The 72,089-nt window shown below is 36.6% G+C and overlaps 3 protein-coding genes and 2 pseudogenes across 3 annotated transcripts; all 5 read right to left on the bottom strand.

Moving 5' to 3' along the window:
- Positions 1-11,361: 11,361 nt before the first annotated feature.
- On the bottom strand, positions 11,362-12,521 carry LOC132123372 (P2Y purinoceptor 14-like; annotated as a pseudogene).
- A 12,511-nt stretch (positions 12,522-25,032) lies between these two features.
- LOC132122999 (P2Y purinoceptor 14-like) lies at positions 25,033-39,988 on the bottom strand. The gene is made up of 2 exons (XM_059533534.1): positions 39,915-39,988; positions 25,033-25,835 (listed from the first exon to the last, which is right to left on the bottom strand). The coding sequence occupies exons 1-2, from the start codon at positions 39,986-39,988 to the stop codon at positions 25,244-25,246; spliced, it is 666 nt and encodes a 221-aa protein (XP_059389517.1). The 3' UTR covers positions 25,033-25,243.
- A 7,391-nt stretch (positions 39,989-47,379) lies between these two features.
- LOC132122998 (P2Y purinoceptor 13-like) lies at positions 47,380-62,310 on the bottom strand (annotated as a pseudogene).
- A 2,218-nt stretch (positions 62,311-64,528) lies between these two features.
- Positions 64,529-65,752, bottom strand: LOC132123370 (P2Y purinoceptor 14-like). Its single transcript, XM_059533947.1, has one exon. It carries the CDS (start codon positions 65,629-65,631, stop codon positions 64,630-64,632), a length of 1,002 nt encoding a protein of 333 aa, XP_059389930.1. The 5' UTR covers positions 65,632-65,752; the 3' UTR covers positions 64,529-64,629.
- Positions 65,753-69,511: 3,759 nt separating this feature from the next.
- LOC132123260 (P2Y purinoceptor 14-like) lies at positions 69,512-70,099 on the bottom strand. Its single transcript, XM_059533822.1, has one exon. The coding sequence runs from the start codon at positions 70,097-70,099 to the stop codon at positions 69,512-69,514; it is 588 nt and encodes a 195-aa protein (XP_059389805.1).
- Positions 70,100-72,089: the final 1,990 nt, after the last annotated feature.

Genomic DNA, 72,089 nt, shown 5'->3' with positions numbered 1-72,089 from the left:
TTGTGTCAAACGAAGCACTAAGATCCAATAAAACTAATAGAGAGATACACCCACGATCAGATGATAAGATCAGATCATTTGTAACTCTAAGAAGAGCAGTCTCAGTACTATGATACGGTCTAAATCCTGACTGGAAATCCTCACATATACCATTTTTCTCTAAGAAGGAATATAATTGTGTGGATACCACCTTTTCTAGTATCTTGGACAGAAAAGGGAGATTCGAGATTGGTCTATAATTAACTAGTTCTTTGGGGTCAAGTTGTGGTTTTTTGATGAGAGGCTTAATAACAGCCAGTTTGAAGGTTTTGGGGACATGTCCTAATGACAATGAGGAATTAATAATAGTCAGAAGAGGATCTATGACTTCTGGAAGTACCTCTTTCAGGAGCTTAGATGGTATAGGGTCTAACATACATGTTGTTGGTTTAGATGATTTAACAAGTTTATACAATTCTTCCTCTCCTATGGTAGAGAATGAGTGGAACTGTTCCTCAGGGGGTCTATAGTGCACTGTCTGATGTGATACTGTAGCTGACGGCTGAATGGTTGCAATTTTATCTCTAATAGTATCGATTTTAGAAGTAAAGTAGTTCATAAAGTCATTACTGCTGTGGTGTTGGGAAATGTCAACACTTGTTGAGGCTTTATTTTTCGTTAATTTAGCCACTGTATTGAATAAATACCTGGGGTTATGTTTGTTTTCTTCTAAAAGAGAAGAAAAGTAATCGGATCTAGCAGTTTTTAATGCTTTTCTGTAGGATATGTTACTTTCCCGCCAAGCAATACGAAATACCTCTAGTTTTGTTTTCCTCCAGCTGCGCTCCATTTTTCGGGCTGCTCTCTTTAGGGTGCGAGTATGCTCATTATACCATGGTGTCAAACTGTTTTCCTTAACCTTCCTTAAGCGTAAAGGAGCAACTTTATTTAAAGTGCTAGAAAAGAGAGAGTCCATAGTTTATGTTACATCATCAAGTTGTTCTGAGGTTTTGGATATGCTAAGGAATTTGGATACATCAGGAAGATAACTTAAAAAGCAGTCTTTTGTGTTAGAAGTGATGGTTCTTCCATACTTGTAACAAGAAGTAGAATTTACAATTTTAACTTTATCTGCAGCCAGAACTAACTCGGATGTAAAATCACCAAACTCTTTAATAAAGTCTGTATGGTGCCCTGGTGGCCTGTATACAGTAGCCAGTACAAACATAACAGGGGATTTATCATTAACATTTGTTTCTTTGGATAATGTTATATGAAGTACCATTACTTCAAACGAGTTATACTTGTAGCCTGCCCTCTGAGAAATCCTGAAAACGTTGTTATAAATTGAAGCAACACCTCCACCTTTGCCTTTTAGACGTGGCTCATGTTTATAACAGTAATCTTGGGGGGTGGACTCATTTAAAATAATGTAATCATCAGGTTTTAGCCAGGTTTCTGTCAAACAGAGTACATCTATATTATGATCAGTGATCATATTATTTACAAAAAGTGTTTTCGTAGAAAGGGATCTGATATTCAATAAGCCAAGCTTTATCATTTGTTTATCCATATTGCTTCTGTTTTTTATTTGTTGAACCTCAATTAAATTGTTAATCTTAACTTGGTTTGGACGTTTTTTGTATTTTCTAGTTCGGGGAACAGATACAGTCTCTATAGTGTGATATCTAGGTGAAAGAGTCTCTATGTGCTGAGAATTAACTGACCTCTGTGACGGGAGGCAGCTAGCAGACGGTCGGTTTAGCCAGTCTGTCTGCTTCCTGACCTGGGCCCCAGTTAGTCAAGTATAAACACTAAGACTATTTGCCATATTTCTAGAGAGAAGAGTGGCGCCACCCCAGGAGGGATGAAGACCATCTCTTTTAAACAGGTCAGGTCTGCCCCAAAAGCTCGTCCAATTGTCTATGAAACCTATGTTATTCTGTGGGCACCACTTAGACATCCAGCCATTGAGTGATGACAATCTGCTATGCATCTCATCACCACGGTAAGCAGGGAGGGGACCAGAGCATATTACAGTGTCTGACATCGTGCTTGCAAGTTCACACACCTCTTTAATGTTATTTTTAGTGATCTCCGACTGGCGAAGTGGAACATCATTAGCGCCGGCATGAATAACAATCTTACTTTATTTACGTTTAGCATTAGCCAGCACTTTTAAATTTGCCAAGATGTCAGGCGCTCTGGCTCCCGGTAAACATTTGACTATGGTGGCTGGTGTCTCTATATTCACGTTCCGTACAATAGAATCACCAATAACTAGAGCACTTTCATCAGGTTTCTCAGTGGGTGCATCACTGAGTGGGGAGAACCTGTTTAATGTTTTGATCGGAACAGAAGAGCGGTGTTTTGACCCACGACTACGCTGCCTCACCGTCACCCAGTTGCCCTGCTGCTGGGGCTCTGTTTCCGGAACCGAACAATGTACAGGAATCCCTGAGCTAGACGCATCCAAAGCCGTATCTAGAGCCCTAACATTTTTACTGTCCTCAGTTAAAGTTTGGATGCGTGTCTCTAATTCTGAAATCTTCTCTGTCAGCCTAACTATTTCCCTACATTTATCACATGTGAATCCCTCATCAGCGACAGAGATAGATAAACTGTACATGTGGCAAGAGGTGCAAGAAACAATGATAGGAGAAGCCATTACTCACCGTGCTTGATGAAAATTCTTACTGCGGTTGTTTGATGAACTTGTGAAAAACTGGAGCGAGGGAGAGGAGAAAAGAAAACAGCGATAGGTTCGAATGAAAACGCTAATGACAAGCTAACGAGTGCTAACGCTTTTGAGAACATCAACAAAGTTTCAATATAATGCAACAAAGCACAAGCTTCCACTTTTAAGAGGACGAGTGACAGACACAGGCTCAGTAACAGAAAGCACGGTTATTTTCAGCCGTGTAAAAGAAACAATAGGCTAGGCCTATTAAATGACCATGGAGCTAGCAGCAGCATCATCTCAACCCGCGGCCCGTCACCAATTCAAATGTGTCCCACCATGCTGAACACAATTAATTTTTTTTTCAGTTTTACAATTATTATTATTATTTACATTAATTTAAACATTAACTTAAAAAATATAAGCTATAGCCTAATGTTTTTTATGTTAAATTATTTTGTGTTTCATATATTATTTTCAGACATGAGCAGACCTACTCACATAACATTAGTACGCATTTAACGAACACATACAAGCGCCCACGTTGGCAGAATTCAATCAACAGCCATTAGTTCGGTAAAATTGAGCATCATAATGGACAAATTTGTTTTTAAGGGAGAAAAAAAAGAAATGTGAAAAAGGCCAGCGAATGAACACGTATAAAAAATAATAGTCGCAGTATCAGTAGTGAAGGAGAGTGCTGGATTTTCGGTTTGCCCCGCATTTTACTTGAAGAAGTTCAGGCAAATGGGAACACCATATATTACATAGCAATCATCCTTAATTGAAGAAATGTGGCAAAACATCTCTGGAGAGAACCTTATATTATTAAATTCGAATGTGCTTTCCATAATTGATCAACATAGGCTACATTTGTGAATGCACATTTTCTGCGATGTCGCGTCAAGTCATGCTCCCGTGCGCATCTTACAGACTGCATCTTAAGCCATATGTTAAACTTTCCGCGCCCGTGGGGAGACCGTTATGGATCGCTATGTAGGTGTGACGTAATCATCGTCATGGGAGAGTGTGTGAGAGGACGAATGCGTACCTCACTTTTTTTTATGACCGCGCGGACAGGTGCGCGTGGTCAGTAGGCTTCAGAAGCACAGTTGCACATGTGGACATGTGGAGGCAGTGTGAAGAAGCCCATTGCTACTCGAACCTGTGCAATCTGCTTGCACTTGGACTTGGACCATAGTGCGGCCCAGTGGAAAAAAAGGTTGAGAACGAGAATCACTATAACATATATAGTTACAAATTAAACAACGTTTCTAAATATTTGATGTTGTTTATTTTGATCGAAGTACATTGCTTCAACGTAGTGGTTAACAATGACTAGGCTACATGTTTTAAAATGTATTACTGTAAGAAAGTATACACTGACCTAACAGACATCAATTTATAAAACAAGATTATTTAGAATTATGATTTCACAACTCTCAAAATGTTACTTTTGTCTTTACAGGTCTTTCTTTTTACTATCCTGATTGCAGTTTAATTTATAATTACTGTAACTGTCCTGTTACAACTGTATTTTTTTCTAACTAGTTTTCTAACTAGAAAAACTGTCTTGATTGAATGTGTAAACGATAAAATGTGTAAACTCAGACTTTTATGAAATAAACTAAACTCTTACCCGTGCTTCCCGTTCAGTTTTCTAACTAGTTTTCTAGTTTTCTAGATTGAATGTGTAAAAGATAAAATGTGTAAACTAAACTCTTACCCGTGCTTCCCGTTCTTCATTCGCCATGCTGGATTACTGATGTAAAGGCTTAATTTCCGTTCCAATTAATCCATATTGCTCTAAAGGTGCGCAGAATCGTGCTCCTTGAATGCACTCAGTGGCTTATGATATGATTGGTTGAATGGTAAGCTCGCATCTGATTGGCTAAAGAGTACGACAGACCCACGTGGGAAGAGAGCTCTGCCAGGAAAGTCTCAAAAACACACACACACGATTTGTACATTTAGACACTCGTACATTTTAAATATTCAAAGGTTTTTGTGCACAATTGTATATCTACAAATTGTTTTTTGCATTTGTGAAACGTATTTTATAAATATAGAATTGTATTTTGCGCTTGTGAATTGCTTTTTGTGAATTTTTTTTTTTTTCACGCAGGTGAATTTTTTTTGTGTGTACGTGAATTAGGTTTCATGCATGTGAAATTGCCTACGCATGTGTGAATCGTGTTTTTTGCCTGAATTATATTTGAGACTAATCTGCTTCCATACATTTGGATGTTATATAACAGCCAACTCCAAAGGTCGACCTGACATTGTTGTTATTAGGTCTCTAGGAAAGGTGATGGAATGGTGGCATTTAGAATAAGACTGTGGTGATGGTCTGAGTGGTCAAAATAGATTTGTACCTTATATCGGTTTCATATGGATTACTTTGTCAGAGACTAAATGTTTTAGTTAAGACTTACTTCATTTAAGTAGACACTATGCTTTCTGTAGATATATCTCTCATGTCTGTGTGTGAAGTAATCACAGAGTTTTTTTATTTAATTTTTTGACACATTTCAGAAAGCAGAAAGTAGTTTGTAGAGACTGAGCTGGCAGAGTCTGCACCCTCTTTGTTTTCTTTATTTTTCAAAAGCACAACATTCTGTTGTTATTATGAGTGTTTACAAATAAAAGTACAATTAAAAGTAATGCAGTACATTGGGCAGGACATTCAAACATTCAACTATCATCCATTGACTTCAAATATGGCTTATCATCTGAAATATGTAAGTATTAGAAACGTAACATGGCTGCTTAATCAAATTTTAACCTAGAGAAATGTTCACTGTTTGAGTGTGTGTGCGGAAAAGTGGAAGCTGAACTGTAGCGCACTCACTGCAGGACAGATGGAGGCACAAGTGTGCTCACTTGCTCTTAATATAGGCTACTCCATCATTTCCGGTCATTCAGATAAGAGATAATACATCTTTTAAATCTATAAAGACTCAACGTTTATTTGTGTGTACTCACAATATTGCGCTTTTGTAAAATAATGAAATCAATCAGGATGGACTTTCTAACATTTCTGTTTCTAAATTCTGTGTATATCTTTGCCTTACAGACATTAAAAAGACATTTAGAGAGAGTGAAATGTCTACTTTCAAATGGACCAATTCAAATGGAAAACAAATATTCTCATATATGTAATATGAAACAAGTTGCATCATTACGGCAGAGATGAGGAGTAAGTGTCGCCAAGTTCATCTCTTAAACCGAGAACAAAGCAAGCACTAATTTATCAAATTGTTAAAATTCTAATGCAGTCTCTTTACAGTTATGTAACACATTCATAATCATTAGGTTACTTCTGCCAGTGTGCTGTGGCAAGCTTTATGTGTGTGCTTAAGCGCTTATGGCTATGTAGGCAATTAAATATTAATTATAATTATTTAAACAATTTATTAATTATTGTGCAATTAGTCGACTAATGCTTCAAATGAATGACTACTAGTCAAGCAGAAAAATCCTTAGTTGAGGGCAGCCCTATTCATTACGCTGTTACAAAGAAAAATTTCACAAAACATGCCTGCACGTTCGTCGACCCCAGAGAGTTAACTACAGATACAACAATCAGACGTGTCTCTGCCATCTATTGACACAGATCAGTAAAACAGTCTCTGAGTTTTATGTACATTACACTGACACTAGTAGTGAGTTTAAGAGAGCTGACTACACAATAACTCCCTTACACCTTACCAGTTCTAGGGACTCCAGATGAAAATTAGTCTGTACGGCCATATCTGGCTCATTTACATTTGGACATTGTCCTTATGTTCATTAATGTGCATTGTCCCTTTTTAATAAATAAACAAACAAACAAACAAATGCTAACTATCATACAGTATCTACACAGCAAAAAATCTGAGTGAGTGCAATTAACTCTGCTGGGAGTACATATGAGACCACACTCAAGAGTGTGAAAGTGTTAAAATAGGAGTGTTAAATTAACACTGAAGCAGAGTTAAAGTTAATGAGATAATTAAGTGATTAATTGAGTGATGATTGACCATTATTGACGAGACCTGATGTTAACATGCAGAATCAACAAATACGAAAATCACAATTTTAATGATGTCACCATTATAGTAGTCAGTGTTTGCTTTAGTTGGGCTCTTGACCCCTAAAAGGTTAAAGTCAGATTTTATTTGGCTGCTGATGGACAAGCAATGACTATTGTTACTCCTGAATTACTGAGTTAAAGTTACATTGTTGATTATTGCAGCCCTATGATTCTTCAACAAAGTATTTCCAGCATTTAAAAATACAATCTGAGGAATTTCTTAAAAGTTGTTTGTTCAAAAATCTTTCAGTTAGACATGCAAACATCAAGAATCAACCTGTCAATCTCAACAATGGTGAAAATCCAAAAAGCATGTTGCAGTGCATTCTGGGTGCCACCTATCAAAATTCATCCATGGCTCCCATGATGCATTGCGGCATGAATAAATTATTAGCTGAATTGTTTCAGTAATTTCCTTTATTCTTACTATTCTATTTTTGTTTTTTATGTTTCTTTTAGTAGTTTGTTTTCTAATGTTTAGAGTTGTTCTATTTTTCAGAATATGCTGTTTGTCACCGTTGTGGAGATTCCTACACTAATTTTTGATGTATGTGTGTGCCTAAAGCAAGCTTTTCTTATGATAAGAACAACTTTCAAGAAATCATTTTAATTAGTGGGTACTGTACAATCACAGGGTTGTTATAATCAATCAGGTCAATCAAATCTGTTTAGGCTTTAACTGAGTTTGGTGATTCAGGTCAAACGCCCATGTTTTGATTTTTTTTCTTGTCTGTTTGTTACAATTCAGTTGTAACGGCCAAATCTGACTTTAAAAATGTAAGGCTCAAGAGCCCAACTAAAGCAAACACTGACCACTATAATGGTGACAAAAAATAGTGATTTTCGTATTTCTTGATTCTGCATGTTAACATCAGGTCTCATCAATAATGGTCAATCATCCCTCAATTAATCACTTAATTATCTCATTAACTTTTACTCAGCTTCAGTGTTAATTTAACACTCCTATTTTAACACTTGCACACTCTTGAGTGTGGTCTCACATGTACTCCCAGCAGAGTTCATTTCACTCAGATTTTTTTGCTGTGTACACTGTAAAAAGTGTTTCTCTATATTTATTCAGTAAAATTGTGTCAAAAATTTACAAGCAATATTATTAATTAAATTTAACACATTTTAATTAAGTAGAAATAATCATTCAAAATGAGTAGAATAACATGAAAAAATGAAGTAAAATTTACATAAAAATATTGATTTCATTGGACAAAAACAAACAAACAAAAAAAACACTATGCTAAAGAATACTATGTTATGCATGCCAGGCCAGTAGTTGGCGATCATGAAACACCCTTCGAAAACATTATATACATCACATGACGTCAACCTTTTTACAAATTCACATTTTTTTGTTGCTAACATAGATATGATAAAGGAATCATGTTCAAAAGGTTGTAAGGCCCCCAAAACAGAGTTTTGAAATCAATATTTTTGAGTAAATTTTACTTAATTTTGTCATGTTATTCTACTCATTTTGAATGATTATTTCTACTTAATTAAAATTTGTTAAATTTAATTAATAATATTGCTTGTAAATCTTTGACACAATTTTATTGAATAAATATAAAGAATCACTTTTTACAGTGTATGAAAGGCCCTACAAGCCATAATTCATGATGAATTCATTAATTCAATAATGCCTTTCTGCCACAGCTGAAGAGGAGTTTGCCCTCTTTAGGTGAAAGACCATGCTTCTGAAATTCAGTGGCATTTCTTTGAATTCATGGCAAATAAATATAATGAAGACAAAATAAATGGAGCTCATTAAGTATATTTAACATATCCTCCATAAAGGTAAAAAGATTAACAAAATTAAATTGCACTATTCTATTTAGCTCTGCCCATAATCTGTCAATTCTTTGATTATGCACTGATCTTCCAGTTCAATCCTCTCCTGTGAAGCATAAAAAGGCAACACCAGTGGCTTGAGAGTGGCTTCCTAGTTAAAGAGGAAGTAATAGATCCCCCACCCCCCTTACATACCTACATATAAGTGAGAATGTACAGTAGGTTTGTAAGAGTGTGTGAAAGTGTAAATATGTGAGTGAAAGTTAGAATATATATATATGCTAAAAAGTAAAGCATGTGCTTAAATATATATGTGTGTGTGTGTGTGTGTGTGTGTGTGTGTGTGTGTGTGTGTGTGTGTGTGTGTGTGTGTGTGTGTGTGTGTATGAAAGGAAACTGTTTGTGAGAGAGGCTAAATATATATGTTAAAGGAGAACGAGAGTGTGTGAGAGTGCTAGAATGAATTGTGGCCTGTACAGCATCTCTCAGAGTAAAACCAACTGAAATGGTTTCAACAGAGAATTTTTAAAGATTTATTTTGGCAGCTCTTTCCCATATAATATAAGGTGTTATTCATCAAAATCTCCCCCTTGCCTCTGAAATAAACTACAAAATAATTGTATGGACAACCAACATCACTGATCTCATGACAAAATATAATCATGTCAAACCTCCAATAATTATGCCGTCATCCTGTAATGAGGCAAAATTTATATTTAGAACTGCATGCAGAAAGATTTTCTGTGAATTAAAAACTCATGTTTTGGACTGTTCCTCACAAAATACTACTGTGTGTCTTCTAGCGGTTGCACCAACTAATTGACTAGTCAACTTCAGTGCTCTGGCATGATGTCGACTAGTCTATGGTCCTATAGAGGGCGCAACAGGATAAGAAATCCTTGAAGGACTTCCATATTTACACTGCGTTTTCCGAACAGTTAAACTGGATGCTGGAAACTGAACAGTAGAATGTATGTTTTAAACCGCTTATTGCACACTAAATTATAGGGGTGCACCGAAATTTCGGCCGCCGAAAATTTTCGGCCGAAATGGCATTATCGGTTTCGGGCCGAAATAAAAAAAATAGCCGAAAACGTAAACCGAAAATGAATGTCACCCGCCCCTCCCATCCGTGCGCAAGCTAAGTTTCACTCACGGTCGAGCTGTTATCACGTGTCTGCCTATCAAAGATTAAGCATGTCAAAGGGCTGTCACAATCAAAAAAAGCTTGTCACAAAAGCTGCACAATCGATCGGACCAACCAACACAAGTTACGAAAACAGGGAATCGATTTTAACGGCCTTCTCTCGGAGCGCGTCCAGCTCGTCACTATACGCTCGCAGCGAACGCGCGTCACACAGCAACGGCAGGTTCTGACACACACACACACACACACACACACACACACACACAGAGCCTATTAGTGCATAATATCAATGTAGCCTTCAGTAATGTTTTTCATTGATGTTATGGCAGTCCACATTGCTCACTTGTGCGCGTCTCAAGCGCCTTCTTTACGTTCGGCAATTTACTAACGATTCAATGAACACTTTGCCTATGTCTCAAAAATCGAACAGGATTTTTTTTTTCACAAAAGTGACAGCCCTATACGAGAGGACACCAAAGTTGCAATATGTAACATTTGTTCTGCAAAAATCTCCAAAATTGTGGATTTTTTTGCACAATTTTTAAAAAACTATTTTATTTGATGGAACATAAAACTTGAAGAATAATTATTATTTATATTTATTGTAAAAAATATTTTATGTTTTGTTATGTAACTGTTAATAAAAGTTTGATTATTATATTGTGATTTTTCAATTCAGATCCATTAAATCCAAGCAATATATATATACGTTTTTAAAAGAAGCCATTTTCGGCTTCAGTTTCGGTTTTCGGCCAAGTGCATCCTAAATTTCCGGTTTCGGTTTCGGTGCAGAATTTTCATTTCGGTGCATCACTACTAAATTAATCGCTGTTCTAATCTAATGCACTGCTGCATTGTAACATACATTCATAGGCTACAGATAGTTGCCCGTACATCACGTGCTGATCTCGCACACCGAATCATTCAGTGAGGAAACGTATTTTCAACACTGTTCTGTGTTTCTCTGTAAATATTTTAGAAAAGTTCAAGCATATATTTCTTAATAACTAAATACTACAGATTCAATACTACTAGAGAGATGCTGCCAGGTAAAACTAATTCACACACGCAATCGCTCTCACTAATGCATTCATATAAATGTAATCTTTATTCTACTACTTTATCTATATCTGATTTAGAACGAGCAGAAATCTGTGAGAAATATAACAACCCAAATACAAAAGAACTGATAAAATTAGCTGATATATAAGCAATAACCACGTGGGCAGCGCTGTGTCATATACCATAACTGTGCACAAGATGTTTGAGTCTCAGCTCCAGAATGAAGCTCATTAATGACGTTATCATCGCCTAGTCAACTTAAACTTACTTTCATCACACAAAAGTCGATTTAAAAAAATCAGAAGTCTTTCAAACCTGAAAGGTTCATCAACAAGGAACCCAAAAATGGTTCTTGGAAATTGCAATGCTGCACAAAAAAGAAAAAAAAAACTTTTGCAACATTCTTTTTTGAGTGAAAGATTTATAATTAGATTAGGTTTAGAAAATGATGTCAGATTTTCTATTTATAAGTGAACTCTCCAGTTAAGGGTTGATTTTTTTTCAGTAAATTATGTTGGCAGCTGTGGTTGAGTTGTGGTGCTTTTTTTTTTTTTTTGGAAAACAATTAATTTTTTTTAAACAATTAATTAACTTTTGTTCTTCCATTAAATTTCTTCATTCTGCATTTTCACATGCAAGGAAACCACAGCTAGTGGTAGCATGTGGTTTTGAAATCAAAATATCTTTTCCATCTGACATATGGCCATTGCTCATTTCCTCTGTTGCTCTTGATTTTACAGAATGCTGATACTTAGCCCAATGCCTGTTGGAGGCCTCTTGTTTTCGCGGTTTACAGATGGCATCTTCTTCAAAAGCAACTCTCTGAATCTCCTGCACATGAAAAAGTAAATGACAGGATCCAGACACACATTGAGGGCTGTCAGGAAGAGCGTAGCTTCTTTCAACTGGAAGAGGATGAAACAGCTGTAGGAACTAAAATCAGCTTTGGGCATTTGGCTTAGTGTGTAGGGCACACGACAAACGTGGTAGGGAACAAAGCAGAAGATGAACACAGCCAACAAACTAAAGATGCTTCGATTTGACCGCCTTCCCGTCTGGCTGCTATCCTGTTGCACCCGTTTGTAAGAGCGGTACACGTGACAGGCGATGGAGGTGTAGCAAAACACCATTAGCAGGAAAGCCACCCAAAAGATTCCAACATTGAAGTGGACTGAAATTTTGTGCCAGCGCTGACCCAGGTCGCTCTTGACGGCCATGCAGGAGAAATCCTCAGGTATGGGCTGGTCAGATAAAATGGAGTTTGGCAGCATGAAGAACATCATGATGCCCCAAGTCAACAGTCCAAGAGCTGAAGGTTATTCCTGTGTACATGCTTAGGTAAAAAAAGCACAGCAGTGTAGCGGCAAACATTTAGCTTCAGCTGCAAGCCACCATACCCGAGGTCACCTACTACACGCCACGGGTAGGTAAACAGCATCAGAACATCTGCCACCAACATGTTTTTTAGGTAAACTACTAAGGATGAAGAGCTGGGAACCCTGCAGAAGATCCAAACGGCGAGTCCATTGAGAATAAAGGCACATGCGCAGATGATGGTGTAGAGTACAGGCAGAACCTGATGTGTGAACACACTGCTGACATTCGTACAGTTTTTTGATTCAGTCTGTGTAGTATTGATGTAGTCCATATCTAAAATGGGAAATAAAATAACTTCTTTAGCTCTGATGATATCAAGAAATATTGTGACACGATTCAATGTTTTAACTTCTGCTATGCGTTTGTGCTTATGTTCAGAAATTAAAAGTGCCATTTATGCCACTTTTATGAATAATCTTTGTAAAGTCCTTTTCCTTATATGCTTTTATTTCTACTTCAGATTCTCTCTGACAAACCACTGATTAAATTATTATTATTATTATTATTATTATTTAGTATTTTGTCTAATCCAGTACAAAACCAACCTTGTGAAAAAGTACACTTAAGCATTCTTTATATTTAAATAAACAGACATTTTGATTGGTAATGACAGTCATACTCATTTCATGACAACAGAAGCAAAACAACTCTATTTGTACGCTCTCTAGAGGGCACTAAACTTCAAAATATAAATAAAGGTCATAATAAGGTGCTTGCACATACGACCTATAGGGTTGTTTTTTGTTGGAGGACAGTCTGACATGAAAACATTATTGTTTAAATGTATATTCAATGCAATTAGCTGAACTTAAGAGTATTCTATTTTTTACCTACTTAAGCAGCACTTAAGTACAACTTTATATGTCATTTCATAATTACTTCTGTCGTCTCCAAACTAAAATACATTTCATAGAAATTAAACTATATGTCATATATTTAAATATATTTGAATTACAGCTTTGCAATGTTGAAGTTGCAACTAGTACATTTAAAATAAATGAAATATATAATAACACACAATTAAAATTATAATTAGTTTACATGTACTTTATTTATAACTTATTATTCTATAACATGACATAATAATCAAGAAATCAAAGTAAGTATTCTTCTTAAAAGCATGGCAAAAGATTTTTAGAAAAATAATTTAAAATGTACTTTAAAAGAAAACCTTTAATTTGGTATTCCAAAGTGCATTTTATTTTAGTAATATTATCCTAGTAGTGTATACTTTAAAATTTTAAGTACACTACAGGTGCACATTCTATACAATTCAATACAATAAAGTTTCTAACATTCTGTCTAATGTCTTTGTGTCATATTTTGTTTCATTTTTTTTCATGTAAACTACTGCATTTCTTTTTATATCTGCTGCCTGTATTGAATTTCTTTAGCCATATCATGGTGCTATTTGTACTCAATTTCAAAATGGTAAATCCCTCAAAGTAACTTTATCTCATATCCTGATATTAGATGGAAATAAATTATAATGCAATTAATTACAAAGTTTTCTCACGATGATAAGAAACTTACTTGAAGAGTTGAGTCACAACAGAGAATAAGAACAGCGTTGTGAACAGCCACAGACGATATTTTAAAGGAAAGGGGCGTTGAGTTTGAGACAGGAACTAAAACCCAACCTGAATGGCTGGGTTTGTCTTGTGGGTGACACTTGCTCAGAACTGCAGGAGTTTCCTAGCACTTATGTCTTTACACAAACAGCTTCATCCACCTTTTCTCCAACATAAACCCACAGGACAATGTGATAGCTCTTTCATTGCTCATTAGAGTCAATAGTCCCGGTTGTGTTTCAGTAAACCGTGTTGTCTCAGATGTTTCTAAATTCAAAAGAGCTTTATTGTCAGCACATTCGTACACAAGTATACAGAAGAATGAATGATGCTACAATGAATGGTGTGAGAGGTACAACAAATATGAGACAATAGGACAAATTTTTACCTGGTTCTCATAGCATAAATGTACCTGGGTGCACTTTTAGCGAGACGCGAAATACATACCAATAAGTACATATCACGGCAGTTTCTGTGATATGTACTTTCCATTAATAAAGCATAATTTTCACACAATTACTTGAAGAATATAATGTTATGACTTCAAAACAGTATTAATATGCTGGGAGAATTTAAAACAGATGCTTTTGAACGTTCACGTCACACATGTGTTTATATACCAGTTTTGCATTTGATAACATTATCGAGTAGGTTTAGGTTTGGGTTTGGTTTAGGGCAGGGGTTCTCAAAGTTTTGATAGGTGAGGGCCAATTTAGGAACCCAACATTGAACTGAGGGCCGCCAAAGGGGCGGGGGAGAAAAAGAAAAAAAAAACTGAAGAGAAAATCCCATTTGAAATAATTTTAATGACCAGGTTGCATCTCTACAGTTTAAATTTATTGCAATAAACACATTTTAATTTATAACTGAGGCTAAACCTGGCAAAACTTGTGAAAATCTTGAAAAATTGCAATTCAAACAAAATCCCTGGTGTTTTCTACCCTCAACAGACAAATTTGGGATATAACAGTCCTGTGTGCAGTCCATTTCAAGTACAAACTTATTTAGAACAAACAGTCTCAGTGTGCCTTGCTTCTTATCAGCATAGGCCTTATTCAGGGGCAGTTCCAGCTACCAAAGCACCACAGGAAAACCTGAGAGAGAGAGAGAGAGAGATTTAATTATTATTTAAGATTTAATAGATCATTTATTATTATCTATTTTAATCCGTAATTGAAAAACGAAAAATGAACGGTTGTTGTCTTTTTGAAACGAAACACTTCTCAAAACGTCTTTTTGAACACCAAAATTTGAAACACCAACTGCTGCGCAAAAAAAGTAAATATCGACGAATTTCAGATTTTTGTTTATGACTTTTTGCCACTTTTTTAAACATTGATTGTTTTATTTTATTTGACAAAAGCACAACGTTTTATTGTTATTATGAGTTCACATAAATAAAAGTAGTTGCGAATAATGTATTATTATTTTCTGTATGACCAGAAATTAGATAAAAATTTGAAGGTAATGGAAACGAGGCTATTAATAAGCTTGTCATTAAATCACACTGAATATTGATTACTTGGTCAACATACCCTTTTAAATTGCAATGGGATTTGTGGTGCTGTTTTCGGTTGGCCACGATTCCTCTGATGTCCGGCTCCATCTCCGTCGTTGTGATACGAAGGACAGCATGTAGATGGGCATCTGTCAGCCTGGATCTCAGCTTGGATTTGTTGATGGCCATGGTGGAGAAGGTCTTCTCACAGATGTATGTGCTTCCGAATAAAGATACCATTCTGACAGCATGCTGGCGAAGTGCAGGGTATGTGGATGGGGAAAGTCCTTTGTAGAACTCAATGACATTCTTGTCACGATATGCTGCTCTGGCCTCTGCGCTCTCCTGCAGGTCGATGAGCTCAAACTGCATTTCTGCTGGCTCTTCCTCAGGCACACATGAGAAAGGATTTTGGAAAATGTTGAATGCCTTCTCGTGGTCTCTGAAATCAGAGAAGCGGTGGTCGAATTCCTCTCGGAGTTTTTTTATGAGGTTATGGTTCTTTTCTGAACACAGCTGACGTGAAACTTGGCTCCCATCTGTGTCTGAGTCATCTACGAGTGACTTACAGGCAAGAAAATGAGTGAGATCTCCCTTTCGGAGCTGTCCCTGCAGCAGTTCAAGTTTTCGCTGGAAAGCTTTGACGTTGTCAAATAGTGTGGAAATGAGCTTCCCATGGCCTTGCAGCTTCAGATTAAGATCGCTGAGACAATTATTCATATCAGCAAGGAACGCTAGGTCACATAGCCATTTAGTGTCACTTAACTCTGTCACATATTGTCCTTTTGACTCCATGAACTCTTTTATTTCTTTCTGCTCAGCCACCTGACGGCAGTGAAGTATATGACGTCCCCAAAATCTGCCTCTGACTGCGCCAAAAAAGCCTTAAATTGGCGGTGATTCAGACCTCTGGACTTCAGGAAATTAACGGTCTTTACAACTATGTCCATGACATGTCTCATTTCAAGCGTCTGAGCAGCGAGGGCTTCTTGGTGTATTATACAGTGGTATCTGACTAGTTTCTCACCTCCGTACTTGACCACTTTCTCAGAGAGCAGCGACACGGCACCTGCTCTACTCCTGACTATTGCCGGTGCTCCATCTGTTGTCACACCGACCATAGATGCTAGGTTCACTTTGTATGCATCTTGACTGCGACACACAGCATCACAAATGTCGACTCCCTTTGTTGTGTCTTTCATACTCTCCACGCTTAGCAGCTCCTCGCCGATGTCAAAGTTCTCAGTGACTGTACGGATGAAAATCAGCAATTGCGCTATGTCGGAAATATCCGTGCTTTCATCCAGTGCAATGGAAAAAGCTCCCTTTCCTAGCCCCTCCACACGTTTTTCCAGTTGCTCTTTCAGATCACTGGCCAGATCTTCGATTCATCGTGTGACTGTGTCATTCGACAAACTAATGTCACGGAACTTTGTTTTTTGCTCTGGACATAAAATGTCGGCTACTTTCAACATGCAGTCTCGCACAAATTCTCTGTCACTAAACGGCTTGCTCCGTTTAGCTATTTCTTGAGCTAACACATAGCTAGCCTGTGTTACAGCTTCACCGGTTTTAGCCAAATTTGTGAAAACTGACTGCTGTGCAATGTAGCCTCTTTTAAGTTGTTCAAGCTTAGTGGTGCGCTCCTTGCCACTGAATTTATCGTAGGTTTTATGATTGGTATCATAATGGCGTTTTATATTGAAGTCCTTGCGCATTGCAATTACCTTCTTGCAGATCAGGCAAACGACTTTATCCGACCCGTGAGGTTCGACAAAGTAATCGTTTGTCCATTTATCTTGAAACTGCCTTTTCTCCTCGCTAACATGACATTTTTTTCTCGAAGGGCCTGGCTCTCGCTCCATCATCTCCATCTAACGTTACAGACAACCATTCCGTTGAGGCCTTCTGGGAGTGAGGTCAAGTGCGATCGGTCAGACCACACCTGTAATTACCGCTTATGCCTATAGATGCCGCTAAACACCACTAAACGGAGATTATTTTTTTCAAAGCAATGTACAGTTTTAACAGTTTTACAAATGTTATCAGATGTTATCGCGGGCCGCCAGAAATGTTTCAGCGGGCCGCCATTGGCCGGGCCGCACTTTGAGAACCAATGGTTTAGGGCATATTCCCAACACTGTAAATCATTTTAGCAACAGTCCACGGATATTTGAATTCTGATCCGCCGCAATATGTACCAGAAGCAGCATAATAAAAACACAGCAATACGTACCTATATCAACATAATAAAAACTTGCCAGGGTTCACTTATTGAACCTGTGTTTTTGCGCCACTCAGTAGACATTTATTTTTGACGTATTTTTATTAAACTAGGTTGACAAATCTATATTATATATGATATTAAGAATTAAACTTTATATAGTATGTTAATTTAATAATTAACACTTTTATTTTGCAAGAATGCTCGGAAGATGTACAAGAAAATAACTGATTTTAACTTTATGTGCCATACGCTATGTAAATTAGGACAAATTTTTACCTGGTTCTCATAGCATAAATGTACCTGGGTGCACTTTTAGCGAGACACAAAATACATACCAATAAGTACATACTTTCGATTAATAAAGCATAATTTTCACACAATTACTTGAAGAATATAATGTTATGACTTCAAAACAGTATTAATATGCTGGGAGAATTTAAAACAGATGCTTTTGAACGTTCACGTCACACATGTGTTTATATACCAGTTTTGCATTTGATAACATTATCGAGTAGGTTTAGGTTTGGGTTTGGTTTAGGGCAGGGGTTCTCAAAGTTTTGATAGGTGAGGGCCAATTTAGGAACCCAACATTGAACTGAGGGCTGCCAAAGGGGCGGGGGAGAAAAAGAAAAAAAAACTGAAGAGAAAATCCCATTTGAAATCATTTTAATGACCAGGTTGCATCTCTACAGTTTAAATTTATTGCAATAAACACATTTTAATTTATAACTGAGGCTAAACCTGGCAAAACTTGTGAAAATCTTGAAAAATTGCAATTCAAACAAAATCCCTGGTGTTTTCTACCCTCAACAGACAAATTTGGGATATAACAGTCCTGTGTGCAGTCCATTTCAAGTACAAACTTATTTAGAACAAACTGTCTCAGTGTGCCTTGCTTCTTATCAGCATAGGCCTTATTCAGGGGCAGTTCCAGCTACCAAAGCACCACAGGAAAACCTGAGAGAGAGAGAGAGAGAGAGAGATTTAATTATTATTTAAGATTTAATAGATCATTTATTATTATCTATTTGAATCCGTAATTGAAAAACGAAAAATGAACGGTTGTTGTCTTTTTGAAACGAAACACTTCTCAAAACGTCTTTTTGAACACCAAAATTTGAAACACCAACTGCTGCGCAAAAAAAGTAAATATCGACGAATTTTCAGATTTTTGTTCATGACTTTTTGCCACTTTTTTAAACATTGATTGTTTTATTTTATTTGACAAAAGCACAACGTTTTATTGTTATTATGAGTTCACATAAATAAAAGTAGTAGCGAATAATGTATTATTATTTTCTGTATGACCAGAAATTAGATAAAAATTTGAAGGTAATGGAAACGAGGCTATTAATAAGCTTGTCATTAAATCACACTGAATATTGATTACTTGGTCAACATACCCTTTTAAATTGCAATGGGATTTGTGGTGCTGTTTTCGGTTGGCCACGATTCCTCTGATGTCCGGCTCCATCTCCGTCGTTGTGATATGAAGGACAGCATGTAGATGGGCATCTGTCAGCCTGGATCTCAGCTTGGATTTGTTGATGGCCATGGTGGAGAAGGTCTTCTCACAGATGTATGTGCTTCCGAATAAAGATACCATTCTGACAGCATGCTGGCGAAGTGCAGGGTATGTGGATGGGGAAAGTCCTTTGTAGAACTCAATGACATTCTTGTCACGATATGCTGCTCTGGCCTCTGCGCTCTCCTGCAGGTCGATGAGCTCAAACTGCATTTCTGCTGGCTCTTCCTCAGGCACACATGAGAAAGGATTTTGGAAAATGTTGAATGCCTTCTCGTGGTCTCTGAAATCGGAGAAGCGGTGGTCGAATTCCTCTCGGAGTTTTTTTATGAGGTTATGGTTCTTTTCTGAACACAGCTGACGTGAAACTTGGCTCCCATCTGTGTCTGAGTCATCTACGAGTGACTTACAGGCAAGAAAATGAGTGAGATCTCCCTTTCGGAGCTGTCCCTGCAGCAGTTCAAGTTTTCGCTGGAAAGCTTTGACGTTGTCAAATAGTGTGGAAATGAGCTTCCCATGGCCTTGCAGCTTCAGATTAAGATCGCTGAGACAATTATTCATGTCAGCAAGGAACGCTAGGTCACATAGCCATTTAGTGTCACTTAACTCTGTCACATATTGTCCTTTTGACTCCATGAACTCTTTTATTTCTTTCTGCTCAGCCACCTGACGGCAGTGAAGTATATGACGTCCCCAAAATCTGCCTCTGACTGCGCCAAAAAAGCCTTAAATTGGCGGTGATTCAGACCTCTGGACTTCAGGAAATTAACGGTCTTTACAACTATGTCCATGACATGTTTCATTTCAAGCGTCTGAGCAGCGAGGGCTTCTTGGTGTATTATACAGTGGTATCTGACTAGTTTCTCACCTCCGTACTTGACCACTTTCTCAGAGAGCAGCGACACGGCACCTGCTCTACTCCTGACTATTGCCGGTGCTCCATCTGTTGTCACACCGACCATAGATGCTAGGTTCACTTTGTATGTATCGAGACTGCGACACACAGCATCACAAATGTCGACTCCCTTTGTTGTGTCTTTCATACTCTCCACGCTTAGCAGCTCCTCGCCGATGTCAAAGTTCTCAGTGACTGTACGGATGAAAATCAGCAATTGCGATATGTCGGAAATATCCGTGCTTTCATCCAGTGCAATGGAAAAAGCTCCCTTTCCTAGCCCCTCCACACGTTTTTCCAGTTGCTCTTTCAGATCACTGGCCAGATCTTCGATTCGTCGTGTGACTGTGTCATTCGACAAACTAATGTCACGGAACTTTGTTTTTTGCTTTTTTGCTCTGGACATAAAATGTCGGCTACTTTCAACATGCAGTCTCGCACAAATTCTCTGTCACTAAACGGCTTGCTCCGTTTAGCTATTTCTTGAGCTAACACATAGCTAGCCTGTGTTACAGCTTCACCGGTTTTAGCCAAATTTGTGAAAACTGACTGCTGTGCAATGTAGCCTCTTTTAAGTTGTTCAAGCTTAGTGGTGCGCTCCTTGCCACTGAACGTATCGTAGGTTTTATGATTGGTATCATAATGGCGTTTTATATTGAAGTCCTTGCGCATTGCAATTACCTTCTTGCAGATCAGGCAAACGACTTTATCCGACCCGTGAGGTTCGACAAAGTAATCGTTTGTCCATTTATCTTGAAACTGCCTTTTCTCCTCGCTAACATGACATTTTTTTCTCGAAGGGCCTGGCTCTCGCTCCATCATCTCCATCTAACGTTACAGACAACCATTCCGTTGAGGCCTTCTGGGAGTGAGGTCAAGTGCGATCGGTCAGACCACACCTGTAATTACCGCTTATGCCTATAGATGCCGCTAAACACCACTAAACGGAGATTATTTTTTTCAAAGCAATGTACAGTTTTAACAGTTTTACAAATGTTATCAGATGTTATCGCGGGCCGCCAGAAATGTTTCAGCGGGCCGCCATTGGCCCGCGGGCCGCACTTTGAGAACCAATGGTTTAGGGCATATTCCCAACACTGTAAATCATTCACTTTTAGCAACAGTCCACGGATATTTGAATTCTGATTCGCCGTAATAAGTACCAGAAGCAGCATAATAAAAACACAGCAATATGTACCTATATCAACATAATAAAAACTTGCCAGGGTTCACTTATTGAACCTGTGTTTTTGCGCCACTCAGTAGACATTTATTTTTGACGTATTTTTATTAAACTAGGTTGACAAATCTATATTATATATGATATTAAGAATTAAACTTTATATAGTATGTTAATTTAATAATTAACACTTTTATTTTGCAAGAATGCTCGGAAGATGTACAAGAAAATAACTGATTTTAACTTTATGTGCCATACGCTATGTAAATTAGCTACTGTGTAATGTAAACACTATAATTTAAAGTAACTTCAAATTTAAATACTTTGCCATTTTTACAAATACATTAAAATCCAGTAAAATAAATTACAGTATAAAAAGAATGTTTACAAAATAAACACTTGATAACATTTACCAACATTTAACAGTTGTCTGAAAGGTTTTCCTAATTTATTATTATAAACTGTCAAATAATCCCTGCAGTCGCCCAATTGAGGATTTAGTGGGGGTTCAAAGTGGATTTAAATATGGATGTTATGTTTGTCAAGTACAGTTTAAGCTGGTCTTCTCTCTCACCCCATGCTGAGTGTTGTGAAAAAATGAGACAGTAATAAAGCAGCATAATATATCCCCTTTAAAGAGAAAATTTAAAATTCTGACATTTAATCGCCCTCAAGTTGTTGCAAACCTGCACTGTAAAAAGTGTTTCTCTATATTTATTCAGTAAAATTGTGTCAAAAATTTACAAGCAATATTATCAATTAAATTTAACACATTTTAATTAAGTAGAAATAAGCATTCAAAATGAGTAGAATAACATGAAAAAATTAAGTAAAATTTACATAAAAATATTGATTTCATTAGACAAAAAACAAACAAAAAAACACTATGCTAAAGAATACTATGATATGCATGCCAGACCAGTAGTTGGCGATCATGAAACACCCTTCGAAAACATTATATACATCACATGACGTCAACCTTTTTACAAATTCACATGTTCAAAAGGTTGTAAGGCCCCCAAAACAGAGTTATTGAAGACACCTAAAGTTCACGAACAGAATCACTTAAGGAAAAAAATAAATAATTTGCTTACCATTGTAGTGGTCAGTGTTTTCTTTAGTTGGACTCTTGACCCTTAAAATTTTAAACAGATATTTTTTGGTTGCTAGTTGTGATGGAGCAGCTAGATAAGCCAAGAAGGAAATGCGACCAGATGGTGTTTGTTTTTACATCACCATTTGGTCTGAGTTGGGTGCGTCTTATCAATAACATGTGTCCTGTGGTTGAACAATATAAGCTTTGGTGTTCTCAGCATTATCAGAGAAATTCTTAGAAGCACCTTTGATCAAAATCTTGTTAAAAAAGAAAAGTGTTTTCATTTAGGCACACAGACATCAATAATCAGCCTGAGAACCTCAACTATGGTGACCATCAAAAAGCATGTTACACTTCATTCTGGGTGCCACCAATCAAAACTCATTTATGGCTCCCATCATGCTTTGCGGCATGAATAAATTATGAGCAACAATTCTATAGTAGCTTGTTTTGTGATTCTTACAGTTCATCTGTATATGCTGTTTGTCACCATTCTTGAGATTCATACGCTGGTTCTTGATGTCACTGTGTGTCAAGAAAGTTCCCCTCTCTCTGTTTTAAACAGAATTCTTAAACTCTGGATTACACTGAAAATTCCAGTTTTTTTTTTTGTTGAATCACAGGGCTGCTATAATGAATGTTATTTTGTCTCATCTGAATGAGTTCAGATATTCAGGTAGAACAAAGATTATGTAATAGCATAACCAACACTACCTGATCATCTTTATTCTTAGTTTGTCTAGCTGTTACAACTGAGTTACAACAGCAATACAAAATGTAATATTAAAACATCAAGGGTCAAGAGCACAACTAAAGCAAACACTGACCACTATAATGGTAACCAATAATTTACCCTTTGATTCTGTTTGTGAACTTTAGGTGTCTTCAATAACTCTGTTTTGGGGGCCTTAAGACACAGCCTTTTGAACATGATGCCTGTATCATATTTATGTAAGCAACAAGGGGTGTAACGATTCACTCGTTTTCTCGATGCATCGATTACAAACCCTGTCGATTCATATGCATCGATCTTGAAACATGATTTTTGAATCGTGAATCGCCAATCTTGGACAGTAATCGATTCAAAATGCTAAGAATCGAATGAATCGCGATTTCTATAGCGATTCAATGCTTTCAAAATGTATACACATTAAATTACTACACGCACGAATTAATGGAGACCTTGAAGAGTGTTCGTGAATCGTGCCTCTAATCTGTCCTTCACACGCTCCACTGTTTACCGCCTGAGACTGTGACAGGATTGTGCTCGCGCTCCGTTCGTCTCTGACACAGCTGATGTGTGATCTATAGGACTCGTGTCCAGTAATGCTAACGTGAAGTAGTTTTACTTTTCTGTAGTTTGTCAATGGCTCTCTGCATCTTACCGATGAGTTACCGGAGCCGTCGACAGCTGTATTTATTGCATGGACGGAGCAGAAATGTAAGTGTCTAAATCATACGCACAGATCCATTGAATGATAAATGTTTTTAAACAATGCGGATGAACCGAATATACGAAGGAAACTTTTAAAATTAACCACAGCATTAACAACGACCTTGAAATAAGAGCGCAAGATTTATCTGATAATCAGATGCATGAAAGTAGCGTTTGTTTCATTAGCAAACAGACATCTGGCGCGTTTTCTCTCAGAATCATTCGCTGATGGAGAGGAAAAGTTAAATAGAGATGAAGACGTTTTCACACTGAAAGAGAAGCGATCTCGCTCTCATAGATGTGCCAGGCTATATCTGCAGCTAAACTGAATAAAAGCAGAATGAACTGATGAAACCCACAAACAATTTATGAATGATGCAGTGCTAATTGACACTTATTACAGTACAGAAACTATAAAGTATATTTTCTACCTTATTCTGTGCAGAAAATTTAAATAATTGCTAATTATATGTAGCCTAGTATATAAAACAATCATAAAATTGCCATTAGCAAAAAAATATATATTACAAATGATTGATTATTGTCCAGCAGTGTATTTGATTTATTACAGCTAATTAAAAGTAATTAAAATAGAAGATAATTCCTTGTAAAAAAAAAAAAATAATAATAATAATTATAATAATTATTATTATTATTATGTAGGCTACATACATAAAATGATTGTATTTGACATTTCTGTCACTTCTGAAATTATGGCTACGCCCCTGGTGTGACAAAATGTCAGCTTATACATAATACTCTTTAAGCTCTTTTTTAAAAAATTGGCTTACATACATTTTTACGTATGCCATGTTGTATCATTAAACTAGCATTTAACAATGGACGAAAGTTTTTTTTTTTTTCTAACCTATGGTTCTCTAACCATAAATGCTACTGTAATTTGCCCCCTGGCTAAGCATTTAAATAATTTAGTAGAAGCATTTAAATAATCCCGTGAATGCACTTAAAGAATGCAGAATCGAATCGTTATAATCGAATCGAATTTAATTGTGAATCGAATCGAATTGAATCGTTCTAAATTTGCAAAAATCGTTATTGAATCGAATTGAAAACCTATGAATCGTAATTGAATCAACTCACTGCCTTGCCAAAGATTCACAGCCCTATAAGCAACAAAAATGTGAATTTGTAAAAAGGCTGATGTCATGTGCATGCATATAATGTTTCATGATCGCCAACTACGGGCCTGGCATGCATAACATAGTATTCTCTAGCATAGTGTTTTTTAGTTTTTTGTCCAATGAAATCAATATTTTTGAGTAAATTTTACTTAATTTTTTCATGTTATTCTACTCATTTTGAATGATTATTTCTACTTAATTAAAATTTGTTAAATTTAATTAATAATATTGCTTGTAAATTTTTGACACAATTTTATTTTATTTATTTATTTATTTTTATTTATTTATTTTTTTAAAGAATGTTTGTAACCAATCAGTTACTGGACCACATTGACTTCCATAGTATTTTTGTCTTCCATAATGGAAGGCAGTGGCTACCATCAACTGTTACACACATCCTTCTTTTGAGTTTGAAAGAACAAAGAAACACATACAGGTTTGAAACAACATGATGGTGAGCAAACAGTGTCAGAATTTTCATTTTGGGGTGAATTTCCCTGTAATTCAACTTAATATTTACTTTTAACCCAGAGCTTTATATCTCAATCTGATTAGCAAAATCTCTGAAGGTTAAGCTGTGCTCTGAAGGTCTTGCAAAAGACAAAGTGGATAAGTGGATCCAAACAGGCATTAAGTACTGCGAGCAGGACGGTCAGCTCCTTCAGGAAGTAGAAAACCTGCTCTGTTGTGCAGTCGTTCAGCAGGGGTTTGATGAACACGTATGGCAGTCTCACCAGATGATACGGCACAAAACACACACAGAAAATGACCACCAAAACTCGCATGTTACGCTTTGAGTTGCTCAGCTTAAAATTACCATGCTGATTTGGTATCGTAAGCTGTGCTTGACAAAGCTTCCGTACGTTCAGCCAGTAAAACAGAATCAGGGATACCAGCACAAAGAAAAACATTAAAAAGAACATGATCTGCAAGGCCAAGTAGATCTGTTGGAGAAAGTTGTTATGAAAGCTGTCACAGTCGAAACCACTGTGGGCTAAGGTTTGTTTATCAGCGCTGAAAAATGCAACAATGTAGGGACAATTAAGGCACAACAGGACGGCCCAGGTCATGGTGCAGATGTAGTGGGTCGAACGGACTGTTTGCAGCATGTGGGTCTGCAGTGGTCGTGCGATCTTCATGTACCTGAAACAAAAGAGCAGTGATTTGTGTATTTATGACTAGCTACTGATAATTTTTTAAGCTTTTATTCAATAAATTTGAAAACAAAGCAACTGAAATAAATACGAAAAACTCTTATAAATTAAAAAAAAAAAGTAATGTGTTGCTTTACTAGTTACTGGAAAAAAATAAAAGTGATTGTTACTCGCATTATTTATGAAGCTTCATCCCTAACACAGATAATAATATATACGGTAATATGGTTTTTTCAAATAATGTTTTATTATGCATGTTGTTTTTTGACAGACATTCATGTTGTAGTGTTCAAATGATGAGGATTTGAAAATAATTTTGAAGATAATGGTTTTTTTTTGTTTTATGTTTTTTAGCAAGTATTCAGTGAAGTGACTGAGTGTGTTATATTAATATTTTTAATTGTAATATTCCAACCGACAGCCAGAATACATTTTTTGGCAGAAGTGATAATGTTCATGAGGGATGAACTATGTTCGATTTTTGGGTTTTATAAAACATACTGAAGATATTTGCAATGCTTTTTCCTAAGTTCATTATACGTATTTACAGAATGAAGGTTATTTAGGTTATTTCAAGGTATAAATAGTTACATGTGACTCAGAAACTGACATATTTAGCTTGTCAAAAGTGTTACATTAAGCTGTCACAAATCTGTAGAAAATCAAGTAAATTTTTTACCAGAAAAGGTAAAGATTTTGATGCTCAAGGTTGTTTATTATCTATTATAATAATAAAATATATATATATATTTAAATAACAGTAATTTACAGCTTTCAACCATTAATTTACCACTCTTTTTTTTTTTTTTTTTTTACAGTATTTTGCCATAAATTCTACCATGGAAATTAACTCCACTCCCACTGCTTCAAACAGTTCGAGTTTAAAAGCTAGCATTCCTACGATGTTAGTACTATGAACTTATTTCATCACATTTACTGGCTTTATATAAAGCAGCAGAAGATCAGAATTTGTGACTCATCATTGACTGAAGCACAGGCTCTACTCTCCAGAACAATGGAGAACAACAAAAAATATTTTAGTTAAATTAACTTTTTTTTCATTTGGTAAATCTGACATTTACATTTTACAATATTACAATATATTACACTGTAAAAAAATTGTGCCGTTAAATAACAGTAATTTTCTGGCAGCAGGGGTGCCAGTAAAGTACTGTTAATTTACAGCTCTCAATCATTAATTTACCATTCTTATTTTTTTTACAGTATTTTACTGTAAATTCTACCATGGAAATTAACTCCACTCCCACTGCTTCAAACAGTTTGAGTTTTTAAAACTAGCATTCCTACGATGTTATTACTATGAATTTATTTCATTTGAGTCCACTGAGAAGGAATGTTTCTTAATATAAAACGGCAAACACTTAATGTGTAACTAAATGCATGACTTTTACTCAAATCACTGCAGTTCATTGTCAGCTATAGCACACATATATGTGCTGAAATACTTAACACAGAGATCACCACTGTATCAGTGACTCCACATTTACTGTCTTTATATATAGCAACAGAAGATCAGAATTTGTGGCTCATCATTGACTGAAGCACAGGCTCTACTCTCCAGCACAATGGTGAACCACAAAACTACATTAAACTAACAGATCTCTCTTGTGCAAACACACATTAATACAGTTGAGTTCAGTATTTACTCTCTTTATCAGTGTATGACTTTGCATAACTTTTTTTCTATGGATGTTCACAAATATTTTAGTCAAATTAACTTTTTTTCATTTGGTAAATCTGACTTTTACGTTTTACAGTATATTACAGTTTTTTCCTTGACTTAACGACAACAAACTGTAGAAAAACACTTTTTTTTTTGCTGGCAACCATTCATTTACGGCAAGAAACTGTAGAAAAACTGTTATTTACTGGCAGCAGGGGTGCCAGAAAGTAACTGTTTTTCTACAGTTTGTTTCCTGTAAATTAATTACAGTTTATTACTGTTAAATAATGTTTCATGCTGTTTTTTCTTCATCTTAAATCTTTAACCCTTTAAACCCCACAACAAAATCCTCAGTTTTAAATGAACACTTATAATGTGTGCACACTACAGAGTGTTTGAGTAACACTGAATCAGTGAAGTTAATGAGATAATTCTGTGATTAATTGATGATTGAGCATTAGTGATGAACACCTGCTATTAACAAACAGAATCACTAAAGGAAAGAGAAACACAAGAACTACAAATGACTTCAGCCACAGCCTTAGATGAAATCAATTGAAATAAAAGAATTCATCAAATCTCTCAAGATCTGATTACTCAACTCCTAAAACAGCTTCACCAGATTCACATTACTAACCAGATTGACTTTATTTGTCAGATGTCTACAGAAGATCTTATTGAGAGTTAAATAGGTTTAGGTGTTTTTTTCACTACAGTACCATGATGGAGATCAGTGTTTACTTTAGTTGGATTAACAAGAACAAACACTATTATTTCTGATCTAATTCCGTGTCACTTCTCTTATTGAATATTGATACTACAGGAAAAAAAGGAACACTGCTGAGCCATAAGTTAAGACTGTTAACAAAATTTCAGCTTTGCTGAAATTTAGACAGAAACATCAATAATCAGTGCATGATTCACAACAATGGTCACAATCCACAAAATAAATAAACAGAAAACGTCTGAACATAACAAAACATGCTACTAAAACTTAAGACAAAAGCAAAATTATAAGCACATAAGAATTCAAGAAAATAAGTGAACAATTCAGGGGCATATTTTATTCATGCTGCAATGCATGCTGGGAGTCATGGATGAGTTTTATCCTGTGCTGGTACCCAGCATGCATTGTATCATGAACCTTTTGATTGTCACCATTGTTAAGATTCATAAGCTGATTGTTGATGTCTCTCTTTGAGTGTTGTGGACACTGCTGCCCAAAATATTTAAAACTAAAACTGTGGTTAAATCCATATGTTCTGGTTATCACATTCCTGTTCTATTTTATAAAATTGAAGAAACAAAAAAAAAAAGTGTAATTCACTCACATATTTCAAAAAACAGATTAATATTTGATTACTATAGCAACACTTTAAGTCAGTCTAGTAGCTCATGCCTGATAGAAACAGCCATAATCACTTGACTATCAAAATTAATATTGCTGTAACAGATGTATCATAAAGATACAAATATAGCAATGAAACAAAATTTAAAGTACAAAAGTCAAGGGTCAGGAGCCCAACTAAAGCAAACACTGATCTCCACAACGGTGACGTCAAACGAAACAGTAATATTATCATCTAAATCTCTGTAATTCTCAATAAGATCTTTTGATCTCTGATCTTTGATCTGATAGAAATAAAGTCAGTCTGGTTAGTAATGAGTAAAGTTGGTAAAGCTGTTTGTTGATTGTTTAAATCTTCAGTTGATTTCATCTAAATCTGTGGCTGAAGTCAGTTGTAGTTCTTGTGTTTGTCTAGTTTCTCTTTTCTTCAGTAATTCTGCTCGTTAACAGCAGCTGTTGATCAGTGTCTGAATTCACTCATTAGTGTTCATTCTCTCTGTCAGTTATTCAGTTGTTAATTTACGATATATAGCAGCAGGCTACCTTCTCGAAAATGATGAATATTACCCAAAATGCACTGTTTTAATGAAAAACAGTATGTTACTGTCGAAATTTGGCCATTTTTTACAGCGATTTTTAACAGTGCAGTTTTTAATGACAAAACACCAGGGATAATCCAACATAGGACATGAACAAATAACATGAACATGAGCAGACCCGGCAAAAGAAAAGTGAACAAACAGGAACTTAAATTCAATGGATAATTACTTAGCACAGGTGGAAGGAACCTAATTAAACTAAACAAGGAAAGGAGCATTACCAAATAAGAAAGCACAGGAAGAACTATGGGGCAAAACAGGTCCAAAAATCTGAAATAACTCTCGCCTCCTGGAGGGCATGTCCTGCACCATAACAATTCAACCAGGGAGGTGGGGGTGGGTGCCCTGGGGTGTATTCCAGAAAGCAGGGTTAACTTACCGTGAACTAAACCCTGAACTTTCGGTTGATTAACCCCAAACCTTGCTGACTCGAGGTATTTGGTTCCAAAAACACATCCGGGAGTAAGTTCATTAAACTCAAAGTATGTTCCTGGTTAAGACTCAAGAAATTCTCAACAGAGCGACAAATCGAAGAGTCACTATAGAAACGGACGCTACAAAAAAAGCGAACCAAGCTGTTTCTTTCTTCTTCTTTTGTTCATTAGTTGTTTACATGCTTAGTGCATATCACCCCCTAATTGATGGCTGTGCAATTTTTATTTATTTCCATTTAATCTTTAATCCTTGAGAATGTGAATTATATAGTTTGTTTTATGCTAATTTATATTAAGTCATATCAGATATGTATTATGATTTAAATTTAGACATTATAGAAAATGCAGATCCATGTGTGAGATAATATAAAATGCAATAAATAAAATAAATAAATATATATTATATATTTAATATATAAATATATATTAAGTAAAAAATGACCTACATAGTATTTATACAGATAACTCTTATATATGCCAATAAAAGAAATAATCATATTAGAATAATATATTGCCTTATTTATTACTTATACACAGCAAAAAAAATCTGAGTGAAATTAACTGAGCTGGGAGCACATGTGAGACCACACTCAAGAGTGTGAAATTGTTAAAATAGGAGTGTTAAATTAACACTGAAGCAGAGTTAAAGTTAATGAGATAATTAAGTGAATAATTGAGTGATGATTGACCATTATTGACGAGACCTGATGTTAACATGCAGAATCAACAAAGACGAAAATCACTATTTTAATGGTGTCACCATTATAGTGGTCAGTGTTTGCTTTAGTTTGGCTCTTGACCCCTAAAACGTTAAAGTTAGATTTTAATTGGCTGCTGATGGACAAACTGATGGACAAACAAAAATTATTGTTATTCCTGAATTACTGAATTAAAGTAACATTGTTGATTATTGCAGCCCTATGATTCTTCAACAAAGTATTTCCAGCATTGTAAATACAATCTGAGGAATTTATTAAAAGTTGTTTGTTCAAAATTTTTCAAAAGAATCTTTCAGTTAGACATGCAAACATCAAGAATCAACCTGTGAATCTCAACAATGGTGAAAATCCAAAAAGCATGTTGCAGTGCATTCTGGGTGCCACCTATCAAAATTCATCCATGGCTCCCATGATGCATTGTGGCATGAATAAATTATTAGCTGAATTGTTTCAGTAATTTCCTTTATTCTTACTATTCTATTTTTGTTTTTTTATGTTACTTTTAGTAGTTTGTTTTCTAATGTTTAGAGTTGTTCTGTTTTTCTGAATTTGCTGCTTGTCACCGTTGTTGAGTTTCCTACACTAATTTTTGATGTATGTGAGTGCCTAAAACAAGCTTTTTTTATTATCAGAACAACTTTCAAGAAATCCTTTTAATTAGCGGGTACTGAACAACCACAGGGTTGTTATAATCAATGAGGTCAATCAAATCTGTTTAGGCTTTAATTGAGTTTGGTGATTCAGATCAAATGCCCATGTTTAGATTTTTTCTTGTCTGTTTGTTACAATTCAGTTTTAATAGTCAAACCAGATCTGACTTTAAAAATGTAAGGCTCAAGAGCCCAACTAAAGCAAACACTGACCACTATAATGGTGACACCATTAAAATAGTGATTTTCGTCTTTGTTGATTCTGCATGTTAACATCAGGTCTCGTCAATAATGGTCAATCATCACTCAATTACTCACTTAATTATCTCATTAACTTTAACTCAGCTTCAGTGTTAATTTAACACTCCTATTTTAAAACTTTCACACTCTTGAGTGTGGTCTCGCATGTACTCCCAGCAGAGTTAATTTCACTCTGGATTTTTTGCTGTGTATTAGCGCTTCCTCATTAACATATCATATATATATATATAATATTATATAATGTTGTGCGGTATCATGCCCACTGAAGGCTCGCTGAAGTGAACTAACCCTGGAACATAACCTGCTCTGGAGAAGGTTATGTTCAGAGAGTGAGTTGCTATGACAACTAACATATCCTGAAAGTTACCTCCGTTTTTGGAACCGAAAGTTGAGGTTATCCACTTACTTACTCTTAAACATACCTGAGTATGTTACATAACCTGCTTTCTGGAATACCCCCCTGGAGTCTGGAGCAGGACTGGGACACAGGGAGTACCTCCAGGGAGGAACAGGCTGTCCAGGGTGCCATGGCGGCACTGGGAGCTTATAGGCCATAGCAGAACAGGGAGCTCTGGGGGCCACAACACCACCACTGGGAGTGAGCACAAACTATGCCTGGGAGTACACACTTTATTAATGAAACATAAGCTTACAATTTACAGACAAGTATAATAGCTCAGAATGAATTAAACTGCTAAGATACATGTTAAGTTAACCTATATGTATGATATTTGTATAGAAAATCATTATAACGTGGTTTAACAGATGAAAACAGTGATGTAAAAAGGAACATTTTGGTATACAATGTATTATACATATACATATATACAAATTGATGATATCTCAGATCATTATTTAGTTTTGTGCAAACTTCATATAGCCAAAATTGTAAATTCTACTTCTTGTTACAAGTAAGGAAGAACCATGACTTCTACCACAAAAGACTGCTTTTTAAGTTATCTTCCTGATGTATCCAAATTCCTTAGCATATCCAAAACCTTAGAACAACTTGATGATGTAACAGAAACTATGGACTCTCTCTTTTCTAGCACTTTAAATACAGTTGCTCCTTTACACTTAAGGAAGGTTAAGGAAAACAGTTTGACACCATGGTATAATGAGCATACTTGCACCCTAAAGAGAGCAGCCAGAAAAAAGTAGCGCAGCTGGAGGAAAACAAAACTAGAGGTATTTCGTATTGCTTGGCGGGAAAAGTAACCTGTCCTAAAGAAAAGCATTAAAAACTACTAGATCCGATTACTTTTCTTCTCTTTTAGAAGAAAACAAACCTAACCCCAGGTATTTATTCAATACAGTGGCTAAATTAATGACAAATAAAGCCTCAACAAGTGTTGACATTTCCCAACACCACAGCAGTAATCACTTTATGAACTACTTTACTTCTAAAATCGATACTATTGGAGATTAAATTGCAACCATTCAGCCGTCAGCTACAGTATCGCATCAGACAGTGCACTATAGACCCCCTGAGGAACAGTTCCACTCATTCAATACTATAGGAGAGGAGGAATTGTATAAACTTATTAAATCATCTAAACCAACAACATGTTAGACCCTATACCATCTAAGCTCCTAAAAGAGGTGCTTCCAGAAGTCATAGATCCTCTTCTGACTATTATTAATTCCTCATCGTCATTAGGATATGTCCCCAAAACCTTCAAACTGGCTGTTATTAAGCCTCTCATCAAAAAACACACAACTTGACCCCAAAGAACTAGTTAATTATAGACCAATCTCGAATCTCCCTTTTCTGTCCAAGATACTAGAAAAGGTGGTATCCTCAAAATTATATTCCTTCCTAGAGAAAAATGGTATATGTGAGGATTTCCAGACAGGATTTAAGCCGTATCATAGTACTGAGACTGCTCTCCTTAGAGTTACAAATGATCTGCTCTTATCATCTGATCGTGGGTGTATTAAAGAAGATGTGCTGTCCTGATCTAGAAACGCAGTTTATCAACTGCAAGCCGTTCTATTCGCCGCGGGAGTTTCACTCGTTCATTCTGGTTAGTGTTTACATCCCTCCTCAAGTGCAAGTAAGTCTGGCTTTACAGAAACTCGCTGATCAGATCACAGACACAGAACACCAACACCGGACTCTGTTTTAATCATTCTTGGGGACTTTAATAAAGCCAATCTCTCCCGTGAACTGCCAAAATACAGACAGCATGTTACCTGTCCCACCAGAGACAGTAATATACTGGATCACTGTTACACCACAATAAAGGATGCATATCACTCTGTTCCACGAGCAGCTTTGGGACGTTCTGATCACTGTCTGGTTCATCTTATACCGACCTACAAGCAGAAACTTAAATCTGCTAAACCTGTAGTAAAGACTGTGAAGAGATGGACCAGCGAAACAGAGCAGGATTTACAATCTTGTTTTGACATCACAGACTGGAGCGTTTTTGAAGCTGCTACCACCGATCTGGACGAACTCACAGAGACCGTAACATCCTATATTAGTTTCTGTGAGGATATATGCATTCCTACCAGGACTTATTTAACATTCAACAATGATAAGCCATGGTTTACAGTAAAACTCAGACACCTTCGTCAGGCCAAAGAGGATGCCTACAGAAATGGGGACAGGGTCTTGTACAATCAGGCAAGGAACACACTGAACAAAGAGATTAGAGCGGCTAAAAAGACCTACGCTAAAAAGTTGGAAGACCAGTTTACTTCCAACGACTCTACTTCAGTTTGGAGAGGACTGAGAGCCATCACAAACTACAAGACACCATCCCCTTGCACTGAGGCTAATCAACGACTTGCTAACGACCTGAATGAGTTTTATTGTAGATTTGAAACCCCCAACACCCACTCTGACCATCTCCCTACACAACCATTAACACCTCCTGCAATCCCCCTCTCCATACCTCCTGCTCTTCAAATCTGTGAAGATGATGTGTGCCAGGTCTTCAAGAAAAACAAAAGAAGAAAAGCACCAGGCCCAGATGGCGTTACACCAGCCTGTCTGAAAACCTGTGCTGACCAGCTGGCCCCCATCTTTTCACAGATCTTCAACAGATCTCTGGAGTTGTGTGAAGTGCCTTCCTGCTTCAAACGCTCAACCATAATCCCCATTCCAAAGAAACCCAAGATAACAGGACTTAACGACTACAGACCTGTGGCTCTAACGTCTGTCGTCATGAAGTCGTTTGAAAAACTGGTTCTGGCTTATCTGAAGGACATCACTGGACCCTTACTGGACCCCCTGCAGTTTGCGTACCGAGCAAACAGGTCCGTGGATGATGCAATCAACATGGCATTGCACTTCATCCTGCAACATCTGGACAAAACAGGGACTTATGTGAGGATCCTGTTTGTGGACTTTAGTTCGGCTTTCAACACCATCATCCCAACAACCCTCCAGACCAAACTGACCCAGCTCTCTGTTCCTAGCTCTATCTGTCAGTGGATCACCAGCTTTCTGACAGATAGGCAACAGTTAGTGAGACTGGGGAAATTCATGTCAAACAGCTGCTCCACCAACACTGGTGCCCCTCAGGGATGTGTTCTCTCCCCTCTGCTCTTCTCCCTGTACACCAATGACTGCACCTCTAAAGACCCCTCTGTCAAGCTCCTGAAGTTTGCAGACGACACTACAGTCATCGGCCTCATCCAGGACGGTGACGAGTCTGCTTACAGACAGGAGGTTGAGCAGCTGGCTGTCTGGTGCAGTCTTAACAACCTGGAGCTGAACACGCTCAAAACAGTGGAGATGACTGTGGACTTTAGGAGAAACCCCCCTGCACTTTCCCCACTCACCATCATGAACAGCACTGTGACTGCAGTGGAGTCATTCAGATTCCTGGGAACCACCATCTCTCAGGACCTGAAGTGGGACAATCACATTGGCTCCATTGTGAAAAAAGCCCAACAAAGGTTGTACTTCCTTCGCCAGCTGAGGAAGTTTAACCTGCCACAGGAGCTGCTGAAACAGTTCTACTCAGCCGTCATTGAGTCAGTCCTGTGTACTTCAATTACTGTCTGGTTTGGTTCAGCTACAAAATCAGATATCAGAAGACTACAGAGAACTGTTCGGACTGCTGAAAGGATTATTGGTGCTCCCCTGCCCACCCTCCAAGAACTGTACACATCCAGAGTGAGGAAAAGGACTCAGAAAATCACTCTGGATCCCTCACATCCAAGTCACCCCATCTTTGAACTTTTGCCATCTGGCCGGCGCCTCAGAGCCGCAAATACAAGAACAGCAAGGCACAAGAATAGTTTCTTCCCCCAGGCAATCTACCTCATGAACAGTTAAATGTTTCCCACTTAAACTTATGCAAAAATGTGCAATATCCTTATATTTATTTGTTACCCCTCCATCCTAGAACATTCCTGCATCTCACTCAATCCTATTCCATTATCATTTATAGCACAATTGTTTATACACTTATTTCTTTGCCAATTTGTAAATCTCCTGTAATTTTTTTTTTTTTTTTTGTCTGTGTGTTGTTGTCTCTGTTTACTGGAAGCTTATGTCACTAAAACAAATTCCTTGTATGCGCAAGCATACTTGGCAATAAAGCTCTTTCTGATTCTGATTCTGATTCTGATCTCTCTATTAGTTCTATTGGAACTTAGTGCTGCATTTGACACAATTGACCACAACATTCTTTTGCATAGACTTGAACACTTTGTTGGCATTAATGGAAGTGCATTAGCATGGTTTAAATTGTACTTATATGACCTCCATCAGTCCGTAGCAGTGAATGAAGATGTATCATATAGATCACAAGTGCAGTATGGAGTACCTCAAGGCTCAATACTAGGGCCGCTACTCTTCACGCTTTATATGTAACCCTTGGGAGATATCATCAGGAAGCATGGTGTTAGCTTTCAGTGTTATGCTGTGATACACAGCTCTATATTTCTTCTCCGCCCGGTCAAACACACCAATTTGAAAAACTAATGGAATGCATAGTTGATATAAAAAACTGGATGACGAGTAATTTCTTACTGCTAAATTCTGAAAAAACAGAGGTGTTAATTATAGGACCTAAAAACTCTGCTTGTAATAACCTAGAACACTGTCTAAGACTTGATGGTTGCTCTGTCAATTCTTCGTCATCAGTTAGGAACCTAGGTGTGCTATTTGTTCGCAATCTTTCCTTAGAAAGCCACGTTTCTAGCATTTGTTAAACTGCATTTTCCATCTCAAAAATATATCTAAATTACGGCCTATGCTCTCAATGTCAAATGCAGAAATGTTAATCCATGCATTTATGACCTCAAGGTTAGATTATTTTAATGCTTTATTGGGTGGTTGTTCTGCACGCTTAGTAACCAACCTACAGCTAGTCCAAAATGCAGCAGCAAGAGTTCTTACTAGAACCAGGAAGTATGACCATATTAGCCCGGTCCTGTCAACACTGCACTGGCTCCCTATCAAACATCGTATAGATTTTAAAATATTGCTTATTACTTATAAAGCCCTGAATGGTTTAGCACCTCAGTATTTGAATGAGCTCCTTTTACATTATAATCCTCTATGTCCGCAAAACTCAATTTGATAATACTTATCAAAATCAACTGCAGGCGGCAGATCCTTTTCCTATTTGGCGCCTAAACTCTGGAATAACCTACCTAACATTGTTCAGGAGGCAGATACACTCTTGCAGTTTGAATCTAGATTAAAGACCCATCTCTTTAACCTGGCTTACACATAACATACTAATATGCTTTTAATATCCAAATCCGTTAAATGATTTTTAGGCTGCATTAATTAGGTAAACCGGAACCGGGAACACTTCCCATAACACCCTATGTACTTGCTAAATCATTAAAAGAATGGCATCTACTCTAATATTTGTCTGTTTCTCTCTTATTCCGAGGTCACCGTAGCCACCAGATCCAGTCTGTATCCAGATCAGAGGGTTACTGCAGTCACCCGGATCCAGCACGTATGCAGAACAGATGGTGGATCAGCACATAGAAAGGACCTCTACTGCCCTGAAAGGGACCGGAGACCAGGACAACTAGAGCCCCAGATACAGATCCCCTGTAAAGACCTTGTCTCAGAGGACCATCAGGACAAGACCACAGGAAACAGATGATTCTTCTGCACAATCTGACTTTGCTGCAGCCTGGAATTGAACTACTGGTTTCGTCTGGTCAGTTGGCCCCCCAACTGAGCCTGGTTTCTCCCAAGGTTTTTTTCTCCATTCTGTCACCGATGGAGTTTCGGTTTCTTGCCGCTGTCGCCTCTGGCTTGCTTAGTTGGGGTCACTTCATCTACAGCGATATCGTTGACTTGATTGCAAATAAATGCACAGACACTATTTAACTGAACAGAGATGACATCACTGAATTCAATGATGAACTGCATTTTGCATTATTGACACACTGTTTTCCTAATTAATGTTGTTCAGTTGCTTTGACACAATGTATTTTGTTTAAAGCGCTATATAAATAAAGGTGACTTTATTTGACTTAACTTGACCAGTCTTCCAAGCTTCCAAGTTTTTGTCTAATATATTTGTGTTGGCTGGTTACATTCTCATTCTTGTTAAACAGTCTGAAACCATATTCCAGAATGCAGTGGTCTTCCTTAATTGCAACTGCAACCTCATCTTGATTCATATCACTTAACTTCCAGTATGAATCGCTAAATCCAGTTGGAGCAGGTTCAGCAAAAGCACACAATGCTTGAACTCTTGTTTTACCTCGTTTAGATGTCTTACCCTGAGGCTTAAAATTGCTGACCTGAAAATGTCGACACATCACTCTTTTTCTGAACAATCCATAGCAGTAAACACAGTGCATAAACTCTTGTCCTTCAGTTTTTTTGTTAGGTTGCTTGCATGGGATGAGTTTGCCTTTGCAGCTCTCCAAAACTTCAACATTATGTTCAAAGTTCACCTTGTTTCGGATATAATCTAAATGCAGTCACCTTTCTTTCGAGTTCTTTGGCAAACCTAATGCCTTTGCAACCTCAACAACATCGCTGTGTCTACGTGACAAGTGTCTTGACATTTTCTGAACTACGTGTCCACAATAAAAGCAGTGATGTTTCTTGTTATATCTCCTTGAACCATCCTCCTTTTTTAAAACTGGATTAACATAGACAGATGGCTCTTCTTCAGGTGGAATTGAAACACTCATCTCCTTGTTACTATATGTTGCCACTTTTTTCTCTCTGCTCTTTTTTCTGCCACTAGGAAATCTGGAGTTAAGACTCATTTCAAAGCTTCTGCTCTGACTGGACTCAAACCGGCTTGGACTTGATGACTTGCTTCTGCTCTGACTGGACTCAAACTGGCTTGGACTGGACTTGCTTCTGCTCTGACTGGACTCAAACCGGTTTGGACTTGATAACTTGCTTCTGCTCTGACTGGACTCAAACTGGCTTGGACTTGATGACTTGCTTCTGCTCTGACTGGACTCAAACTGGCTTGGACTTGATGACTTGCTCCTGCTCTGACTGGACTCAAACTGGCTTGGACTTGATGACTTGCTTCTGCTCTGACTGGACTCAAACTGGCTTGGACTTGATTACTTGCTTCTGCTCTGGCTGGACTCAAACCGGCTTGGACTTGACTTGCTTCTGCTCTGACCTGACTCAAACCAGCTTGGACTTGCTGACTTGTTTCTGCTCTGACTCGACTTGTTTCTGCTCTTAAAGAAAGATGACTGTGCTTTATTTTCCAGAAACATCTCCATGATCCAGTCACTGTAATTGCTTTCCTCCCTGGAATTTGCAATATACTCATCTCCACTATCACCACACGAGTCATCAGATTTTGCAATATTCATCTGACTCATCTGAATATTTCAAAAGAGAAAAACAATAAAGTTAAAAGGATTAGTTCCCCCAAAATAAAAATAATAATAAATGTCCTTTATCCTAGATGTGTATGAGTATAGTATCAGTAGAACATCAGTAGAAGAAGTACATTTTTTGAGAAGACTTTGGATGTTTAGCATGCATGATAATTGTGCATTACAGAGCTTTCGAAAAAATAAAAAATAGATATAGGTCACTCATTTTGACCAGCAGCTAGGCCCTACTGTGAACTGCTGTTAGAAATGTCTTTAACATTGATTTATTACAATGTTCATCTTAATTTCGATTGACATAGCCAGCCTTTATGACAGAAGTCTTGAAATTGTTAGCTGCCCTTAATTTCCATTTGATGTCTCTTAACATCTAAAGGTTTACCAATGAAAGTCATGTACATATCTAAGCACAAGATTTAAGCCTACAGTATGACAAAACTGACAATATGATTTACTGTTGGGAAGACATGTTTCGTAAGGGAGAGATTATAAATGTAATGTTGATTTCTGGGTTTAGGTAGCACTAACAATTAAGTGATATAAAGGATGACCAAGACTTACATGATGTCTGCAGTTTCTCCTCGGCCTTTTTGAAGCCATTTCAGGCTTCGAGGAAGGTTCATCTCTGCTGTCATCACTTGACTCATAAACAGGTACAGAAAAATCTGGCACTCTATCCATCTGCAAAAAGGGAGTTGTGTCAAGGTATGATTGTCCATTGTTGTCCACATTCTATTAAAACAATTTACAGCAGAAATGTTTTGGTAGAAATGGATTATCATGCAGTTGGTTTCCGGAGTGTCAGAGATATACCGATATCATTTTTAGCTGTGGGTCAACGTCATCATCTGACTGCAAATTTGAATCATCGTCTGTCTCCCCTTCATTGCTTTCATTTGAATCAAATAAAGGATTCGAAAAGTCAGGTAATTCATCCATCTACAAAAAGTGTAAAGTTTCAGTGTAAAGTTACAAATCTTTGCTCTAATTCTGTCACTGGTAAAGAACATTTCAACTATGATGCACAATTGGTCAAAAGTTTAGAAAAAAAGATTCTCAATGTTTTTCAAAGAAATCTCAGGAACGCTGTATTCATTTTAATCAAAAATACAGAGAAAACCCACCAATTCACTATCTCATAGGTTTCCTGAGTTGTCCAAATGGTGTCTCAGTTTGGTTCACTAGGCTACACAATTATGGGGAAGACTACTGATCTGACAGTTGTCCAGAAGACAATCATTGACACCCTTCACAGGGAGGGTAAGCCACAAACATTCATTGCCAAAGAAGCTGGCTGATCACAGAGTGCTGTATCGAAGCATGTTAACAGAAAGTTGAGTGGAACGAAAAAGTGGGGAAGAACAAGATGCACAACCCACCGAGGGAACCGCAGCCTTACGAGGATTGTCAAGCAAAATCGATTCAAGAATCTTCACAAGGAATGATCTGAGGCTGGGGTCAAGGCATACAGACGTGTCAAGGAATTTGGCTACAGTTTTCATATTCCCCTTGTTAAGCCACTCCTGTCCCACAGACAACGTCAGAGACGTCTTACCTGGGCTAAGGAGAAGAAGAACTGGACTGTTGCCCAGTGGTCCAAAGTCCTTTTTTCAGATGAGAGCAAGTTTTGGAGGAAGGGTGGAGATGCTCATAGCCCAAGTTGCTTGAAGTCCAGTGTTAAGTTTCCACAGTCTGTGATGATTTGAGCTGCAATGTCATCTGCTGGTGTTGGTCCATTGTGTTTTTTGAAAACCAAAGACACTGCACCCGTTTACCAAGAAATCTTGGAGCACTTCATGTTTCCTTCTGCTGACCAACTTTCTGAAGATGCTGATTTCATTTTCCAGCAGGATTTGGCACCTGCCCACACTGCCAAAAGCACCAAAAGTTAGTTAAATAACCATGGTGTTGGTGTGCTTGACTGGCCAGCAAACTCACCAGACCTGAACCCCAGAGAGAATCTATGGGCTATTGTCCAGAGGAAAATGAGAAACAAGAGACCAAATAATGCAGATGAGCTGAAGGCCACTGTCAAAGAAACTTCCAGACCACCTCAGCAGTGCCACAAACTGATCAACTCCATACCACGCTGAATTGAGGCAGTAATTAATGCAAAAGGAGCCCCTACCAAGTATTGAGTACATGTACAGTAAATTAACATACTTTCCAGAAGGCCAACAATTCACTAAGAAAGAGGTGAATTGATTTTTAATGGTCTTATGAAGTATTCTAATTTTTGAGATTGGTTGAATTGGTGGGTTTTTGTTAAATGTGAGCCAATATCATCACAATTAAAAGAACCAAAGACTTAAACTACTGCAGTCTGTGTGCACTGAATTCATGTAATACACATGTTTCACAATTTGAGTTAAATTACTGAAATAATTGAACTTTTCCACTACATTGTAATTTATTGAGAAGCACCTGTAAGTCTTGATAAGAGACTTATCTGAAATACATTAAAAAATTAAAAGATAATTAAGAATCATTAAGACCCTGTACTTGTACTATTCACTTTTGTATGGTACTTTAAATCTTCCACAAACATGTAAAGTACTGTATCTGAGTGATACCCGAATGTTTTCACTCCACGTCTTCTTCCGAACAGCACTGCAGTGTGGAGTGGGAGGGTTGCCTTCAACACAGTCCTCTTCTGCCTCTTCACTGTCAGAATAATGCACATTTGCTTTTTAAGCAAATACCTATATTTAATTTAACAAAAGGAACAGATGAAGAGACAGTAGTAGTAGGGCTGGAACTACACATACAGATCAGTGTGAACAGACTGTGATGAAAATGTCTCCAATAAATCCTCACTTGTTTTTTATATACAACTTTATAATTATATAGCACATAAACTGTAACTGTACAAGGTTATAGTAGAAAGTCTTTTGCTTTTCGGTCTAAAATGTCAATGATCCCCTGTGGTAAAACTCATTTTTGATTTTAATATGTCTGTGTGTTAGTGTTGTCACGATACTTGAATTTCAAACTTCGATACGTTACCTTGAAAAATATCAATATTCGATACCATTTTCAATACCACAGAGAAAAAAAAACTGCCACAATATTACGTTTTTTTATTTAAAGATAAATATAACATATATATATATATATATATATATATATATATATATATATATATATATATATATATATATGTATGTATATTGTTAAAATGGCACAGCTTTTTAAATACCTGAAAGTACACTTTTAACATCAGTCAGTCAAGCATTATGGTGTGATATCTGGATAATCAAGTATTAATGATAGAACTTTAGTAATTATAATTAAAACTTGGTGAATATGTATGAATGCATAGACATTTTAACTGAATTTGTTCATTTGTTGATCATTCAGTGTTTCTGTAAAAAAAAGAAAAAATCTAACAATAATACTGATAAAATGATAATATTAATAATAATAATAATAATAATAATACGAATTCTACTAAAAAGAACAGTAATGGATTCATGAATATTAATCAGGTTGTTTGCGTTCGGTCAAACTGATTTGCTCAGTAGCTGAGCACCAGCCAATGAGATTCCGTTTGTGCTTTAGTTCCGCCCACTACTAAGGAACTCCGTTATTTTTTACAGGAAAATACAACAAAGAATATCGAATAGCGTACATGTAGCGCATCAATTCTGCAGGTATGTAAGACTCTCTCTCTCTCTCTCTCACTTTGTGCGTGTGAGAGAAAGTGACGGCGAGTCATGCGCCTTCACACTAGAGCTCACGTTACGTCAAACACAGGTGCACTGCATATCCATTGAGAACTGCTTTGTTTTTTATCAACAAAAGCAGGTCACGGGGGTACCGCACTCCGCCATCTTTCTATTCACTTTTGCTATTTAACCAGCGCGAATGAGACGAGACAGGCACTGCGGTCACGTGTGGTGTTCGTAAAAACGCCTTTGGAGAGAAGTGAACGTGACAGCTCGGCTAGTATCGGTGTATCGATACTTAGAGAAATTAGTATTGGTACCGTTCAGATATTTTAGTATCGATATTTATCGTAGTATCGATATTTTTGACAACACTACTGTGTGTTATTTTTAATATGCTTCGAGACAAAGCATGTACAAATTCAGTAAGCACCATTGTTGAGTTTTTCTCCTTAAAACTGTAGAGTATCACAGCACAATCACAAAAACATGATTTTAAACCATTCACAAAATAATTGGCAACAGGAAGACTTTAAGACTTATTGGAATTAACTGCTGCTGTCCATCTGCCATCTGTGACTGAAAGATTGGCCTTGCTTTCGTTCACCCATCAACAGAAAAAGCGCTTTGTGGATTTTAGTTATTAGTTTCCAACACTTTATGTGCTTGCAGTAGGGCTGGGCAATATGAGCAAAAATTTATATCTCTGTATGTTTTGTCCGATCTCGCTCTGTGTTTTTGTTTTTAAAATAAATCTGCATGTGATATATATATATATATATCACATCACTAACCACCAGAGGTGTAGTGGTAAAAAAAAGAGGTGGGTAAACTATAAATTCTGGGTGACCACATCGTTTGATTTTACTACCAAGGGTATCACTGGTTGTTCCCTCATATAGGTCACACAATCACTATTCAATTCATACATCAACAATGTCTTGTTAAAGAGACTCAAGTAGGACTAATATGGCTGAAATCTATAAAGTTTACTAAATGACACAACAGAGTGAAATTTTTTTTTAAGAGCGATAGACAGGGGGTCTTATATCCAGGGGTTCCAATGCAATGCACTTGTACATAATGATTAGGAATTTGGCATTATTTTCATAGTCGATTAATCTGTTGAATATTTTCTCAATTAATCGGTTAGTTGTTTGGTCTATAATATGTCAGAAAAATGTGGATCAATGTATCCCCAAAAGCCCAGGAATGGTCCTCAAATGTCTCGTTTTGTCCACAACTCAAAGATATTCAGTTTACTGTCACAGATGAGAGAAGACACTAGAACATATTCACATTTAACAAGCTGGAATCAAATAATTTTTTTACTTTTGTCTTAAAAAATGACTCAAACCGACTAATCAATTATCAAAATAGTTGGTGATTATAGTTTTTTCCAATTGTTAAAATGAAGAAAAAACAGCTTAGCACACCACATCCTGTCAAGTAGCTGGTCACATTATAAGGCCTATAGACTAACCCTTTCAGACAAACCATTAAAATAAATTATTTAGTATGCGTTCAATGTTTAAGTACCCAGTCTGAGTGATATAGCAAAACAAAAACATATATATATATATATATATATATATATATATATACATATTTATTAAATGTATAAAATATTTTTTTGAATGTAGGATATCAACTACACACTAACCACAACTAAAGTGTAGCTACAAGTGTGGTCATGCTTAATTTCAAATCTGAGGATGATATCTCTAAAAATATGCATTTTATAATTGTAAGACCATATCATGGGAGGTTTTGGAGAAGTTTTAGAGAAGGCTGATAAGATGCTTTCATATATTTTATCAATGACACAGACTGCAATGACATAGACAGCGTCATTGCAGAAGAACATCCTTTTGGTCACGTGGTTCACGTGAGATGATTGACAGCTTTACAAACTAATGATATCGCATTAATGTCATAGCTGACGCGAATCAATAAGAGGAGAGTAATTGCTAGCTCTGTTAGCTGTTTGAGCTCTTCAGATTGCATAAATCAGTGCAAAATGAATAGAAATGTTATTCTGTATGACGAAATATTTTACAAACATATCATACAATTATTATTTCTCCAAATTTACACACCATTGGACTATATAGCCCTGGCGGATTGTGGATATTGTATGTATGAACACAAATAAAACGGATTTTAAACCGTTCATTTTGAACGAATCTTTAATATGACTCAGGATGACAGAGTTGTCTCTGAGAGTGAATCGTTCAGTTTGTGTTGACCACACATGCGCATTACGCAACATATGGGTTCTGAATCAACAGGTGAGGTCCGAGTCTTTTATTATTCCTGTCAGTCCCATAGAGATGGAAAGAGAAAAGATTAGTCCATTTTGCTGAACGAGACTCAAAGATCCGAGTAAGTAAAATGATCCGAACTTCCCACTACTACTAGCAATACGCAAGCAATTGGTCAGCACTGACAGTTGCAGCGCAATATGAAAGACTTCATCTTAGGTTTAACAACAAAAAATCTATGAATCTACAAAACAATACCTATTACAGGCTATGAAAACAAAGTGAATGTAACCATGTAAACCTTTACATTGTGCAAGAAAATCTAAAAATTCAATAAACTAAAAATGATAATAAATGAGAACAAAAGCACAGAGTTGTGTGAGGCTCTTTTGATTCCCCCATTACAGTCACTTTACTGTCAGTGCTATCATAAAAATAAACTTATTTGTAGTTTTACAATTGTACAGGCCACATTTATTGTCCAAATACATTTTACAGAAATATTTGTAGTCAGAATTATTGCGCTCCTATTTAATTGAGCTCTATCTGTTTGGTGCTCGTTCATTCAAGTGAATGTTAGCGGAGAATCCCAGAAGCTAATGTACTTCTGACAGAAAACTGAAATATTTCCATGGCTTTCTAACATTTACAGATGGAGAATGTGCATGTGAAATGTAAGTTCTGCATTCAGGAAGACAGCACATCTCAAACACATGAAACAGTGCGAGTAGTGTCTGTCTTCTGTCTGAGCATCTGACAGATCGAGCCGCTGACACTAATATAAGAAACTAAACTATAAACTGTTTTTAAAGGCCTTAATATGAAGCTTGTCACATGTTCAGAATAACCTAAATAAAAATGAAATAATAAATAAAAAATGTATTTGTGCATGCTCACCAGCAGTGACGGCCCTGCCAGATGAACTCAAAAATATATGTGCTCTCCAGTTCAGAATACGTTCTGTCCTGGTATTCTTCTGCTTCCAGGAGTTCACCTCTGTACTCCAGCAGAAACTCTCCAGATTCAAACACTCCTCGACCTGTGAAGACATTCATTCAGAAAAACATTCAACTGGACTCAACCTTTTACCTGCAAATGACCCACAGATTGCCAATTAAATGTGGTATTACCACATCACAATGATACTAAACTTACTTTTTACAATAAAAAAGCTGGAACTATTTCAGTTAATAACAAAATATGACCACTTATTATAAACTTTCTTAAACCAATACTAACATCATTTAGATCTACAAAGACATGCAACATGCATTAATATGTAAGTCTATGTAAATACAGTACTGAGAAATGCACTTAAAATCAGCTGTCTCATACCTTTGCTGTTACTTATAAAACGTTCCAAAAACCCAGGCTTGTCACTTATGTACAGAATAAGACTTCGCCTCATCAATAGGTCTTATTCTCCGATGTTTTTTTAACATGATGGCAGTTAAATGGCAAAAAAATAATAATTTATATATATATATATATATCTATATATATATATATATATATATATATATAGATTCAATATAAATGCAGACAAACAGATAACGTTAATCTGTCAGCTGCATTTGACCAGCAATAATCTAAGAATTAATTTAAAAAAAATTACCTCAAAGAAACCGCATAAGTAAAAAAAAAATCATTAGTGAAATCGTTGATAAATCATTACATCATTAGCGAATTTCGGAAAAACTCTACACAAACACTAAATAATTGTCATGCCCTGTGATAAAAATGCTTCTGCAATCAACGATCAGCGACATCAAACAGCAATCAACAGCTGTCGTCACCAGTATTAGTTAACGATCAGTATCAGTATCAGCAGAAGTTAACGATATGTGACTAACATTAGCAACTAAGTTAGCGATCAGGAAATATTTCATATAACCATCATTGTTTTGCGCCACAAAACAGGAAGAACTTAAACGAAGCTACATCATGTAAAAAGTTTGAACAAAACTACATGCACAAATCCATAAACACACACTTACCTGTTGCTCACGTTTGTTAATTTTACTCAAAAAAGCGCTTGCAATAAGTTGCCTTATTTTTTTAAGTTGAAGGAACTTTTTTTTTTTTTACAGTGTATTAAATGACACTTTGACGTCGTAATGTGGATAGCTTTGTCTCAATGTAGCTCAACATGTTGTTCATTTTTCTTTGCTGGCTTTTATCGTCGCTTTGTCTTGGAGAATCTGACATCTTTGTGAGGCTTAGCTGAGCTCTGAAAGCCTTGCAAAAGATAAAGAATATAAGTGGATCCAGACAAACATTTAGCACCGATAGCAGATGTAAGGGAAACAGGTCAATTTAGCTCAAAGGGAATCATTTAAGATTTTAAAGGGAATTTGAACAGAATCACTGTTTCACGGCTGATCACTGAGACGCCCTGCGATTCACTGAACGAGCCGTTTAATGTCAAATCTGCGCTGGATATTAATATCCAAACTATAGTGAAAACACTATCAATTAGCACAGTAACAAGATCGGCAGTTTAAGACATTAACTTGTAAGCACAAAACACAAGATACTTCTCTTTTCAATATGAATAAGACTTTATTAGATAAATCTAAGACATATAAACTAATCTAACACATAAACGCACGCACGCACACATTCACACAAGTTGCAGGAAGATTGAAAGTTAGGGAAAGATGAGTTTAAGAAAATGGAAATGTGGAATCCCAAGTTCACAGCAATACGTTAAATTGCATAGACATGAACAACCATCAATCACTTAATTAACCATCGCATTGAGTTCCTCAATGAGGTTAAAATTATATTAGATACACCAGTACAAATGTCTGAAGGTACATTGCCTGTGTAAAGTTGTCGTTGAAATGGGGTTCCCCCGATGTCGCTGATTGGCTGGAAGTTCAGTAGTCGTTGAAGTGACGTCTTGGGAAGCCCGTGGTTGGGCGTTGGCTGAAGATGCAGAGTTGTGTGGCTGGTTGAAGTTGAACGGGCAGTCGAGGTCAGACGGCGTTACAAAACTTAACTCAGAACACGAAACTCTCAAACGGAAAAGAAAAGAAGTAGAGTTTGACGAGACTACGTGGTGTTTCTTCTCATCGTGGCTAAGAAGCAGCAGGCTGAAGCACGCTGGAACCGCGCTCAAAGAACAGTGATGACAAACTGCATGGCTAAAAGCTAAAGCTAAGAAACAAAGCTAAAAGCAGGCATGACTGATAGCAAAAGCAGAGCTAAAACTAAAAGCCGGCATGACTAATAGCAGAAGCATAGCTAAAAACTAAAAGCAGGCATGACTAGTAGCAGAAGCAAAGCTAACAACTAAAAACAAGATTTTATGGTGTCCTAAGTTTTTAAACTGGCCTGTTGGCCACACCTCAAATGTTGTCTTGACCAATCAGATATTGTCTTGGCTCGGGGGTATCATAAATCATGTTATCTTATAAAGTATGTGGTCCGAATTTTCCCGCTCTTGCAGGGTATAATTTTGGACGCGATTCCTATAACAAGAATATGATACATTTGCCAAATAACTGATGGTCAGGACTATTTGAGTTCATTTTGGTCCATATATATGTAGAAAAGACAGTTTCTTTGCCATTCTCTTGACAAAGATTTCTGTGGAGACCAGAGGTTCAAAGGCCCTTAGGAATTTCAGTCTGGTTCTGCTGGGGGAAGTCATTGGAACTTGTGTAGTACTCTCATGGGTTTAAACGTGATGTCCGGCGTTGCCTATCAAATACGAACAACAAATTTGACAATCTCTTCTCTGAATTGAAATTGTCAATAATTGTTCTAGTGGTGCTAATGTTGAAAGCTGTTCAGTGAAAGGGTTGGTTGGTCATCTTGCTTGGGACTTGTGGCACAGAATGTTTTATGACTTCCTGTTGCCTTACTGAGGAATTTGGCTCATGTTTCAGCCACAGCTCTGATCGACTCTTTAATTTGTGTGGTTCGAGTCATTACTGCTACACAGAACGGTCAGCTCCTTCAGGACATAGATGGCCTGCACTATGCAGAGTTTCATCTGAGGTTTGATGAATGTGTAAGGCAGCCTAACTAAATGGTAGGGCACAAAGCACACACAAAAAATCACTACGAGCACCAGCTTCGATTTTATGAATTTATGGCTTCTGGATGTGATCTTTGTGGAAAACTGAGCCTGTTTGATCTTTTGCAAAGTCCCCCAGTACATAACAATCAGAGACACCAGAACAAAAGTGAAGATCACCATAGACACACTGTGAGTGATTTTGTAGACCACACTGAGCTGGGGACTGTGTAAGGCCTCACAGCCATTATTCTCAGACTTGTGAACATGACCCCAAGAGGTCAGGAGAAAGAGGATCAAGTAGATGGAAGACGTGGCTAACAGGGAAACCCAAGTTCCTATGGAAATGTTTCGAGAGGTACAAACCGTCCGCAGAGCATGAGTTTCCAACGGCCGGACAATCTTCAGGTACCTGAGGTGAGAGATACTTATGAATTGAAAACCCTCATTATAAAAACCCATAGGAAAACTTCAATGGAACCCATTGCAAATGAGTCTTTTGCCACAACTGCAGCACTCTATTATTTTAGGCCTATGGAAATATTGTTGACATAATCCTCTTTTAGCTAGTATGATTGTTTTACACTTTGCAATGCATTATAAGATAATGAACAGTATATACACACAGTAAAACAGAGAACTGGATTGCCGCCATATTGCTATTCTCTAGTATTCTTCTTGTATTCTATCGAATTAATATTCTATTGAGGAAAATGTTACAAATGTCAAAATGCCCATACTGAAATCTGAATAAAGGTTTATACTTTGTAATGTATGTGAATATAATCGCCTTTAAAAAATTTAGTGTGAAATTGCAGTACATTCCAGGTTAAGAATTGCATTACTTTCACAGTAATTTCAAAGTAGCATTTCTATTGTATCTACACTGTTAAAAATCGCTGTAAAAAAACGGCCAAATTTCGACAGTAACACTGTTTTTCATTAAAACAGTGCATTCTGGGTAATATTCATCATTTTCGAGAAGGTAGCCTGCTGCTATATATCGTAAATTAACAACGTTCAAAGTCGACACTCAGCGGCTGTGTTTCAAATCACAGCCTACACCCTCATTCACTATTCCCTACATGAATTTACTAATATAGTCCACCTGACAGAGAGAATGAACACTAATGAGTGAATTCAGACACTGATCAACAGCTGCTGTTAACGAGCCGAATCACTGAAGAAAAGAGAAACAAGACACACACAAGAACTACAACTGACTTCAGCCAAAGCCTTAGATGAAATAAACTGAAGATTTAAACAATCAACAAACAGCTTTACCAACTACACTCATTACTAACCAGACTGACTTTATTTCTATCAGATCAGAGATCAGAGATCAAAAGATCTTATTGAGAATTACAGAGATTCAGATGATAATGTTACTGTTTCGTTTGACGTCACCATTATGGAGATCAGTGTTTTCTTTAGTTAGGCTCCTGACCCTTGACTTTTGTACTTTAAATTTTGTTTAATTACTATATTTGCAGCATGAATAAAATATGCCCCTGAATTGTTCACTTATTTTCTTGAATTCTTATGTGCTTATAATTTTGCTTTTGTCTTAAGTTTTAGTAGCATGTTTTGTTCAGAACTTATCTGTTTATTTATTTTGTGGATTGTCACCATTGTTGTGATTCATACACTGATTATTGATGTTTCTGTCTAAATTTCAACAAAGTTTTTTTTTTATGAGTGAAATTTTCTTAACAGTCTTAACTTATGGCTCAGCAGTGATCCTTCTTTTGCTGAAATAATAGTGTTTCTTCTTGTCAATCTATAAACAACAATACCAGATTTATTTTTTTCTGTTGACCTTTTTTTTTTTGCTATAAACAAGTTCCAAAGATGCATTGTTACAGCATGTAAAAAAAAAAAAAACCTTAGTTGTTGAAAAGTCATGTTCAAGAACCCAACTAAAGTAAACACTGATCTCCATCATGGTACTGCAGTGAAAAAACACCTAAACCTATTTAACTCTCAATAAGATCTTCTGTAGACATCTGACAAATAAAGTCAGTCTGGTTATTAATGTGAATCTGGTGAAACTGTTTTAGGAGTTGTTTAATCAGATCTTGAGAGATTTTATGAATTCTTTTATTTCAATTGATTTAATTTTTTCATTTGTAGTCATTTGTAGTTCTTGTGTTTATCTTTCCTTTAGTTATTCTGTTTGTTAATAGCAGGTGTTCATCACTAATGCTCAATCATCAATTAATCACAGAATTATCTCATTAACTTCACTGATTCAGTTTTACTCAAACACTCTGTAGAGTGCACACATTATAAGTGTTCATTTAAAACTGAGGATTTTGTTGTGGGGTTTAAAGGGTTAAAGATTTAAGATGAAGAAAAAACAGAATGAAACATAATTTAACAGTAATAAACTGTAATTAATTTACAGGAAGGAAACTGTAGAAAAACAGTTATTAACTGGCACCCCTGTTTTTCTACAGTTTGTTGCGTTAAGTCAAGGAAAAACAGTAATTTACTGTAAAATGTAAATGTCAGATTTACCAAATGAAAAAAAAGTTAATTTAACTAAAATATTTGTGAACATCCATAGAAAAAAAATTATGCAAAGTCACACTGATAATGAGAGTAAATACTGAACTCAACTGTATTAATGTGCGATTGCACAAGAGAGATCTGTTAGTTTAATGTAGTTTTGTTGTTCACCATTGTGCTGGAGAGTAGAGCCTGTGCTTCAGTCAATGATGAGTCACAAATTCTGACCTTCTGCTGCTTTATATAAAGCCAGTAAATGTGGAGTCGCTGATACAGTGGTGATCTCTGTGTTAAGTACTTCAGCACATACATGTGTGCTATAGCTGACAATGAACTGCAGCGATTTGAGTAAAAGTCATGCATTTAGTTACTTTACTATTACACATTAAGTGTTTGCAGCGATTTTTAACAGTGTAGTTTAAATGTGCTCATTGTGGACATACAGCTCTGGATAAAATTAAGAGACCACTTAACATAGAGAAATCCATGAAGAAATCCAAGAAATCCCGAAGAAAAGACTCTCTGGCTCTGGATTCAATCCAGGATCTTCTTGCTGTGAGGAGCCAGTGTTTCCCACTGAGACACTGGTGCTGCCCTTAATCACAAAAATAAGAGACAGACACTTTGACTATTTCTGTCAGACATCTACAGAAGCTCTTACTGAGAATTTACAGAGGTTTAGAAGTTAATATATATTTGTTTCATTTGAAGTCACCATTGTGGTGGGAAGCGTGTGCTTTAGTTTTGCTCTTGATCCCCGTGCTTGTTTTAGCATTTCTTTGGCTGCTGTAACTGTGTCTGTGAAATACAATAGTTGTGATACAATATTACAGTCACTGTGTTTACAGATCATGACCCTCTAGTTTTTCTGTCACGTACACTCACCTAAAGGATTATTAGGAACACCATACTAATACTGTGTTTGACCCCCTTTCGCCTTCAGAACTGCCTTAATTCTACGTGGCATTGATTCAACAAGGTGCTGAAAGCATTCTTTAGAAATGTTGGCCCATATTGATAGGATAGCATTTTGCAGTTGATGGAGATTTGTGGGATGCACATCCAGGGCACGAAGCTCCCATTCCACCACATCCCAAAGATGCTCTATTGGGATGAGATCTGGTGACTGTGGGGGCAATTTTAGTACAGTGAACTCATTGTCATGTTCAAGAAACCAATTTGAAATGATTCAAGCTTTGTGACATGGTGCATTATCCTGCTGGAAGTAGCCATCAGAGGATGGGTACATGGTGGTCATAAAGGGATGGACATGGTCAGAAACAATGCTCAGGTAAGGTAGTGGCATTTAAACAATGTCCAATTGGCACTAAGGGTCCTAAAGTGTGCCAAGAAAACATCCCCCACACCATTACACCACCACCAGCAGCCTGCACAGTGGTAACAAGGCATGATGGATCCATGTTCTCATTCTGTTTACCCAAATTCTGACTCTCCTATCTGAATGTCTCAACAGAAATCGAGACTCATCAGACCAGGCAACATTTTTCCAGTCTTCAACTGTCTAATTTTGGTGAGCTCGTGCAAATTGTAGCCTCTTTTTCCTATTTGTAGTGGAGATGAGTGGTACCCGGTGGGGTCTTCTGCTGTTGTAGCCCATCCGCCTCAAGGTTGTGCATGTTGTGGCTTCACAAATGCTTTGCTGCATACCTCGGTTGTAACGAGTGGTTATTTCAGTCAAAGTTGCTATTCTATCAGCTTAAATCAGTCGGCCCATTCTCCTCTGACCTCTAGCATCAACAAGGCATTTTCAGCCACAGGACTTCCGCATACTGGATGTTTATCCCTTTTCACACCATTCTTTGTAAAGCCTAGAAATGGTTGTGCGTGAAAATCCCAATAACTGAACAGATTGTGAAATACTCAGCCCGTCCCTTCTGGCCCCGACAACCATGCCATGCTCAAAATTGCTTAAATCACCTTTATTTCCCATTCTGACATTCACTTTGGAGTTCAGGAGATTGTCTTGACCAGGACCACACCCCTAAATGCATTCAAGCAACTGCCATGTGATTGGTTGATTAGATAATTGCATTAATGAGAAATTGAACAGGTGTTCCTAATAATCCTTTAGATGAGTGTATATTATTACATTAGCAATCACTAATATTGTCCACTCATAATTCCTATAATAGTAATAATAATAATAAAACATGATATTGTAGGCATAATCTCAAGCATGAATTATATAATACAAAAACATTTTATATATGAGAAACTAAAATAGTATTAAACACATTATAAACATCTTTATATCTATGGAATTACCTTTGTGCCAATTAACCTCTTAACCTGCACTCTGACGCTGGCATCCTGAACTCCCCTTGTTTGCACATTTCAGTGTTTATGAATAGATTAAATGAAATGGGACAAATTTAAACGACAAACTTTTGATCATTATAAAGATCTAAGCCTCAAGCATCAATGACAGATCGCTGTTTTTCAATGGAAAGCTGATAAAGAATGTATTTGCTAAATTTGTGTACACATCAAAACATGAAGAATGAAAATGCAGTACATACCAGATCCATTGTAATAACGAGTCATATACACATCCACAGCTGAAAATCCCGATTTAGTTAGGAAGGTAAGGGTCCACTGAATGAAATCTCATGGAGCATGTTTAGTCTAACGTATCAAGGATGTTGTAATATGGATGATAATTCCTTTGTTTACATTTCAGTTCTTCAGGGACAGTATTGTTTGTGTCCTTTATGAAACAACTCATGCTCAGAAACTGCATCTTGGTAGTAAAGAAATGGCATGGTTTTGTAGAGTACACTGTCACAAACAGAATGAGATGATCCACCAAAATAAAAGTGAAAGATAGGCGGAAGATTGTTTATTTTAATTCTGGTCCTCTTTAATGATGGCCCGTGACGCATGCTCTGAACTTAGCGATCGCCTTTTTCTTTATTTTTTCAACATTTTTTATATATGTGTGAGTGTGTTTTTGTAAAGAGGATGTGGAGGCCGAAGTAGAATCTATTTGCATAGGATTTATTAAGCAGCCATAGAAACAAACAGATATCGTAGACAGGCGACAGTGGGTCAATACCAGAAAATTGGTCCAATTAGTGAACATACACAAGGGAGAATCCAAAGGCAAAGTGGCAGGCAGGCAATAGGTCCTAATGCAGATATCAGTCCAGTCAGGCAGCCCAATCAGAGGGGATAATCCAGACAATCAAAGACAAACAGGCACAATTGACGTGGTCAGCAAACAGGAAAACAAGGAAAACGCTCGGAAAGGCAGTGTAACTGGCAATACTTTGCAAAGCATGGATGAAGCTTTCTCTGGCTAGAGGTAGAAGCAGTAGAGGGAGTAGATCTCAGTCAGTATTTAGGGGATGGCTCCCTCTGCTGGCGTGGCATTACAGTTTTATGTTGAATATGCCTGTATCTGCATGATTACCATCTGTTTAAGTGCAAATCAGCTCACTATTACTGTATAATCATGGCTACTAATGTGAATGCCATCTATAAAGTATGAATAGAGTGTGATTTATTGACTACCATGGCGCATCTCTATCATTACCATCTCTATAACTGGCCATCAGCACATCAGCATGTGATAATTAACTATATGACCAGAATTCATTGTAAATGCTGCATTTCTAGCAATCTCAGGATGTTCTGTAATTGGCATACAAAGTTAAATCTTTTTAATTTTTCTTATTTATTTTTCTTACTCAAATTATTCTTATTGTATCTTTTTAGTGCTCAAATAAATCACTTATATGATGTTCTCATTTTTCATTGTATCTTCAGATTTGAAATAGAAACTCATGAGACATTTGACTTTCAACTCATTACTTTTCTAGATTGCTCCAGGACTGATTTAATGTATTTTTATATATATAAAAAAGTGTGGTAAAAAGAATTTCAAGGCACTTCAGTGTCTATGTTTAATATTTTTTAAGCATTATCAACTCTTGTTTATAAAAAGTACAGCCCAAAGAGTCTTCTTTCCAAAAACACCAAAATTATGTATGTAACACATTGAAGTAAGGAACTGTTACAATTTTAAGTTGGGGAGGGCACTTTCAGCTGTGAGTCCCATAATGGGGGGTGCTGGCTAACAGGTTAAAATGAACATATTTTTCAAGAAACTTAAACATAAACTGCAACTGAATGTTTTAGCATGGTTTAAATCATACTTATATGACTGCCATCAATTCATAGCAGTGAATGAAGAAGTATCATACCAATCACAAGTGCAGTATGTACCAAGATCCCAACTACACCAAACACTTTCCACCACAATGGTGACTTCAAATGAATCAAATATCAACATTTAAACCTCTGTTAATTCTCAATAAGAGCTTCTCTAGATGTCTGACAGAAATAAAGTCACAGAACCTTGTAAGGAGGATCTGTGAACGTTTATATCGGACTTACAGAAAACATAAAAAACATTTTTAAAAAATGCGTCATAAAAACATTCTGTTTCCTCGGTGGACGTCTTTTCAACGTCTGCAAAGACATAAAAAGACGTCCACTGGACGTAACTTTGCCCAGTGGGTTAGGTTGATGTTAAAATACGCAATATAGTAATTTTCATGTAATCGTTCCTTTAAAAACAATCAAAAATGTTAAATACATGTGACTTCATGCCACAAGACTGCTAACGTGTATAATTAACACTGGATTTATTTAACATGCCTTATGTACCATGTGTTGAGTTCAGTCTAAAATGCATTGAGTAAAGAAGTTAATATACAAGACTTGGTATGTCCTTGTGCTTTGGACACAAACTTTCAATAATAAAAAAGTTATTTGACGCGAGTTATGGTATTTTATTTATTTAGACTATTTGAATAATATAAATTCGTGGCCTAGTGGTTAGAGAGTTTGACTCCTAACCCTAGGGATGTGGGTTTAAAACTCAGGCCAGCAATACCACGACTTAGGTGCCCTTGAGCAAGACATCGAACCCCCAACTGCTCCCTGGGCGCCGCAGCATAAATGATGAACACTGCTGTGTGCGTGTGCACTTTGGATGGGTTAAATGTAGAGCTTGAATTCTGAGTATAAGTCACCATACTTGGCTGAATGTCACTTTTAATCTTTTTCCCTTTAAAATTGTGTATGCTTATAGATAATAGGCCTTGTGTTCAGTAAACAAAAAATATTTTGTTCTCATATTTTTTAGGCTAACATGACTATTTATGTTGTGACAACTTGTGATATTAAGTTATTTTAAGTTGGGTTGACTTTAGTCCCCGTTTGTTAAGTTTACTCAAAAAAGCGCTTGCAATAAGTTGCCTTATTTCTTTAAAGGGATAGTTCACCCAAAAATGAAAATTCTATCATCGTTTACTCACCCTCAAGTTGTTCCAAACCTGTATGAGTTTCTTTGTTCTGCTGAACACAAAGGAAGATATTTGGAAGAATGTTTGTAACCAAACAGATCTCGGTCCCCATTGACTACCATGGTATATATTTTTTCTTTATATGGAAGTCAATGGGCACCGAGATCTGTTTGATTCTGTCATTCTTCCAAATATCTTCCTTTGTGTTCAGCAGAACAAAGAAACTCATACAGGTTTGGAACAACTTGAGGGTGAGTAAACGATGATAGAATTTTCATTTTTGGGTGAACTATCCCTTTAAGTTGACAAACTTTCTTTTTTTTTTAAGTGTAAAGCCCTGAATGGTTTAGCACCTCACTATTTGAATAAGTTCTTGTTACATTATAATCCTCCACGTCTGCTGCGTTCAGGCAATTTTTATAATACCTAGAACATCAAAATCAACTGCAGGCGGCAGATCCTTTTCTTATTTGGCGCCTAAACTCCGGAATAACCTGCCTAACATTGTTTGGGAGGCAGACACACTCTTGCAGTGTAAATCTATATTAAAGAACCATCTCTTTATCCTGGCTTAAACATAACACAGTAATATGCTTCTAATATCCAAATCCATTAAAGGATTTTTAGGCTGCATTAATTAGGTAAACCGGAACCGGGAACACTTCCCATAACACCTGATGTACTTGCTACATCATTAGAAGAATGGCATCTACGCTAATATTAGTCTATTTCTCTCTTATTCCGAGGTCACCGTAGCCACCAGATCCAGTCTGTGTCCAGATCAGAGGGTCACTGCAGTCACCCGGATCCAGTACGTATCCAGACCAGATGGTGGATCTGCACCTAGAAAGAAGCTCTACAGCCCTGAAAGACAGCGGAGACCAGGACAACTAGAGCCCCAGATACAGATCCCCTGTAAAGACCTTGTCTCAGACGACCACCAGGACAAGACCACTGGAAACAGATGATTCTTCTGCTCAATCTGACTTTGCTGCAACCTGGAACTGAACTGATGGTTTCGTCTGGTCAGAGGAGAACTGGCTCCCCAACTGAGCCTGGTTTCTCCCAAGGTTTTTTCTCCATTCTGTCACCGATGGAGTTTTGGTTCTTTGCCACTGTCACTTCTGGCTTGCTTTGTTCGGGAAACGGAATTTCCAGCGATTTCGTATACTTGATTGCACAGATACAATTTAAAAAGAACTGAGCTGGATGATGACATTGAATTCAATGATGAACTACCTTTTTGCTTTATTGACACTATTTTCCTATATAATGCTGTTTAGTTGCTTATATATAAATAAAGGTGACTTGACTTGAGCAGCTGAGAATATCATTGGTGTCTCTCTCCCTTCCCTCCAGGACATTTATGGAACTCATCTCACCTGCAAAGCCCTTTGTACTGCAGTTGATCCCACCCACCTGACACATACTGTAGCTTCTTCACAGCTTTCTTCTTGCTGCCATCAGGGAAGAGACTGCAGAGTCTCCAGGCCAGGACCAGCAGACTGAAGGACAGCTTCATTCTTCAGGCTGTCAGGAAGCTGAAATCCATCCCGATCTCGCCCCCCCCCCCCTTTTTTTTTGCCCCAGGCACCACTAAACTCTGAACACTCTCCCCTCTTTTGCAAGGTTTGTTTACTACACTTGTTTTGCACTCTACCTGCCATGTGCCTTGTGCTGCTTTATTTTTACATGCTTTTATTTGTATATTTGTATAGTTGTATTTTATATTTAATCTGTATTTATCTGTATTTTTATGCTCTACTTTTAGTGTTATCTGTATGCACCAAAAGTCTGAGAGTAATGCAATTTCAATTATTTGTATGTATGTGGTGTACATGTGGAATAATTGACAATAAAAAAGAATTTGTATAGTAAGGGGACACTCACCAATGCGTGTTCCAGCATTGTGTCCAAAATACAGAGGAGAAATCTTCAGGGACCTAAAGAGCCTGCACAAAAATGTGACCAGATTGGCACCGTAATCTTTCTTGAGTTTGACTTCAAATGTAATCAACCGATCCAGTCTCAGATGAGGCGAGTAGTTGGTCCATTTGGATGTTATACAACAGCCAACTCCTAAGGTCGACCTGACATTGTTATAAGGTCTCTAGGAAAGGTGGAGGAATGGTAGCATTTAGAATAAGACTGTGGTGATGGTCTGAGTGGTCAAAATAGATTTGTACCTTATATGGGTTTCATATGGATTACTTTGTCAGAGACTAAATGTTTTAGTTAAGACTTACTTCATTTAAGTAGACAATTCATGCTTTCTGTAGATATATCTCTCATGTCTGTGTGTGAAGTAATCACAGAGTTTTTTTATTTATTTTTTTGACACATTTCAGAAAGAAGTTTGTGGAGACTGAGCTGGCAGAGTCTGCACCCTGTTTGTTTACTTTATTTTTCAAAAGCACAACATTCTGTTGTTATTATGAGTGTTTACAAATAAAAGTACAATTAAAAGTAATGCAGTACATTGGGCAGGACATTCAAACATTCACCTATCATCCATTGACTTCAAATATGGCTTATCATCTGAAATATGTAAGTATTAGAAACGTAACTAATACTGAACTGTAGCGCACTCACTGCAGGACAGATGGAGGCACAAGTGTGCTCACTTGCTCTTAATATAGGCTACTCCATCATTTCCGGTCATTCAGATAAGAGATAATACATCTTTTAAATCTATAAAGACTCAACGTTTATTTGTGTGTACTCACAATATTGTGCTTTTGTAAAATAATGAAATCAATCAGGATGGACTTTCTAACGTTTCAGTCTGTGAACTTGAATGTGAAATTCTGTGTATATCTTTGCCTTACAGACATTAAAAAGACATTTAGAGAGAGTGAAATGTCTACTTTCAAATGGACCAATTCAAATGGAAAACAAATATTCTCATATATGTAATATGAAACAAGTTGCATCATTACGGCAGAGATGAGGAGTAAGTGTCGCCAAGTTCATCTCTTAAACCGAGAACAAAGCAAGCACTAATTTATCAAACTGTTAAAATATTAATGCAGTCTCTTTACAGTTATGTAACACATTCATAATCATTAGGTTACTTCTGCCAGTGTGCTGTGGCAAGCTTTATGTGTGTGCTTAAGCGCTTATGGCTATGTAGGCAATTAAATATTAATTATAATTATTTAAACAGTTTATTAATTATTGTGCAATTAGTCGACTAATGCTTCAAATGAACGACCACTAGTCAACCAGAAAAATCCTTAGTTGAGGGCAGCCCTATTCATTACGCTGTTACAAAGAAAAATGCCACAAAACATGCCTGCACGTTCGTCGACCCCAGAGAGTTAACTACAGATACAACAATCAGACGTGTCTCTGCCATTTATTGACACAGATCAGTATAACAGTCTCTGAGTTTTATGTACATTACACTGATACTAGTAGTGAGTTTACAGTTTTTTACCGACGCCAAGCTGAAAGTTGGTTAGGAGAACTGTGTGAAGAGTTTAGCAAAAGTGACCTAAGTATTGAGAAATGTGTCCTAGCGTCTGTAAAAAACTGTAAGAGAGCTGACTACACAATAACTCCCTTACCCCTTATCAGTTAAAGAAAAACAGAAGCAATTTGGGAATCAATACTCAGGATTCTCTCTGTTATCAGATCCTTTAGGTAATTTATAATTTTCATTCTTTGATTAACCAACAGCACTATGCTAACTATCATACAGTATCTACAACAACATATGGGATACCTTCTGACATTTCATGAAACACCACATCATATGGGGAAGTCATGGCCTAGTGGTTAGAGAGTTTGACTCCTAACCCTAAGATTGTGTGTGTGTGTGTGTGTGTGTGTGTGTGTTTGGACTTTGGATGGGTTAAATGCAGAGCATAAATTCTGAGTATGGGTCACCATACTTGGCTATATGTCATGTCACTTTTTCACTTTCATCATTGCAACATGGAAAAATACAATGAGAGGCTTGTATAAACACTTTTTAATAGAAAATGATGAGTACTTCATCTCATTCTACACCATTCAGAAGACATCACAAAAACACAGTTCATTTCTTATATGTAAAATGTTGTAAGTTATCACCAAACTACCGAATGCCCCTTTAAATTAAGTAAAAAAAAATAAATATGCAGATTTTCTTCTATAAATGTCTTTTGATTTAAAGAAAAATATGACCAGGATATCATCCACATCAGCATTTAAGTGATTCACACTAAAACAGTAGGTTCTGTGATTCATTTAAAACAGATTCAGTGTGTCTGACAGGAGACTTGCATATACAGAGTATGAACAAAATATTGCCTCAAACAGTCAACAGTTATTTTTGTAAATAGGCCTGTCATGATAAAAAAAATTTGTTGTGCAATATATTGCCCCAGAAAGAATTGCGATAAGCGATGTTATTGTCCTTTTAAAGACTGAAAATATCATCATAATGTAACATCATAATAAGGCAAGAAGACCTACACACTACACACAACAAACGTTTAAGAATTTGTAAGAATATTTAAATCATGTAAATTAAGTATCAATATATTAGATACCTTAAAAAAACTGAATAAATAGTAAATAAACATTTTTTAACAAAAAGTGCAAAGTAACAAGTAGGAAAAAAATGCACAAAGAACTTGTAAGAAGATTTTTCCATCTACAGAAATTTCCCTTGCACCCTTTTGTCTTTTCTCTGTAAGCTACAAAAGACACAGGCAAAAGTGAAATGTACAAAACATGGTGACATTCATTTTTAAGTAAATATAATAGGCATTTAGGCAATATGATTGAGGTCATGTACATATATTGCGTGATAAGTCATATATATATATATATATATATATATATATATATATATATATATATATATATATATTATTGCAGAAGGCCTACATTTATAACAAATAGAAGTTGTAACTGGCATAGTTAACTCCCCCTCCCTCACCTGTGAGAGCTAGAAACTCCTAGTGACACTCCAACAGGAAGTTTAAGGTGTAGAATCTTGTCAGCAACTGACCATTAAACACAATGACAAAAATAATCCCCTCTTTCACTTAATCAACCTATTTTAAAATAATAAGCAAATTACCCACACAGGTATGAAAGGCCCTACAAGTCATAATTCATTCTGGCGCTCGCACACTTACGTTCTCCTTTAATAACATACATTTTTGCTCACATGGTCAAATGTTTTAATGCACACATTCGTAAAAAAAATTTGAAAGATAATTAGTGGAAAAACAACATTATTATTTGTCTGTAACTCATAGTATGTTGACATCCATATCAAAACCACTGTCTTTGTCAAAAATACCATTCATATTGGGTTATGCATTCTGGCATTGTTGACTATGCCGCTCTGCCACAGCTGAAGAGGAGTTTGCCCTCTTGAGGTGAAAGACCATGCTTCTGAAATTCAGTGGCATTTCTTTGAATTCATGGCAAATAAATATAATGAAGACAAAATAAATGGAGCTTATTAAGTATATATTAACATATCATCCATAAAGTAAAAAAGATTAACAAAATTAAATTGCACTATTCTATTTAGCTCTGCCCATAATCTGTCAATTCTTTGATTATGCACTGATCTTCCAGTTTAATCCTCTCATGTGAAGCATAAAAAGGCAACACCAGTGGCTTGAGAGTGGCTTCCTAGTTAAAGAGGAAGTAATAGATCCCCCACCCCCCTTACATACCTACATATAAGTGGGAATGTACAGTAGGTTTGTAAGAGTGTGTGAAAGTGTAAATATGTGAGTGAAAGTTAGAATATATATATGCTAAAAAGTAAAGCATGTGCTTATATATATATATATATATATATATATATATGTGTGTGTGTGTGTGTGTGTATGAAAGGAAACTGTTTGTGAGAGAGGCTAAATATATATGTTAAAGGAGAACGAGAGTGTGTGAGAGTGCTAGAATGAATTGTGGCCTGTACAGCATCTCTCAGAGTAAAACCAACTGAAATGGTTTCAACAGAGAATTTTTAAAGATTTATTTTGGCAGCTCTTTCCCATATAATATAAGGTGTTATTCATCAAAATCTCCCCCTTGCCTCTGAAATAAACTACAAAATAATTGTATGGACAACCAACATCACTGATCTCATGACAAAATATAATCATGTCAAACCTCCAATAATTATGCCGTCATCCTGTAATGAGGCAAAATTTATATTTAGAACTGCATGCAGAAAGATTTTCTGTGAATTAAAAACTCATGTTTTGGACTGTTCCTCACAAAATACTACTGTGTGTCTTCTAGCGGTTGCACCAACTAATTGACTAGTCAACTTCAGTGCTCTGGCATGATGTCGACTAGTCTATGGTCCTATAGAGGGCGCAACAGGATAAGAAATCCTTGAAGGACTTCCATATTTACACTGCGTTTTCCGAACAGTTAAAATTACAAATAAATGCATACTCTGAAAGTGCTCCACAAGTCATGTGTGATTATATTACTGGATGCTGGAAACTGAACAGTAGAATGCATGTTTTAAACCGCTTATTGCACACTAAATTAATCGCTGTTCTAATCTAATGCACTGCTGCATTGTAACATACATTCATAGGCTACAGATAGTTGCCCGTACATCACGTGCTGATCTCGCACACCGAATCATTCAGTGAGGAAACGTATTTTCAACTCTGTTATGTGTTTCTCTGTAAATATTTTAGAAAAGTTCAAGCATATATTTCTTAATAACTAAATACTACAGATTCAATACTACTAGAGAGATGCTGCCAGGTAAAACTAATTCACACACGCAATCGCTCTCAATAATGCATTCATATAAATATAATCTTTATTCTACTACTTTATCTATATCTGATTTAGAACGAGCAGAAATCTGTGAGAAATATAACAACCCAAATACAAAAGAACTGATAAAATTAGCTGATATATAAGCAATAACCACGTGGGCAGCGCTGTGTCATATACCATAACTGTGCACAAGATGTTTGAGTCTCAGCTCCAGAATGAAGCTCATTAATGACGTTATCATCGCCTAGTCAACTTAAACTGACTTTCATCACATAAAAGTCGATTTAAAAAAATCAGAAGTCTTTCAAACCTAAAAGGTTCATCACAGGGAACCCAAAAATGGTTCTTGGAAATTGCATTGCTGCACAAAAAAAAAAAACTTTTGCAACATTCTTTTTTGAGTGAAAGATTTATAATTAGATTAGGTTTAGAAAATTATGTCAGATTTTCTATTTATAAGTGAACTCTCCAGTTAAGGGTTGATTTTTCTTCAGTAAATGATGTTGGCAGCTGTGGTTGAGTTGTGGTGCTTTTTTTTTTTTTTTGGAAAACAATTTTTTTAATTAATTAATTTTTGTTCTTCCATTAAATTTCTTCATTCTGCATTTTCACATGCAAGGAAACCACAGCTAGTGGTAGCATGTGGTTTCGAAATCAAAATATCTTTTCCATCTGACATATGGCCAGTGCTCATTTCCTTTGTTGCTCTTGATTTTACAGAATGCTGATACTTAGCCCAATGCCTGTTGGAGGCCTCTTGTTTTCGCGGTTTACAGATGGCATCTTCTTCAAAAGCAACTCTCTGAATCTCCTGCACATGAAAAAGTAAATGACAGGATCCAGACACACATTGAGGGCTGTCAGGAAGAGCGTAGCTTCTTTCAACTGGAAGAGGATGAAACAGCTGTAGGAACTAAAATCAGCTTTGGGCATTTGGCTTAGTGTGTAGGGCACACGACAAACGTGGTAGGGAACAAAGCAGAAGATGAACACAGCCAACAAACTAAAGATGCTTCGATTTGACCGCCTTCCCGTCTGGCTGCTATCCTGTTGCACCCGTTTGTAAGAGCGGTACACGTGACAGGCGATGGAGGTGTAGCAAAACACCATTAGCAGGAAAGCCACCCAAAAGATTCCAACATTGAAGTGGACTGAAATTTCGTGCCAGCGCTGACCCAGGTCGCTCTTGACGGCCATGCAGGAGAAATCCTCAGGTATGGGCTGGTCAGATAAAATGGAGTTTGGCAGCATGAAGAACATCATGATGCACCAAGTCAACAGTCCAAGAGCCTTCGCTACCGAAATGCGCTGCAGAAAGGAAGACACGGCAGAGGTGCTGCGGACAATTTTAAAGTAACGTTCCAAGCTGATGAGGCTCATGAAGGTTATTCCTGTGTACATGCTTAGGTAAAAAAGCACAGCAGTGTAGCGGCAAACTATCAGCTTCAGCTGCAAGCCACCATACCCGAGGTCACCTACTACACGCCACGGGTAGGTAAACAGCATCAGAACATCTGCCACCAACATGTTTTTTAGGTAAACTACTAAGGATGAAGAGCTGGGAACCCTGCAGAAGATCCAAACGGCGAGTCCATTGAGAATAAAGGCACATGCGCAGATGATGGTGTAGAGTACAGGCAGAACCTGATGTGTGAACACACTGCTGACATTCGTACAGTTTTTTGATTCAGTCTGTGTAGTATTGATGTAGTCCATATCTAAAATGGGAAATAAAATAACTTCTTTAGCTCTGATGATATCAAGAAATATTGTGACACGATTCAATGTTTTAACTTCTGCTATGCGTTTGTGCTTATGTTCAGAAATTAAAAGTGCCATTTATGCCACTTTTATGAATAATCTTTGTAAAGTCCTTTTCCTCATATGCTTTTATTTCTACTTCAGATTCTCTCTGACAAACCACTGATTAAATTATTATTATTATTATTATTATTATTTAGTATTTTGTCTAATCCAGTACAAAACCAACCTTGTGAAAAAGTACACTTAAGCATACTTTATATTTAAATAAACAGACATTTTGATTGGTAATGACAGTCATACGTAATTTCATGACAACAGAAGCAAAACAACTCTATTTGTACGCTCTCTAAAGGGCACTAAACTTCAAAATATAAATAAAGGTCATAATAAGGTGCTTGCACATACGACCTATAGGGTTGTTTTTTGTTGGAGGACAGTCTGACATGAAAACATTATTGTTTAAATGTATATTCAATGCAATTAGCTGAACTTAAGAGTGTTCTATTTTTGACCTACTTAAGCAGCACTTAAGTACAACTTTATATGTCATTTCATAATTACTTCTGTCGTCTCCAAACTAAAATACATTTCATAGAAATTAAACTATATGTCATATATTTAAATATATTTGAATTACAGCTTTGCAATGTTGAAGTTGCAACTAGTACATTTAAAAAAAATGAAATATATAATAACACACAATTAAAATTATAATTAGTTTACATGTACTTTATTTATAACTTATTATTCTACTACATGACATAATAATCAAGAAATCAAAGTAAGTATTCTTCTTAAAAGCATGGCAAAAGATTTTTAGAAAAATAATTTAAAATGTACTTTAAAAGAAAACTTTTAATTTGGTATTCCAAAGTGCATTTTATTTTAGTAATATTATCCTAGTAGTGTATACTTTAAAATTTTAAGTACACTACAGGTGCACATTCTATACAATTCAATACAATAAAGTTTCTAACATTCTGTCTAATGTCTTTGTGTCATATTTTTTTTAATTTTTTTTCATGTAAACTACTGCATTTCTTTTTATATCTGCTGTCTGTATTGAATGTCTTTAGCCATATCATGGTGCTATTTGTACTCAATTTCAAAATTGTAAATCCGTCAAAGTAACTTTATCTCATATCCTGATATTAGATGGGAATAAACTATAATGCAATTAATTACAAAGTTTTCTCACGATGATAAGAAACTTACTTGAAGAGTTGAGTCACAACAGAGAATAAGAACAGCGTTGTGAACAGCCACAGACGATATTTTAAAGGAAAGGGGCGTTGAGTTTGAGACAGGAACTAAAACCCAACCTGAATGGCTGGGTTTGTCTTGTGGGTGACACTTGCTCAGAACTGCAGGAGTTTCCTAGCACTTATGTCTTTACACAAACAGCTTCCTCCACCTTTTCTCCAACATAAACCCACAGGACAATGTGATAGCTCTTTCATTGCTCATTAGAGTCAATAGTCCCGGTTGTGTTTCAGTAAACCGTGTTGTCTCAGATGTTTCTAAATTCAAAAGAGCTTTATTGTCAGCACATTCGTACACAAGTATACAGAAGAATGAATGATGCTACAATGAATGGTGTGAGAGGTACAACAAATATGAGACAATATATAGGACAAATCTCTACCTGGTTCTCATAGCATAAATGTACCTGGGTGCACTTTTAGTGAGACGTGAAATACATACCAATAAGTACATATCACGGCAGTTTCCGTGATATGTACTTTCGATTAATAAAGCATAATTTTCACACAATTACTTGAAGAATATCATGTTATGACTTCAAAACAGTATTAATATGCTGGGAGATTTTAAAACGGATGCTTTTGAACGTTCACGTCGCACATGTGTTTTTATACCAGTTTTGCCTTAGGTAACACTATCGGATAGGGCTGTGCAAAAAATCGAATGCGATTTTCATGCACATCTCATCAGTAAAGACGCTCCTGTAATTAGTAGTATATCTCCAGCACGTGCGTTCGGATCAGGGTTGCCAGGTTTTCACAACAAATCCTGCCCAGTTGCTTCTCAAAACTAGTCCAAAACTAGCCCAATCGCGTTTCCTGGAGGTTTCCAGGATGATAAAAATTGTTTCCCGGGGTAAAAATATACGTTTTTTAAACGTAAAAATTAGGTAAAATTAGCATTTTAGGGGCTTAATATCACGTTATTTGTATTGGGGTCGCTTCGACCCGCGGACATGAAAAACAACCACAGACTTGGCAACACTGGTTGGCATTTACTACACCGAGCCGTAATTCACTGACAATCTACACAAAATCGATGTTAAAATCGCAGGCGATTCTTTGTCGATTTTGAAAACGATTTTGTGTTAGTTGTCGGTAGACTACGGCTCTGTGTAGTAACTGCCGCTCCACCTGAACCAGTGTTGCCAAGTCTGCCATTGTTTTTTGTGTATAAAAAAATTATATTTTAACCCCGGGAAGCAATTTTTATCGGGGAACCTCCTGGAAGCGCTATTGGGCTAGTTTTGGACTAGTTTTAAGAAGCAATTGGGCAGGATTTGTTGTGAAAACCTGGCAACCTCGATCTGAACGCACGTGCTGGAGATATACTTCTAATCACAGGAGCATCTTTACTGATGAGATGCGCATGAAAATCGCATTCGATTTTTTGCACAGCCCTACTATCGGGTAGGTTTAGGTTTGGGTTTGGTTTAGGGCATATTCCCAACACTGTAAATCATTAACTTTTAGCAACAGTCCACGGATATTTGAATTCTGATACGCCGCAATATGTACCAGAAGCAGCATAATAAAAACACAGCAATACGTACCTATATCAACATAATAAAAACTTGCCAGGGTTCACGTATTGAACCTGTGTTTTTGCGCCACTCAGTAGACATTTATTTTTGAAATTGCAGCGAAACGTGCATTAAGGAACAGTACATAAAAACGGTGTTACACAAAAAGTGCACAGAGGTACATATTTTTACTAGGTTGACAAATCTATATTATATATGATATTAAGAATTATACTTTATATAGTATGTTAATTTAATAATTAACACTTTTATTTTGCAAGAATGCTCGGAAGATGTACAAGAAAATAACTGATTTTAACTTTATGTGCCATACGCTATGTAACTTAGCTACTGTGTAATGTAAACACTATAATTTAAAGTAACTTCAAATTTAAATACTTTGCCATTTTTACAAATACATTAAAATCCAGTAAAATAAATTACAGTATAAAAAGAATGTTTACAAAATAAACACTTGATAACATTTACCAACATTTAACAGTTGTCTGAAAGGTTTTCCTAATTTATTATTATAAACTTTTAAATAATCCCTGCAGTCGCCCAATTGAGGATTTAGTGGGGGTTCAAAGTGGATTTAAATATGGATGTTATGTTTGTCAAGTACAGTTTAAGCTGGTCTTCTCTCTCACCCCATGCTGAGTGTTGTGAAAAAATGAGACAGTAATAAAGCAGCATAATATATCCCCTTTAATTCTGACATTTAATCGCCCTCAAGTTGTTGCAAACCTGTATGATTTTCCTTTTTCTTCTGAACACAGTAGAACATTTTTTTTTTTTTAAGAATGTTTGTAACCAATCAGTTACTGGACCACATTGACTTCCATAGTATTTTTGTCTTCCATAATGGAAGGCAGTGGCTACCATCAACTGTTACACACATCCTTCTTTTGAGTTTGAAAGAACAAAGAAACACATACAGGTTTGAAACAACATGATGGTGAGCAAACAGTGTCAGAATTTTCATTTTGGGGTGAATTTCCCTGTAATTCAACTTAATATTTACTTTTAACCCAGATCTCAATCTGATTAGCAAAATCTCTGAAGGTTAAGCTGTGCTCTGAAGGTCTTGCAAAAGACAAAGTGGATAAGTGGATCCAAACAGGCATTTAGTACTGCGAGCAGGACGGTCAGCTCCTTCAGGAAGTAGAAAACCTGCTCTGTTGTGCAGTCGTTCAGCAGGGGTTTGATGAACACGTATGGCAGTCTCACCAGATGATACGGCACAAAACACACGCAGAAAATGACCACCAAAACTCGCATGTTACGCTTTGAGTTGCTCAGCTTAAAATTACCATGCTGATTTGGTATCGTAAGCTGTGCTTGACAAAGCTTCCGTACGTTCAGCCAGTAAAACAGAATCAGGGATACCAGCACAAAGAAAAACATTAAAAAGGACATGATTTGCAAGGCCAAGTAGATCTGTATGAGTGAGTTGTTATGAAAGCTGTCACAGTCGAAACCACTGTGGGCTAAGGTTTGTTTATCAGCGCTGAAAAATGCAACAATGTAGGCACAATTAAGGCACAACAGGACGGCCCAGGTCATGGTGCAGATGTAGTGGGTCGAACGGACTGTTTGAAGCATGTGGGTCTGCAGTGGTCGTGCGATCTTCATGTACCTGAAACAAAAGAGCAGTGATTCAGTGTGTTATATTAATATTTTTAATTGTAATATTCCAACCGACAGCCAGTATACATTTTTGGCGGAAGTGATAATGTTCATGAGGGGTGAACTATGTTCGATTTTGGGGTTTTATAAAACATACTGGAGATATTTGCAATGCTTTTTGCTAAGTTCATTATACGTATTTACAGAATGAAGGTTATTTAGGTTATTTCATGGTATTAATAGTTACATGTCACTCAGAGACTGACATATTTAGCTTGTCAAAAGTGTCACATTAAGCTGTCACAAATCTGTAGAAAATCAAGTCAATTTTTTACCAGAAATGTAAAGATATTGATGCACAAAGTTGTTTATTATCTATTATAATAATAATAAAAAGATATACATTTAAAGCAATGAAAATGCAGATTGTGTAGTAAATTATAGTGGAAAACCACTTTTTCCTGAGACTGACCCTTGTTTATGAGCATCCATACCTGTTTGCAGCGATGTAGCCCATGAAGAGAATACTGCAGTACATGTTGAGGTAGGAAGTGGGAGCACCAAAGTTGCAGTAGATACGCTGAATTTCCATTGAAGTGCTAGCATATTTAGCAATGCGTAATATCAAACACAGGCACACAAACAAGTCGGCTATAGCCAGATTCTTCATATAGATTGTGATGCTAGACTGATTTATAGCTTTATAAAAGTATACATATATTGTAATGCTGTTGAGCACCAGGCTTGCCAGAAAAATCACTGTGTATAAACATAAGAAGAACGGACGTGCTGGCATTTCAGACAAGCCGCAAGATTCTTCAGTTGAATTGGTTGCATTGTGTTCCATGATTGAGCTGGACAGTGAACCAGACATGAAAGAGATATGCACCTATAGGAAGAAAGGTTACATTTTACTGTACATCCCATATGAAAAAAAAACACTTTGAAGAAGAACTTTATTTGTTGTCTATAGCATGCATGAACATATAATAGTAATCATTAAAAACTACATTGATAATGAATAATCATTATTAATATAGTTTTGATCTCTTGGTTAATCCATTGACGTTTGCATTTAGCATAAATGTGAGCTATTGTAAGATTGAAAATGTATTTTCTTGCCCCTGAAATGCATTTTAATATATATTTTGGTATATAAGATATATTTTGTTCATTCATATATATATATATATATATATATATATATATATAACACTGCTCGGAGCATTAATGGTCCCACTCTAAAAGAGTGTTAAAGTAACTCTGAAGCAGTGTCAATATTAATGAGATAATTATGTGATTAATTAAGTGCTGATTGATCATAAGTGATAAACACTGGATGTTAACAAGCAGAATCACCAAACGAGAAAATCACAATTTGTGTGTCAACATTATAGTGGTCAGTGTTTGCTTTAGTTTAAAATTAGTTTGGCAAGCCAAGAACAAAAATCATCACATTATAATGATTATGTTTTAATGTAATCATTGTTTGACCCGAATCACTGAACTCATTTACAGTCTTTTCTCTGAGTAAAACTTCCATTATTGATTGTAACAGCTTTGACTCCTTAATGAAAGAGTCTGTATTCTCTATACATTTTGTAGGCATCTCTTGCAAGTGATTCTGAATTTTTTTTATTAGAGAGTTTTAATTTTAGGCACACACAGATAACAAGAATCAGCATATGAATCTCAACAACGGTGACAAACAGCATATTCAGATAAACAGATCTACTCTGAACATCACAAAACTAGATACTCAAAATTCACATAAAAACTGCAAAAATAAAATATAGTTAGAATAAAAAGTTAACATGCTTTTTTGATGGTCACCATTGTTGTGATGCTCACGCTGATTCTTGATGTCTATGTGTCTAAACTAAAGAACTCTTTCTTTATGTAAAATTAACTTTCAAAACATGTTCTATTATGCCAAAAAATTTACTCCATGACAATTAGATCAAACCACAATCAATACCACATGATTGCCTTAGCT

The sequence above is a fragment of the Carassius carassius genome, chromosome 41 (assembly GCF_963082965.1).
Source record: "Carassius carassius chromosome 41, fCarCar2.1, whole genome shotgun sequence".
Taxonomy (NCBI): Eukaryota; Metazoa; Chordata; class Actinopteri; order Cypriniformes; family Cyprinidae; genus Carassius; species Carassius carassius.
Note: the sequence above shows the minus strand (reverse complement) of the source record. Positions and strands in the feature narration are given on the sequence as shown.

Bases quoted from the DNA above. Each gene is read 5' to 3' on its own strand.
- LOC132122999 (XM_059533534.1), bottom strand. From the start codon at position 39,988: ATGACAGCAGAGATGAACCTTCCTCGAAGCCTGAAATGGCTTCAAAAA. The intron at 25,836-39,914 runs GTAAGTCTTGGT...CTTTTGTTTCAG, and splicing joins GGAGAAACTGCAGACATCAT to GTACATGAAGATCGCACGAC.
- LOC132123370 (XM_059533947.1), bottom strand. From the start codon at position 65,631: ATGGACTACATCAATACTACACAGACTGAATCAAAAAACTGTACGAAT.
- LOC132123260 (XM_059533822.1), bottom strand. From the start codon at position 70,099: ATGAAGATCGCACGACCACTGCAGACCCACATGCTTCAAACAGTCCGT.